At 35.3% G+C, this 72,089-nt stretch overlaps 3 protein-coding genes across 4 annotated transcripts; 2 read left to right on the plus strand and 1 right to left on the minus strand.

Annotated features, from left to right (window-relative positions):
* The first annotated feature begins 1,751 nt into the window (after positions 1-1,751).
* Positions 1,752-11,260, plus strand: LOC148584600 (alpha-galactosidase-like). Its single transcript, XM_088518529.1, has 7 exons — positions 1,752-1,972; positions 10,192-10,250; positions 10,397-10,453; positions 10,534-10,568; positions 10,821-10,924; positions 11,014-11,089; positions 11,185-11,260. Exons 1-7 carry the CDS (start codon positions 1,752-1,754, stop codon positions 11,248-11,250), a joined length of 618 nt encoding a protein of 205 aa, XP_088374655.1. The 3' UTR covers positions 11,251-11,260.
* Positions 11,261-13,066: 1,806 nt separating this feature from the next.
* Positions 13,067-27,826, plus strand: LOC132185645 (alpha-galactosidase). The gene is made up of 15 exons (XM_059599407.2): positions 13,067-13,457; positions 16,610-16,668; positions 16,841-16,897; positions 16,974-17,008; positions 17,261-17,364; positions 17,454-17,529; positions 17,625-17,683; positions 18,761-18,826; positions 21,552-21,635; positions 25,440-25,504; positions 25,684-25,766; positions 25,961-26,051; positions 26,275-26,324; positions 26,425-26,565; positions 27,507-27,826. Exons 1-15 carry the CDS (start codon positions 13,264-13,266, stop codon positions 27,591-27,593), a joined length of 1,251 nt encoding a protein of 416 aa, XP_059455390.2. The 5' UTR covers positions 13,067-13,263; the 3' UTR covers positions 27,594-27,826.
* Positions 27,827-28,866: 1,040 nt separating this feature from the next.
* On the minus strand, positions 28,867-37,537 carry LOC132185644 (uncharacterized). Of its 2 annotated transcripts, none has more exons than XM_088518332.1 (7): positions 36,871-37,537; positions 36,012-36,244; positions 35,013-35,700; positions 34,092-34,440; positions 33,304-33,401; positions 32,419-32,613; positions 28,867-30,016 (listed from the first exon to the last, which is right to left on the minus strand). In XM_088518332.1, exons 1-7 carry the CDS (start codon positions 37,078-37,080, stop codon positions 29,345-29,347), a joined length of 2,445 nt encoding a protein of 814 aa, XP_088374458.1. In that variant the 5' UTR covers positions 37,081-37,537; the 3' UTR covers positions 28,867-29,344. The 2 variants fall into 2 exon arrangements, with proteins under 2 accessions (XP_088374458.1, XP_088374459.1); XM_088518333.1 differs by having other exon boundaries at positions 34,107-34,440; positions 36,871-37,536.
* Positions 37,538-72,089: the final 34,552 nt, after the last annotated feature.

The following is a 72,089-nucleotide window of genomic DNA, read 5'->3' on the forward strand; positions in this document are numbered from 1 at the left end:
TTGCATATGCTAAATGCAATCGTACATCCCACGAAAGATGGACTTATCTTTTTGCTTTTCAGTTTATTTTCTGTTTTGTATTGCTAAGGGACTAGCAATATGTAAGTTTGGGGGTGTGATAAGCACCGAATGTTGCACATTCAAGCCCCTTAATTTGCATATGTTAATTCCTTAGCGTTGTTATTTGTTTGATTTTGTTTTGTTTTTGTGTTTTCAGGTATTTAATAAAGATACAAGAAAATCATTGATTTTGGGCTCAAAATGCAGTTACTGTAGCGAATTCACTGTAGCAGTACTGTAGCGGATCACTGTAGCAATTTTACTGTAGCGGAGTACTGTAGCATGTTACTGTAGCTACAGTGCGCTCGAGCGCACACGCGCGGCAAAGGCAAAAATCAGTCCGAAATTGATAAGGAAAGTTTTTCTAGGTCTCCCAATGCGACTGGGAGACTGAATTACGATTTTTTTGGGATTCCTAGGGCTTCTAGGACTCTCCTAAGCCCTATAAATAGGCCTCTAAGCATTGAGAAAAAACACACCGCTTCTAGAGCAAAAATTCAGTAAAATAGTCTGTGGAGCTTAGGAGATCATGAGCAGCTAAACCCAATTGTGGGGTATTGTTGTAGCCCTTTCCAAGCACAATGGTTTGATTGTATTTAATTTCTAGTCTTTCAATTTATGCATGTTGATTGTATAATCCTGAGGATTGCTACAGTTGATTTCTGTTCTTCATATTAAATGCAGTTGTTCTTTAAATTCCAAATCAATATTAGTAAAATTCTTATCTTGTCTTAGAAATTATTTTACTATTATTGAACTCAAATCATTCTTATTTTCTGTGATCATAAGAATGATGGTTATACAATGGTATTTAATTGGCATGCAATCAATAGGGTTAGATAGACCATACCTAGAGAAGACGGATCGTACTACACCTTAGTTTAGTGTAATTTAGGTAGACGGTCCGTGCCAACCGAAGATGGGTTATGCTATTTCATTGATTGTATGAGATTATTTTCTTGTTAAAATTATAACATGCATAGAATGAATTATTAGAGTTAATTATGGTTAACCATTGATGTGCGGATCGTGGTGAAGTCAATACCCTACTCTCTCTCTCATAAATTTACTCCCTTTATTTCCGTTTATTTTATACACTTTAAATTCTCACAACCAATTCACTCTCTTTTAATTAAGTTAATTTTGATATTTCGAATTTGATAATTAAACCCCTGCAGTCCTTGAGGTTCGACACCCTCTCTATAGCCGTATTCTACAAAGATTCGTCCTATTGCGAGTGGTTATTTTTATAATTGATATTTTTTGTCACAAAAATACCACATCACATGGCATTATGAAAATTTTCCATTTGGCTTTCTCGTCGCAGTGAGGCTCCCTACTTTTTAGATTGAGAAGCTATCTCATTAGAGTCTCTGAAACATAGCCAAGGGTCCCCGAGAATGCTCTTTCAGGTGCTTCAGTAAATCCCAACCCTCTTCTCTTTTTGTGGGCTCTGGATTACCATAAAACCCGGTTAAATACCATAATCCTTTGCTAGATAGGACCTCTGCATGGATATGCAGTATGAAATTTTTTTTATTATTATTATGCCAACATCATCATGCCATAGAAGGGCTAAACCACCGCTCCTCCCAACAGGGTCAATAGAAAATAATCATGAAAATCCCAACTTCATACGTAAGCCTTCCATTTTATTCTTATAACTTTTTGTTTCAATAAGAAACAAAAAAATGGGTTTCTTCTCCTTCACCAACTGGAAAAGGTCACGAACTGCAGTGGGATTCTCAAGCCTCGACAGTTCCAGGCTACTTCCAGCTAAGGAGAATCATTGTGTTTGCAGCCCTGCCAATTCATTTGCGCAAGGATCCTGCACCATGCTTCCCTTCTTCACTCCAGTTCCACGATTTTCCACCATAGCTGAGTATGCCAGACTGCGTTTTCCATCGGCTTGGTCCATTTCCATACCAGTTGATTCCTCATTCTCATGGGCCTTCCGCTTCCAGGACCTCAGACTATTACCCCCCCTTTCTCCCCCGTCATCTACGTTATGTTAGGTGACACCTGCATCATTATTGTAAAACTTGCTATGCATTTACTTGAACCATTAATCAAATATGTATTAGACAACATCAACTTGTCAAATTTTTCATGCCATTGTTTAAGAGCTTGCTTTAATCTATACAACGATTTCACCAGTTTTCATACTTTGTGTTCTTGATCGGGGATTACAAGTCGCTCGGGCTGCTCCCAAAACTGACAACCATAGCATTCATCATTTCTTTTCATTTTCTTGATGTAGCCAAGACTTACATGTATAAATATATCATATCAAATATTAGTAAACCAAGTAAACACAAGAAAATAAAATTCCATTAATAGCTCACAAGTGCTTTAAGAAATTACTTCTATAAGCCTATCTTTCTCTAAATATGATCTGTCATTTTCTCTTCTTTCTTTTCTGTTAATTGACAATTTCTGAAACATTGATTTTTTTTTTTTTTTTTTTTTTAAATACTAATCACAACTTGTGATTTTTAAACATGGTCCTTATATATTTTATATATATAGGGGTTGCATATCTCAAGTTCTATCAAGATAGTAAAATAAAATCTTTTCAACTAAAGTCCCAGTAAATATATAAAGTATCAAGCTCAGCTATATAATAATTAACTATTATTGGCTCATTTTCATAAATAAGCCAATAGTATAATTCTTATGATACGATAAATTTATTAGATATCAAATTAGCCTCAATAGAGACATCGATAATCACATCTGTTTTATTCTGAACCATCATGTCAGGAAAACTTGAAAGCTAAATGATATAGATGATGAATTAATAAATACTTTTAAAGTATTCATGCTAATCTGGCATGTCATAGCTAACATAAGTGCTACATTCTATTTCTTATTTGAAATATATCAATCAAATAGAGGGTCGTTCACTTATTAGATACAATATTCAAGTAATTAGTGAAATTTCAATTCAATCAAGAAGCACCTTTCATCACTTGATTTTTTTTTTAATAAATGAAATTGTATATCTTGTCTTATAAAATTTTTTTTTTAAAAAAAAGAAAAAAAAAAGAAAGCAAAAAGACATATGAATCATAGTATAAGAACTCACAACAAAGCAAATAATTTTACTCAAGATCCTTCAAAATAGACTGTTACCACCACTCACCAACTAGGTGTTGTGAGAACCGATCACCTCAACACGTGCATCACATCTCTTCCTTTTACCATGTGTTTACCTGAAAGAATTTTAGCAAAGTGGCATTCTCTTCACACAATTAGTAATGCCTATATGTTTTTCTCCATCACAACATGAGTACATAATTCGGTACGATCCAATCTCTTTACACGCAATCTTTCAGGATTAGACTATAGCATCTAATTTCGTAAAGGAAGTACTTCCAATAACGAAGATTAATATAACAATCCTTTAATTCAAAACAATGAGGGATTTCAAAGTATCTTGTATAGAAAAAGCTAATAATAGAATATGGCTTTATGCCTTGAATAAGTGTTTTACAACATCTATACAGTATTGCAATGAAAATAAATTATTTTTATATATTTCTCTTTCGATAGCTCAATATATATTAAGGGTGAAAAGACAGTTACGGTTAGCGTTTATTGGCTAAAATCGCTAGCCGTAACTGCTTAGGTAACTAGTAAAATTCAACAACTGCCTTCGCTAATCGCTAGGTAGTTAATTGGTGGTTAGTAACTCTAATAATCGCTAAACGCTTTTTAAAAGAAATTTTTTTAACTTTTTTAATTGTTTTTTTTTTTAATAAAAAAAACCGATGTCACAACATCATTTTAGGTATATATATATATATATATATATATATATATATGAGTGCTAGTGAATTTTCTAATATAATAAATAAAACAAAATGGCCAAACGGTAATAACTCCAAAGAATCAAAACCATAAAACTTGACAATTAATCTGAAGTCAAAATCGTAAAGTGCATTGTTAATGCTGATTTTTTTTTTTTTTCTCCTCGTTAAAACTCTTGAAAATGTTTTAATATCAAACAGTAAAACATTTGAAATCATTTTAATGACCAACAACTAACAATTGTTTGTAACAATACAACAAATCCACCATCAACTTAGCCTCCTTCCCTGGATCTCGCTCTAGGATCCTCTCCAACGCAGTCGCCATCTCTAGCTGTAATACCCCGACAAAATACCCGTTTTAAAAGGTTAAAGATCTCCTACTAAAACCCCTAATGTCTCCATAAAACAAGACTTTAAACCAAAAGAGCTAAAACCTTTTCCAAGAAGCCCAACTCCTTGAGACTTTTTGAAGCAAAAACCCAAAATCACCCTCATTGGCCGAACGCGCGCTAGGGGACCACCTGAGCATACGCTGTTAGCTTAAGTGTGAGTGCGTGCTAGGGGACCACCACGAGCGCTTATTGACCAGTCTTCGAGCCATTAGGTAATACCCAAACGTACGAATAAACCATTGCTATCCATTGTGTAATAGTACCCGAATGCTTGCTGACATTTCTGAAAATCAATTTTAACATATTCTCCACATTTTCATACCAAAGCACGCCCCAAGCCCCTATATAAACCTTTTCCTTCGACTTCAACCTCTTCTTACAACAAGAAACCCTAACCCTAGAGTGATGAGTGATTCAGAAAAAGAAAGAGGGAGCCTTGGTGGAGTTTCGCCATCATCAAGGTAATTTTTAGTTCATTTCTTACTCTTCATGCTGCTATTATGGCTTTCTTAGTATTACACATTTTAAGAATGCTTTGGTGAACTCTTGCACCCATTTTCTTACAAAACTAAGAATGATTTTTAAAAGCTTTCAACCGCCTTTGCTTTCTTTAAAGTTTGCATGATAGCATGTTGTGTACTTAAATGTGTCCATTTAGAGCCTAGGGTGAGATGTACCAACCCATAGTTCAAGATAGAAGCCTAAAACATAGTTTGGAGTTTTTGGCCAAGAGTCTTAACTCTCTAGCTAAACACTCACCCTCGAGAGCGCGCACTCGCCCAGAGTGCAAGGCAATCACCCCTTAGCCCAAATATGTGATACTAGGGTTTTTAGCAACTCTTTTCGTTCAATGGAACCTCGCATGAGTTCTCTACTACTGCTTATAATGATATGTCATATTTCGTTATAGCAGGATTCTTGAGGTCGAAGGACTCGAGTAAGCGCACGAGGTAAGTAGACACTTACGAGCAATTTCCTTAAAACATGTGATATGTCAACTGACTGAACACGCGTATGATATGAGCATGCCTATATTTTGTACAACTTGGTAACTTCTTTAATAACTGGCTAATAAGATGCATTGCATTACATGGTACACCGGTACATGTGGTATAATGGCCATGGGGTTATTATATAGCCTTAACTATAAGGTTAAACTGTGTGTGGATGTGATATATAGGCCTTGGATCCAATGATTATTTCGTGACTGGCACAGCTTTAACGAGCCGGTCACTATAAGATGTACATCATTAGTAGCATGGGTCACCCAAGGTCAAACTCGGTAGGGCTGCTAGTGTTATGGATGGTAGCATACAATGGTTGGGACACTGGCATCGTATTATAAGTTCCTCGGGATAGTGCCAACCCTATTGAGAATGGGTAATATCTCGGGCAGACTATATATAATAGTTATGACCTATAAAAGTATTAGTTTTCTGCATTAAAAGACTTAGGCAATTGCCACTAGAAGTACATCATCTTTTATCAACAAAACAATACTTTTATGGGGTATAACAGAGACAACACCTCTTACAAATCTTTACCAAATTGCATGTTTAATTCTATAAACTGGCTCATGTCGTACCCAACTGTAGGGTTTACTTACTAAGTCTTTAGACTTATATGGTTATTACATTTTGTAGAAAACCTGTTTCTAGAATCAAAGAGTGGCACAGTTGCCATTACGGACTTTGCTTAAGAAATGATCTTCACATTGTTATCAGGTTTGCTTAAGCTAGTATTTCTATTAGTTGCTCTGTGTCTTTAAATTGAGGATTATACTTGTTCCCTTGATGACTATTAGACATTTCAGATTTATTTCACATTTCTATGCTTTAACTTTGATGATGTTTAGAGGGGCAGGTCCCCATTTAGCTACCAGTTAGCTAAACTGGGGTAATTGCCAGTAACCCTACTAGAGTGATCAATGCCAGATTTTGGAGCATTACACTAGCGTCCAAATTCAAGATCGAAGCCCAAACCCATAATTTTTTTTTTTTGTCAAACACTCTTGTGCATGAGAGTTTATTCTTGGGGAAATTACACTTTACCCTTTTAAAGTTGTACCACTTTTTTTATTCTACCGCAAAAAAGTTTATAAATTTTGCAATTGCCTATCTATTAGTCAGTTCCGTCTTTTGTGACGGAAAATGACCCACATGCATTGTAGGTTGGTATTTAGGGTCTTTTATTCTCAAAATACCCTCAATCTACACTAGGAAGAACGACCTTATCTTTCTGCATAGAGTACAACTAGAGAAGAAGATCCACAAGCATCTAAAGAATCCAAACAAGGGTGGATTACGTTTCCCTTCATTACAGGTTTCTCTATCTCTCTCGGTGCAGTAACTTAAGCTCTATATCCTCTTTTTGAGTTTGTTTAGAGGTGAAAATGCACTTTACCTCTCGAAGCTTAACCCCATTTTCAATTTAAACCGTAATATTTAAAAATTTGCAATGTATGATCAAACTGTAAAATGCATTGTCCCTCAGTTTAAAATAGCCATTTGCACTACTTTTTTGAAGAAAACTCATAGACGACACATATGCAGCCATGGCAAGAACTCGGACATGTTCAATAAGTTGACTGACTACCCTCTTCATTGTCATCTCTCTCTTGCCCTTCAAAGAAGCGGCAAGATTGCTTTATATCCAAGCGTTGGCGTCATGTATGGCATGCAACAAAGAACATAGAGTTTAATGAGAGATTATTTGTTAGAGTTGGTGAACCAGACGAAACCCAAGAAACTCAGAGACTGTTTTTCATCCCTTTTGCACGGCAATGGATGTTCATGAAGCCTGAAAGTATTTGAAAATATAATTTAAATAGATGGGAAAAGGTAATTTCCATTCGTACTCATTTCGTGATACATGTTCCTCTTATATACACGGATGGCTACAGCTTTAAGGAACTTTCCATGAATCTTGGGATTTTATAATTATTTATAGAAGCCTGATCCCTATTCTATACATGCCAAGTATCCTCACGAATATTGCATTGCCTTCTGTGCATGAGTATCTTTCATTTATTGTTGTGATATTCTATTCATTTATTGTCGTGCTGCCTTGAGGTACTTTGAGTTTAAGATCGTGCTTGAAGGTTCGTATGGATATCGATCAGAAAGCATCTCTTCAGGGCACACTGTGGAATGAGGATTGCAAAATGTCTCTGTTTTGGTATTGTCATGGTTGCCTTTAGAGAAACCAAATAGCAAGCATTCTGCAATTCTCAACTCCTTACCTTGGTTGCTCTCATGACCTTTACAAGATATTGCCCCATTCCCCGAGAGCTGCTAAGCAACTTGTTTCATCTTGATTTGATTAATAAAAGTCTAAAGCCGTCTTACTTCAAAATAATAATAATAATAATAACAACAATCTTGCCCGTTAGGCAGTCCAAATTAAAGCACACATGACACATCATATTGCATGAAATTAATAATTTTAGAAACTTTGTTAGCGTACATTGTCAATTTTAAAATATTTGAAGCATAATTAAAAAGGTAGTACAATTTCGGAGAGTAAAATGTAATTTTCCCTTTATTCTTTTGCTGTAAACCGTCATGTGCGTGAGGAAGTCTCTTCGTTGTGGGTCATTCAGCTTCTTAGAAAAAGAAGGAAAACAGGTGGAGACTAAGGTTTACTTTGAAAGTGGTATGTTGGAAAACATGAAAAGGCGTTGAAAAAAAGAAAAAAGATAAAATAAATAAAAAAAAAACCAGAAAAGGAGGTTGAAAAAAATTGAGAAAAAATTGATAGGCGGCCGCCACCAACTCCGACAAGTTTCTCGTGTTAAGAAAACATGAAGCCATGGGTTGGCTTTGGCCACCCCAGACTAGCGGTCTGGGTTGGCCGAAGGCACTCCCAGCCCCAACTGGGGTGGTTCGACCACCTCCAATTAGATGGCCAGCCACCCCTTAATTTTTTATAATCTGATTTTATAATTTATTTTTAAAAATATATAATATATCTATATATTTTTTTTTATTAATGTGACATATATCTTATTTATGGTCTCAGAATTTCTTTAAAGAAATTTTGACCATTAACTAAATATTTTTCAGTCCAAAATAGTTTAGAGAAAATCTTATTCCTATTTTATGTGGGTGGAAGAATATTTCTTCCAACCCCGTATAAAAGAAACTTCTGTGGAAATTATAATGGATGAGAGCATTATTAAAATGGAAACTTTGTGCCCCCGCATGATTCGCTGGAGTGAGACCACTAAGGGGGCGGCGGATCATGCGGGGGGGCATTTATGCCTAAGCAGCTTAGGCTGCCGCTAAGTTTGCCTTGTCTCCATCTCCATTGGCCTCTCCCCACTTCTACCCACTAGCCAAAGTTCCCTTTCCTTCAACTCTAAGCTTTCATCATGCCCAAGCTATGATGCTACCTCACGTGTGCACACATAAGCATGTGAGACAAACACCGAATAGGGACAAAGCTTTCCTTCGAATTGAATTAGAAGAATTCTTTTTCAATTTAATCTATAAAAATAATATGTGTTTATTTTTTTAATAACTTGTGAGATGCATATAATTTTTTAATAAAATTTATTTTAATTTTGTTCTTACTATTAAAAAAATATATGAATCTCACATGTTTAAGAAACATTTGTCACTTTTATAAACTAGGTTGAAGGAAATTTCTCCAACCCAATTTGAAAGAAAGAACAGATGCTCTTCATATTATCCAATTAATTATATTAGAATGATATTTTTGTCTTTTCACTTTTTGAGTATTTCAATATAACGAACCGGGTATTATTCTTATGATTTTAATTCTAGTTTAAGAGACACAGGCAATCAGATTCAGCCAAAATAATATAAGGCGACAATTAATTAGACGGAAAATTTTGGCTTTGGCATTGGCTTAGGCGCTTAGCCTGCTGAGCTGCACGACCAACCCTGCTCTCTATTTTGATATCCTTACAATCTATCAAAAGGATCCGAGGATCGGATTTGTACAAATTAGGAGGACAAAATGGTCTTTTTAAATTTGAAAAGACCATTTTACCCTCTTGAAAATACTATTTTGCCCTCTTAATTTGTACTAAATCGATCCTCTCCATTTCAAGATCTCATTCCTACGATCTAAGGTACATATGTCAATTAAGAGTAGCTAGGCAGGCTACCTCCGGCGATCACCCCACCGCCGGAGGTGGCAAAAGTACTGACATGGCATTAATGGCCACATCTCAAGTTCTAGACCATTTTTGACAAAAAGAATTGAAATAAAAAAAAAATTTTGAAAAATTTAAGGACCTGAAGACTTATTAGTAGAGAGTAAATTGAAATGACACTATTGTTGTCTTTAAACTTTAAATCAATGCAATTCAAATTGTTTTTCAAAATTTTGGTATCAATTCGTTCTGTCTATCCAAATCTATCAGTAAAATTTGCTCTTTTATGTAAAAAGAGTCTTAACCCCATTTTCAAATGCCTTCTAATGTTGATTTTTAACATAAAATAGAATCCTTCTTTTTCTTTTTTCTTTTTTTTTTGGGTATCTAAATAATGTATACGAGAAATTGAATAGATTTAGAGCCTGTTTAGGATTGTATTTGAGAAATAGAGCTTTTAAGTCAAAAAGAGCTTTTGAACAAAAGCTTTATTTTTTAAACTTTTGTCAAAAGTACGTTTTAGCAATTTTTAGGCTTTTTGGACCCTTAAAAGGGCTTTTAATTTTTTTACCAAACGAGTACTTTTTTCTTCAAACAAACTTTTTAAGTGTTAAAAACACTTTTAGACCCCTTAAATACAATCACAAACAGGCCCTTAATCTTTTTTGGATATTCCCATGGCTATATATGTATAGAAGAAAAATAACAATCATATATTTGGAAATTGGAGATGGAGTTCAACTGCTCAATTAATTCTTTTAATTATGTTTGCTCATGTGCCATCATTATTAATGTTGATCAGGCGGAATAGTTGGAACCACTTCCAGTGTAAGATTGAGGAGAAATTGATTAGGGAAACAGGTAACTTAATTTAATTTAATTCCCACTTATAAAAAATTGACACAGAAATTAATTCCCTCCTTGTAACCCTTTTCTCATTTAATTAGGAAAAAAAAAAAAAAACTCGTCAATTTATAATTTATACTGTAAAATTCGTGTGGTTACAGCGGATGCAATGGTGTCAACCGGACTTTTGAAACTAGGATACAAGTATATAAACCTAGGTACGCTTGTGCTTCATTTCTTTATTTTTATTAATTACTTAACACATGCTAATCCACTGTCGTTTTAAATATCCTTTCAGATGATTGCTGGGCTGAGCTTAATCGAGACTCTCGGGTATTCTATATATTTACTATATTGCTCGAGACAGAAATTTCCTACAAATCAGATTGTAGATCTCTAAGAGTATCATATGTTTCTTAGTATGTGAGAACACATATTTTTTTAATTGTATATATCTCGTGATTTTTTAATAGTATTAATAATAATAATAAAAAGTTTATATGTGATTCTCACGTGCTCAAGAAACATATGACACTTTTAGAAATTTATGTTATGTTCTCTTATAATAAATTTGAATTGTGGCAGGGGAATTTGGTGCCGAGAGCTTCAACATTTGGTTCCGGGATTAAGGCATTAGCAGATTATGTCCATAGAAGAGGGTTGAAGCTTGGGATTTACTCTGATGCTGGGTATTACCATTACTTTATTTTGTTTGTAATAGAAAACATTTATGTCAAGTTTTCAATTTTATTCTTAATTTCTTGATCTTCTTTTGTAGGACTCAAACTTGTAGTAAAACTATGCCCGGATCACTAGGCCATGAGGAACAAGATGCAAAAACTTTTGCTTCCTGGGTAAGATTTGAATTATTTCTTTGATCACTGATTCGATCTTCTATTTAATTAATTAAATTTTGGCTAATTCATTATTTTATCCTATATATACCTAGGGGGTTGACTACTTGAAGTATGATAATTGTAACGATGATGGCACAAGTCCAAAGAAAAGGTATTAATTGAGTTTATGATATGCATGGTTTAGTCAGTTTAATTTCAGAGTCCATATTAAGAAAAGATTATAATAATTTCCATTTTATGCAGTTTACATTAATTTCTTTTGTGGGTATATGTATACGTATACGTACAAATGTGTATGAGAAGTGTTACACGTTATAAAATTTTCTTCTCAAAAGTTGGTTCCTAAATGATGTGTCACTATCTTATGAGATTGATTATTTTGAGAAATGTGTCACCAACTCATAGGATGGTGACACATCATTTGAGAACCAACTTTTAGAATAAAAATTTAGGATGTTTAGCATTTCTCAATGTGTATACATATGCACACATATTCTAATGAGTAATGATACATACTACATATTTATTTTACTGGGCTGATGTGTCAGTGTCCATTAGTTTTTGAATTAATCCTTGTTAAAAAAAAAAAAAGAAGGAAAAATACACTTTACCCCCTAAAGTTTGGGGCGATTTTCAATTCGACCTTTAATATTTCAATTTTTGCAATGCACCCCCTCAAACTTACAAATTTATTTCAATTCGACTAATGTTATCCCAAAATTCACATATTGCCTTTAATTTTTTTTTAATTAAAAAAAAAAAATGTGCGGGGTGAAAAATGGCCAGATGGGCCAAAGAGCCACCATGAATTTTTTTTATGATTTTTTTTTATAAAAAATAAAAAATAAAAATTAGGGGCAATATGAAAATTTTGGGATAATATTGGTCGAATTGAAAAAAAAAAATGGAAAAATTACACTTTAGCCCCCCCAAAGTTTAGGGCAATATTCAATTCGACCACCAATGTTTCAATTTTTGCAATGCACCCCCCCAAACTTGCAAATTTTTTTCAATTCGACCAATTTCATCTCAAAATTTTCATATTACCCCTAATTTTTTTGTTTTGTTTTGTTTTTTTTTTATAAAAATTAAAAATTAAAAAAAATTTGGGGGTGCAAAAATGGCCAGATGGCCGTAGCCACCCCAAATATTTTTTTTAATTTTTTTTATAAAAAAAAAAATAAAGCAATATGATAATTTTGGGATGACATTGGTCGAATTGAAAAAAATTTACAAGTTTGGGAGGGTGCATTGCAAAAATTAAAACATTAGAGGTCGAAATCTTGATTCGGCCATTTGCAAAAATTAAACTTTTATTTTGTTAATTACGTACCTGGAACGATGTCTGTAGACTGTATATTAATTTCAGGCATTTTTGGAGAATGATCTCTCAGCAAGGTTCGATCTTATAAATATCACCTTTATATTTTCAATACAAATTCCTTTTTAGGAAGCGATTGCAGTTTGATTTTGGTTCAAATATTGGATTTAATCTTCTAAGACTATTCAAAGTCTTTCTTTTTTGTTTTTTTCACAGCTGGCATTTTCTAGTCTATCTCGGCAACTGATGAAAATTCAATATCGATCAAAGAAAAAAACCAAAAAAAGGAACTTAATTGGCAATTTCCCAGCAAAATAATTAATATGATTAAGGAATATACGACAAGTCAAGTCAGCCAAGGGTATAATTGGCAACTTCCCAGCAAAAATTACAAAGTCAAGTCAGCCAGAGAATATATGGTAGTGCAGAAAGGAAAAAAAAATGGAACTTAATTGGCAACTTCCCAGCAAAATAATTAATATGATTAAGGAATATAAGAAAAGTAAGCGATATATGTACTAGACAAGTAGGTATTATTCTTATGATTTTAATTCTAGTTTAAGAGACACGGGCAATCAGATTCAGCCAAAATAATATAAGGCGACAATTAATTAGACGGCAAATTTTGGCTTTGGCATTGGCTTAGGCGCTTGGCTTAGGCGCTTAGCCTGCTGAGCTGTACGACCAACCCTGCTCTCTATTATCTTACTATAAATTAATATTCCTTCGTGTACTCCTGCTTTCATGAACTGTCGACCACTGCAAAGCTTTCTTCTTCAGCTTCTTCTTTGTTCCTGATCTTGTGTTTCGGTTTAAGCTATATATATATACTCGATCGATACTTCCCCACATGGCTGATTTATCTTTGGCGGTGGGCCTGGCCTTATGCATCTTTCTGCTCTCGGGTGGCGGCGGAGGAGCTGCTGCTGCTTCTGCACGGTACACCCATCTGCAGGCGAGTAGCAGGGGATCCAATATTTCAAAGGAGATGATGATCCGAAGAAATCTTCTGGCAAATGGACTTGGTAAAACCCCTCCAATGGGGTAAGCCCTTTAATCTGTTTGTCCTTTTTAGTTATCTTAACGTACAATTCTGTTGTTGGTCTCTGCATATATACTTTGATTTACCATCCTCTTCCCCTCAAGTTTATGCCCTATGCATTACAATCAATAATAAGTTTAATTTTTTTTTTTTTTTTTTTTTTTAAAAAAAACTTATTTATTTAAAAACGAAAATAATAATTGACATAGAAAAATGAAAAAATGGTATTAAAAAATGAAAAATTTTATTTTATAGTGAATATTTTTTTTATTTAAATAATAATAAAAAATGAATGATGTGATATAAAAAGTGAATGATATGATATAAAAGTGAGAATGTTTTAATGTTAATTTTTTTTAATAAAATAAAATAAATAGTGTGAGAGAATATTGTGTAGTTTAACCATCAATGACCGTGCGTCCAATTTTTGACTTAAAAGCCGGGTGCAAGACTCTGCATGTCACATCTGTAATATAGAGGGGCCGATGAAATGGATGGATACTTTGATGTTGAAATTATTTTTTTTAATAATTAACATTTATATTTTTTATTAGCATAAATATTTGTAATAAGTTATTTATTTATTTATTTGTCATTTTTTGATATGTTGGTTGGTACACGATTCTATATCAGTTATATATATATTACTAATATTAGGAAAAAATACACTTTAACCTTATGAAGCATTTATCTATTTGTACTTTTAACTTCAATGTTTAAAAAGTGATATTTTATTCACTCTAGACTTCTAAATTGTTACAATTCGACCATTCTAACTTTTTTTTTTTTGTCCAAAATGCCCCTATCCCAAGTTAGGAAAAAAAAAAATTTTAATTGAGGGGTGGCCGGTCTGGGTGGCCGAAGCCATCCCAGCCCAACCTAGGTGGCCGGTCACCTCTTAATTTAATTTTTGTTTTTCAACAAAAAAAAATTTTAAATGGTAGAATTGCAATAATTTAAAAGTTTGAGGATAAAGTATAACTTTTTAAACATTAAAATTAAAAGTATAAATGAATGAATAATTTAGAGAATAAAATGTATTTTTCCATATATTTTAGCAATAACATCATTTTTTTGTCCGGCCGACACATAACGCGTAAGTGAGATTTATGTGTCGACTGTGTGACTCTGACTAATGGTTACATTTCACCAAACTGCTGACCAGTGCTTTTAATAAGATCTTGCAAGAATCGTATCCAAGAAGGAGCTTTTAAGTTTTTGAAAACGAAAAAGATTTCTCTGGCGTGCCATCCACGTCACTTAATGCTTATCTCTTCTTATATATATTTTGAAAGATTCTTATGGCAGTTTGAAAGTGCGATTTCAATAAGTGCGATTTTAAATATTGTGTTTTTAAAAATTGTGTTTTTAAAATCGCATAGGTGTTTGGTAAAACATACTTAAAAGTATTTTTTTTATCAATTGAGTGTTTGGATAACATTAGCATATAATTGCGGTTTCATAACCAAATTACCAATAATGATGAACAAGACAAAGAGGATGAAGAAAAAAAAAGAGAAAAGAAGGGTTTTAATATATTTTAGGTGGGTATTCTTGGTATTTTTTTCATTTCCGTTCTAAAAAAGGTAACTATTGCGTCAAATATATTTTTCAATAAAAATCGTGATTTTGTTTTAAATTCTCACTTTTTCAAATAAGTACCCTCTAATCAACTTATGGAAATCGTAGATTTTTTTGCGATTTTAAAATTTGCGTTTTTAAAATCGCAATCCCAAACACCCTAAAGTTGCAATTTGGTTTAAAATCGCAAATTATTTTTTAAAAAACACACTCCTAAACGCACCCTTATATTGATATTGATATTAATAGATTTACATAGCCAAGTTTTAAATTTACAGAATTTTTTTTTTTCTTTTATAATAGACTTAATTAGTTCTCTTCATTTATCCTCAAAAGAATAAAATGCCAGTGACAGGGACTCGAGCACTATCTTTTCCCCTCCTAAAGAAATGCTAAAGTACCATCTCCTTAGTAAAACGATCACTAAATTATCTTTGGGGTCAAAGGTGATTGACATCCCTACAAGATATCAAGAGGATCCAAGGATCGGGTTAGTACAAATTAGGAGGGTAAAATTGTCTTTTTAAATTTGATATCCCTACAATCTATTAAAAAAAGGATCCGAGGATTGGATTTGTACAAATTAGGAGGACAAAATGGTCTTTCTAAATTTGAAAAGACCATTTTACCCTCTTGAAAATACTATTTTGCCCTCATAATTTGTACTAAATGGATCATCTCCATTTCAAGGTTTCATTCCTACAATCTAAGGTACATATGTCAATTAAGAGTAGCTAGGCAGGCTACCTCCGGCGATCACCCCACCGCCAGAGGTGGCAAAAGTATTGACATGGCATTAATGGCCACATCTCAAGTTCTAGACCATTTTTGACAAAAAGAATTGAAATAAAAAAAATAAAAAAAAAATTTAAAAATTGAAGGACCTGAAGACTTATTAGTAGAGAGTAAATTGAAATGACACTATTGTTGTCTTTAAACTTTAAATCAATGCAATTCAAATTGTTTTTCAAAATTTTGGTATCAATTCGTTCTGTCTATCCAAATCTATCAGTAAGTTGGACAACAAATATGTGAAAATGAAAAGAAAAAAATTGCTCTTTTATGTAAAAAGAGTCTTAACCCCATTTTCAAATGCCTTCTAATGTTGATTTTTAATATAAAATAGAATCCTTCTTTTTCTTTTCTTTTTTTTGGGTATCTAAATAATGTATACGAGAAATTGAATAGATTTAGAGCCTGTTTAGGATTACATTTGAGAAATAGAACTTTTAAGTCAAAAAGAGCTTTTGAACAAAAGCTTTATTTTTAAACTTTTGCCAAAAATACGTTTTGACAGTTTTTAGGCTTTTTAGACCCTTAAAAGGGCTTTTAATTTTTTTACCAAACGAGTATTTTTTTCTTCAAACAGACTTTTTAAGTGTTAAAAGCACTTTTAGACCCCTTAAATACAATCACAAACAGGCTCTTAATCTTTTTTGGATATTCCCATGGCTATATATGTATAGAAGAAAAATAACAATCATATATTTGGAAATTGGAGATGGAGTTCAATTGCTCAATTAATTCTTTTAATTATGTTTGGTCATGTGCCATCATTATTAATGTTGATCAGGTGGAATAGTTGGAACCACTTCCAGTGTAAGATTGAGGAGAAATTGATTAGGGAAACAGGTAACTTAATTTAATTTAATTCCCACTTATAAAAAATTGACACACAGAAATTAAACTTCTCAATTTCTATTTTTCCATCCTTGTAACGCTTTTCTCATTTAATTAGAAAAAAAAAAAAAAAAAACACACTCGTCAATTTATAATTTATACTGTAAAATTCGTGTGGTTACAGCGGATGCAATGGTGTCAACCGGACTTTCGAAACTAGGATACAAGTATATAAACCTAGGTACGCTTGTGCTTCATTTCTGTATTTTTATTACTTAACACATGCTAATCCACTGTCGTTTTAAATATCCTTTCAGATGATTGCTGGGCTGAGCTTAATCGAGACTCTCGGGTATTCTATATGTTTACTATATTGCTCGAGACAAAAATTTCCTACCAATCAGATTGTAGATCTCTAAGAGTATCATATGTTTCTTAGTATGTGAGAACACATATTTTTTTAATTGTATATATCTCGTGATTTTTTAATAGTATTAATAATAATAATAAAAAGTTTATATGTGATTCTCACGTGCTCAAGAAACATATGATACTTTTAGAAATTTATGTTATGTTCTCTTATAATAAATTTGAATTGTGGCAGGGGAATTTGGTGCCGAGAGCTTCAACATTTGGTTCCGGGATTAAGGCATTAGCAGATTATGTCCATAGAAAAGGGTTGAAGCTTGGGATTTACTCTGATGCTGGGTATTACCATTACTTTATTTTGTTTGTAATAGAAAACATTTATTTCAAGTTTTCAATTTTATTCTTAATTTCTTGATCTTCTTTTGTAGGACTCAAACTTGTAGTAAAACTATGCCCGGATCACTAGGCCATGAGGAACAAGATGCAAAAACTTTTGCTTCCTGGGTAAGATTTGAATTATTTCTTTGATCACTGATTCGATCTTCTATTTAATTAATTAAATTTTGGCTAATTCATTATTTTATCCTATATATACCTAGGGGGTTGACTACTTGAAGTATGATAATTGTAACGATGATGGCACAAGTCCAAAGAAAAGGTATTAATTGAGTTTATACTATGCATGGCTTTAGTCAGTTTAATTTCAGAGTTCATATTAAGAAAATATTATAATAATTTCCATTTTATGCAGTTTACATTAATTTCTTTTGTGGGTATATGTATACGTATACGTACAAATGTGTATGAGAAGTGTTACACGTTCTAAAATTTTTTTTTCTCAAAAGTTGGTTCCCAAATGATGTGTCACCATCTCATGAGATTGATTATTTTGGGAAGTGTGTCACTAACTCATAGGATGGTGACACATCATTTGAGAACTAACTTTTAGAATAAAAATTTAGGATGTTTAGCATTTTTCAATGTGTATACATATGCACACATATTCTAATGAGTAATGATGCATACTACATATTTGTTTTAATGGGCTGCAGTGTCCATTAGTCTTTGGATTAATCATTGTTAAACGAAAAAAATAAAATAAAAAAATTACACTTTACCCCCAAAGTTTGGGGCAATTTTTAATTCGACCTCCAATGTTTCAATTTTTGCAATGCACCCCCTCAAACTTGCAAATTTTTTTTCAATTCGACTAATGTTATCCCAAAATTCACATATTGTCCATAATTTTTTTTTTTATTAAGAAAAAAAAAAAAAGAAATTTGGGGGTGCAAAAATGGCCAGAAGGCCAAAGACCCACCCCGATTTTTTTTTTTTTTAATAAAAAATAAAAAATAAAAAATAAAAAATAGGGGCAGTATAGGAATTTTGGAATAATATTGGTCGAATTGAAAAAACTTTGCAAGTTTAGGATAATGCATTGCAAATATTAAAACATTGGAGGTCGAATTGAAAATCACCCCAAACTTTGAAGGGTAAAGTATACTTTTTCCAAAAAAAAAAAAAAAAAAAAAACATAAAGTTTGATAGGCACTACTAGCTCAATGAGATAAGAGTGCAATGCGGGTGTAATTTGTAATATTTCTCTATTTTAATTCTCAATTCAATAGAGAAGTTCTAAAAACCACACAATGTGAGATAAAAGTATGATTTATAGCGTAAACATTTGGATTGCATTACAGTTTTTCTTCTTCTTTTTTTTTGGTGTTTTTTTAAGGTATCCGACAATGAGTAAAGCATTATTGAAGTCTGGGCGACCCATCTTCTTTTCTCTATGCGAATGGTGAGTAGATAATTAAGCATATGGTTGCATCAACCACTATTTTCTACTTATATATAATATTATGATATTCACATAAAATTAGTTTATACAAAGTTCCATGAGATATATGTATAATTTTATTATTTATTTATTTTTGAAAATTTGGGAACTAAATTAAGACCTATATATCATTCAATCAAAAGTATAGTTTAGCTAAAAAAAAATGGTGCTTTTGTTTAATAGACTCTCATACGACTGTCATACAACTATAATGATGTGGCAATGCAAATCAACCTTTAGATCAACAAGGGCTTGTAAAAATAAAAATTAATAGTTGATATTTATTGCCACATCATCATAGTTGTATACATGAATGGAAAGAGGGGTGCTGGTATACGCTATGACCCCCCTCAATTCTTGAGGAAAAAAAAATTTAAAGGTCAAATTTTAGTTTTTTTAAGTCTTTGGCCCTTACCCAAGCTAGAAAAAAAAAATATTTGCCCTTACCCACAATTTTTTTTGGCCCTACATATAAATGTTTTCGGCCGTACCCAATAAAAGTTTTGGCTCCACCCACTAAACTTTTTGACCCTATTGCTCCTACCCAAAAAATCTTTTGAGCCATACCCATTAAAACCTAAAAGTTGGTTACTCATTCTCAAATCTTTTGGCCCTTACCCATTAAAAATTGTAATAACCTTACTTTTGGCCCTAACCCATTAAACTAGTTACCCATTTGAGATTTGGCCCTACCTACTAAATTTTATCTTTCTTCAGCATTTTGTTGTACATCTTTTAACAATCTCATATAGCGGAAAAACTGTAATTATCAATACAAAAAAAATACTGTTAAAATACTTTTCTTTATACAAAAATACCCAAAGCTATGTCGTACAAGGCATTTATACAAATCTATCCGACAGTCTAAACTCTAGACAAAACTTAACCAATTTGGAATCTCTGTACATCTCAATATGAATCTCTAATCACAACTGCATAATTACCTTGATTTTCCATTCCTGCAAGCACTACAAAAAACTGTGAAGTAGTGAGTCAATTGATTTCCGACAATATAAATCATTGTTGAATCATATATAGCAAAATGCTAGACAAGTTATAAAACCACAAAAATCCGTATTATTGGATATCAATATCATACTCAGTAAGTAAGAATACTTACAGTGGATTACATGAATGGATCATCAAAAGTAATTACTTGAAACCCGTTCTGCTGCAGTTGGTCCATACCCATAACAATCCCTTCACTGACTTTCTCTCTCTCTCTCTCTCTCTCCTAAACTCTCTTAGAAAGAAGAAAGACCGAGTAAAAAGCGGAAGAAGGAAGAATATATGCAAGAGATGGGAGAGGAGATGAGTGGTGAAAATTGTGAAGGAGAAGAGTTCTATTTATAGGAGAAAATCAAACACTATTCTACCTTCAATTTACAATTATACCCTTATTTTACTATTTCACCAACCCTATACTATTCCACCAACTCTATACTATTCCACCAACCCTATACTATTCTACCAACCCTATACTATTTCACCAACCCTATACTATTCTACCTTCTTATTCTACCATCCTTATACCTACCATTTACTATCCTATTATATCACCAATTATTACAATCATACTCCAAATTATACCAATCAATCATCAATTATCATATCTCTTAAATCTCCCAATAAAATAATCAATATAAAATCATCATCATGATATAATAACCTCAAATCAATATTCATTCCAATAATATTCATAAGATCTAATAAGTTCCTCAAGAATAAATATTATTACCTAATATCATCAATAAATATCTCAACCTCAAAGTAAATGCCATTACCTAATATGAATATTAATATAATCATAGCATCAATTTAATATCTCTAAAATAAGACTTTAAAAATCTGGGGTGCTACACATCTCGTTAGTCCAAAATCAAGAATCTTAAAATTTGAAGTTTAGAGCTTAATTTTCTATACTTATTTAATTTTCCAAACAAAAAACAAATGAAAAAAAAAAAGAAAAAAAAAAAAGCAATTTGCAACACAGAAGTAGTGCAAAGTAATTTGTTTTTATCTTAAACGCGGCTGAAACTCACTATATTCTTGTTTCATGGTTGTTACTTTTTCTTCGTGTGATTTTTAATTTGAGGTTTTATAATTTTTTTTTCTTTCTTTTTTATAGTTTATACCCTAGCGTGTACCTAATCACTTTAGGGATTTTCTTGGGTTATTGAACCACCATTTTAGATGATAAAAAAATAATAATAAATTTATGCATGGCCCCTTTTTTTTTGGACAAAAATTTCCTCAAAACTAGAGGAAATAAGCTTCAACCCATTTAAAATAGTGCCAAATGTCTATAAACATGTAAAATATATATTAAATTTAGTCTAAATTAGTAAACTACTATTAATAACGTTAAGAATTTAATATGCATTTTAAATATTTAGACACTTGGCACTATTTTAAATGGCTTGGACGATATTTCATCCAGACTGGTTTGGAGGAAATTTGTGTCCTTCCTTTTTTTTTTTTTTTTTCCCTAAGCTTATACCTTGACCCCTGCCCATAATACTTTATGCCTTCATTTTTGGTTGTATAGCAGTTGTATGAGAGTCTACTAAATGTCATTTATCTAATTTGTATACTTCCATTGCTTGGCATTCAAGTGATTATATCATGTAAAGATATAGGTGACCACATTTTTTTTCTTCTTAATTTAATTTGTTACCAACTTTAGGGGACAAGAAGACCCAGCCACTTGGGCCGCAAGTGTTGGGAATAGTTGGAGAACAACAGGTGACATCGAAGACAATTGGAACAGGTAAGATAAAATTTAGTTTTCATTTATAATGAATATCAAAAATGGGTCGTGAATCCTATTAGTATTAGTTGTTTTGAGTTTTACTAATGTGTTAATGGGGTTAGGTCATGCTATAACTCAGTCAGACTTGAGGGAATGATTTGTGGTTTCTACCATCTAGGTGTTTCATGTGCAATTATTAGCTATGTGCTATTATTGAATTTATTGTCACACTCAAGTAGAATAACTAGAATTGATCTATTCCGCCAGTCTTTTTATTTTATTTTTTAAAAAAAGAAAAAAATTGTATAATATAGTTTAGTTTCTACTTTACTGTGGAGTTTGTAAAATCTTATCAATTCTTTCTAGGGAAAAGTACACTTTACCCCCTCAAAGTTTAAGACAATTTTCAATTCGACCTCCAATATTTCAATTTTTGCAATACACCTTTCCAAACTTTCGAATTTTTGCAATTTGACCAATTTTATTCAAAACTTCCCATATTGCCCATTATTTTTTTTTTAAAATTTTTTTTTAAAATTTATTATAAAAAATTTTTAAAAAAATTCAAGGTGGCTCTTTGGCCATCTGGCCATTTTTACACCCCAATTTTTTTTTTTTTTTTTTTTTAGTTTTTTAGTTTTTTTTTTATTATTATAAAAAAATAGGGGTAATATGAGAATTTTTGGATAAAATTGGTCGAATTGCAAAAATTTAGAAGTTTGGGGGGGTGCATGTAAAAATTGAAAAATTAGAGGTCAAATTGAAAATTGCCTCAAACTTTGAGGGGGTAAAGTGTAATTTTCTCTTCTTTATAAATTAAAGGAAAATGTTTGAATTATTATAATTTTTTCTTTAAAGTAATTTATAAATTGACTTGTGTTAAATTATATGTTATCACAAAAGCTTAAGCAGGTAAGAAGAAGTAAATTTAATTACTTTTTTTTTTTTTGAAATGGGATTCATAATAAAACAAAAGCTTAGCATTCCTTAGTTAAAATGTATTGCACACTAGGAGGAAAGACCTCCCGCCACTCCTGAGCTGTGTCATACCCGAGAGCCAGCTTGGCTAATTGGTGGGTTGCTCCATTTGCCGTTCTGCGAACGTGTTGGATTCTCCACTCTGGCCAATGTTTCAGTCTCTCCTTTGTATCATTCACAACCTGCCCATATGTAGACCAACAACCTCCTTCCTTTTGCAATAGTTGGATTATTTCTAAGGAGTCTCCTTTGAGCTCGATGTATTGCAAGTCCATTCTATGTGCCAGCTTCATCGCTTCCCAGACAGCTAATGCTTCGGCCATGGATGGATCCTGCACATATGCCTTACTACTACAAAACATAGCTATGGCTTTTACTTCATGATCTCGAACTAGTACGCCAACACCCATTTTGTTCCACCTCTTGTCAATCGAAGCATCCCAATTGATTTTCACATAGCCCAATGGTAGTTTGATCCAAGCAATAGGAGAAGCTGGTGCCTGACCTACCTCTCTCTTTGGTCTTCGTTTATTGAACTTGCACCAGTTATCGACTTGATCCTTGGCCCAATGTATCAGAGTTCTCGGGTTAGTCAAAACCCCCCCAAACACGACCAGATTCCTCCTAAGCCAAATCTGCCTTGCAATAACCGCCATGAGTTGCAACTGATCCGCATCCAGTCTTTCCATCAAAAGGGCCATAATATCAAGGAAATTAGCTTCATTAGTGCATTTATTGAGTTGGGGAGAGCATTCAGTCCACACATCTCTGGCGGAGGGACAACTCCAAAGGATATGGCCTACTGTTTCAGTTGTCAATCCACAATTCAGACATAAAGGATCTGGAACAATTTTCCTCTTGTACAGCAGCTCCTTAGTAGGCAAAATATTATTACATGCTTGCCACATAAATGTTTTAAGCACACTTGCTCCTTTTATTCTCCATATCCCTTTCCACAGCCCCATGAGCATATTATCTTTAGAGCAGCTCCCTTCTTCCCTTTGCCCTATTTCCTTGGCTAAGTGATAAGCACTTCGCACTGTGAGCACACCATTTTTCCCCCTGCCCAAACCAGTCTATCGCTTCTATTATTGGGACATACCACCATGCCACAAATCTCCCTTGCCTCGGCTTCGTTAAAAACATTTTGTACCAATTCCGTATCCCACCAGCTAGTGTCCAAATTGAGAAGGGCACTCACTTTGGCATCTCTAGGTAACACTTGGATAGGAGATTGGATTTTATGTGATCCTTTGGTTGGCAGCCAGCGGTCTTCCCATATCCGGATCGATTTTCCATTGCCAATTCTCCATAGTAAGCCTTCATTGAGAAGCCCTTTTGCATTCCATATATTTCGCCATGCGTATGAGGGTTTCCTTCCCAAGTTTGCTTCCAAAAAAGTCCCTTGGGGGTAATATGTTTCCCGAAATATGGTGCCAACTAGAGTGTCCAGATTTTGTAATAATCTCCACCCTTGCTTAGCGAGGAGCGCTAAATTGAACATTTCCAGGTCACGAAACCCCATTCCGCCACTCTCCTTCGCCATTCCCATCTTGTGCCAACTCATCCACACAATTCGTGAATCATTCACCTTGTGCCCCCACTAGAATTTAGCCATCATAGAATTAATATCTTTAAAGAGCGTCTTTGGCAATTGGAATATGCTCATTGTGTATGTTGGGATCGATTGTACCACTGCCTTCAATAATACTTCCTTCCCTGCTTGGGAGAGGAACTTTTCCTTCTAGCCATTTATGCGTTCCCATATTTTCCCAGTAATATTTGTGAAAGCACTCACCTTTGATCTTCTAATTAATGCCGGTAAGCCCAAATATTTCTCATACCTAGCTGTGGAAGTCACCCCAGCGGCATTTAGGATGTAAGTTTTAGCCTCCTCCTTGGTATTCTTGCTAAAGAAAATTAAAGTCTTATTGCGGTTCAATTGTTGGCTCGAGGTTTCTCATATACCTCCAGAACTTCTTGGATTCGAAACCATTCCAATATACTAGCTCGGCAAAATAGCACACTGTCATCCGCGAACAAAAGATGATTTATCTTTGTACCTCCTCGAGCAATAGGGAGTCCTGTGATCCGCCCATCCCGCTTCGCCTTATTCAACAAAGTGCTGAGTCCCTCCACACATAATATAAAAAGGTACGGTGATAGTGGATCCTCTTGCCGTATACCCCGAGATGGCACTATTTTCCCACAGGGTTGACCATTAATGAGAATTGAGTAGGTGACTGTACAAACACATGTCATCACTTTCTCCACCCATTCTGCTGCAAACCCCAATCTTCTCATCATAGTCTCTAGAAAGGCCCATTCAACCCGATTATAGGCCTTGCTCATATCTAACTTTAGTGCTATGTATCCCTTCCGCCCTGCCAATGTAGAATCCATGGTATGAAGAGCTTCAAATGCCACCAAAATATTATCTATTATTAATCATCCTGGAACAAATGCACTTTGATTTGGGGAAATTATATGAGCCAGCACATTCTTCATCCTATTTGTTAATGCTTTGGCTATCAATTTATAAATGACCTTACATAAGCTGATTGGCCGATATTCGGTGATACGCGTAGGGGGATTGATTTTTGGAATTAAAGTAATGAATGTCTCATTGATAGAAGAGTCAAAAATTCCATTATTCAAAAAATCAAGCACAACCATACATACCTCTTTGTTAATTACTTAATTATTACTATACTGACTTGGACGGCCGATAATTAATGAAATAATAAAAAAAAATCTAGAAGAAAAGCGTAAATGATAAAACGAGTTTATTATTATATATTGAGTCATAGGGACAAAAACATTTACTTGCTTTTCACTTCTCAGCATGACATCTCGTGCGGATCAAAACGACAAATGGGCATCTTATGCTAAACCTGGAGGATGGAATGGTAATTAACTTTATTATTATTATTATTTTAATATATGTGCAAACTTTGGGTAAATTTAAAAATTCAAAGTCTTATATAATTTATTTACAACTGAGCTGACGTGGAATATTTAAACAATTAGATTTATGTTGAACAAATTAAGGGTTAAGTAAGACCATTGTGTCACCAATTGATGTCAGATCCCGACATGCTTGAAGTTGGAAATGGCGGCATGACAACGGAGGAATATCGTGCACATTTCAGCATATGGGCATTAGCTAAGGTACCCTATTCACAAATAATTTCAAAAATAAAATTAAAGTAATGTTATTTAATAGACTATTATACAATTGAGATGACGTGACAGTAAAAATATTTTTTTATAAGTGTTGATTCAAGAGCTGATTTTCACTACTACATCATCAAATTATATAATAATTTACTAAATAATATTAACCGTACTATTGATGTTCGTAGGCACCTTTACTCATCGGATGTGATATTCGAGCATTGCAAAATGTGACATTGGAATTACTAAGCAACAAGGAAGTTATTGCAGTTAATCAAGGTAGGGTGAATGAAAACAGCACGCGGCGTGTTCAGCACGCCATGTGCAATTTTTTTTTTTTTTTTTTTTTGCATTAAAATATTAATTTTTTTTTTTTTTTTTTTTTTTTTTTTCACGGCCATCAAGGTAAACAACAAATACAGCTGCTCTTCTGAAAATAGGGGAAATTGATTTTTTTTTTTCTTTTTTTTAAATATTTCTTATCAGTTATATTTTTGGACAGACAAACTTGGAGTTCAAGGGAAAAAAGTTAAGAAGGATGGGGATTTGGAGGTAAGCTTTTGTCATCTTATTTTTCATTATTATTGAAATTTGAAGAGGAACATGTAAAATGAAATTATTATAAGATAATTTTGTAAATAAAAAATTGTAGGTTTGGGCTGGTTCACTCAGTAATAAAAAGGTAGCAATAATCCTGTGGAACAGAGGTCCATCAAAGGCTACGGTTACTGCTCATTGGTCTGATATTGGCCTTAATCCAGCAACTGTTGTTACTGCTCGAGATTTATGGGCGGTAAGATATATATCCAATTCATATTATTATTTTCTAAAATTGCAAGAAGGTATTATATATATATATATATATATATATATATATATATGAGAAATGTTAGGATGAATAAGTTTTTCATATTTGGCCTATATTTTTTTATAAATTCAAGAGATCAACTATTAGATTTGTGGGATCTACCATTGACTTATGTAGGATTTACATAAGTCAACAAATCTAATGGTTCATTTGTAAGATGAGATGGACAAAATATGAAAAAAAATATTGACCCCTAATATCTCTCTTTCTCTCTCTCTCTCTCTCTCTCTCTCTATATACTATTTCAAAAAAAAAAAAAAAAAAAAAAGTCATATTTAGCTCCTTGGTATTTATATGATTTGAATTTCATCATTGAGTTTTCAATTTCAAGAATATAATCTTTAGGTTTTGCCCAAATTTAAAATAAGCTTTATCTGTCACTTTACTATCAAAGTTAATGATTTGTCATCTATCACATGTCTCATTTGACAAATCATGATGCAATGCTACTTTAATAAGTGCTAAGTCATTCATAAAATTATATATATATATATATATATATATATATATAAACCCACAAAAAAAAAAAAAAAAAAAAAATCAACCTAACATGTAAAACTTAGAAAAATATAAAACAATAACAAAAGACTTTGGTTCCGATGATGTGGCACTGCATTGGAGTGTTGAGATAGACATTAATGTGTCAAATGAGATACATGTGACATATGAGAAACTGTTAATTATGACTGTAAAGTTATAAAGGAATATATTTTAAATTTGGGCAAAATTTAAGAACTTTATTCTTGGAACTGAAAACCTAAATACTAAATCAAAATCAGATGAAAACCCAAAAATTAAATATGATTTTTTTCCTATATTATTCTCTAGTGTTATTTTCTAAGAGGTTAATTGTTTGAATTGTGCAGCATTCAACAAAATCATCAGTGAAGGGACAACTCTCTGCCAATCTAGAGTCCCATGCTTGTAAAATGTATGTTCTAACTCCCCACTAAAGATATTATTACCCAACGAAGATGCTGGAATACAAGAGAAGAGAAGAAGGCTTCATATTTATACATGTACTTGTACTGATTTAAGTGTTAATTAGTTTAAAAGGATTACTGTATAAGTTATCTAATTCAAGTCATAAACAGAATGAAATTTGTGAATTGTCAAAGTTTTCATGCATGATATTAGAATATATATCCATATTAAGTTGGTTTATTTTCTTTTAAGAATACTTTTCATGCTAGCCGCGGGGAACATCGATAATTTTTGGTAGTTTTGGGGGATATTGTCGCAATTGAAAATTTGGGAGGTACATTGTCAGTTGGGTGGTAGTTTGAGAGAGGTATGTGGACTTTTTCCTTTCTTTTTGTTGTGTTAAGTGATTTTGACTCTTTATAGTGCGTTTGACATTGCGACATATACAAAAAGTGCGATTTTAAACCAAATCACAAAAAATTGGTTGTTTGGGATTGCGTTTTTAAAAAATTGAGATTTGAAAAACATAGTTTCTGCGTTTTTCAAATCGCAAGTAAGGAGGAGTGTTTTTTTGAAAATGTACAATTTTAAAGGCTACACTGCAATTTTGCCTAACACTTAACTGTGTTTTTAAAAATTATGTTTTCAAATCATATATTTTAAAATCACTATTTTAAAATCATACTTTTTGAAATCGCAATCCCAAACGGATCCTTACAAACTTTACAAAAGATCACCTCAGTTTCAATTCATATCGTTAGTGGTACTTCGTTTGAGGGTAAAAACGGAGATGGTTCATCCGTCAATCTTCCATCCATAAAAGTAACGAAAATACACGTTAAACCAATTAGAAACTACCACATAACCATATCTCTCAATAAAAATTAGGATTAAATGCCTGATTAGTATCTATGAGAAGAGCCAAAATCAAATAGCTACCTCACTTTCAAAAAAACATCACAGGTGGTATTTGTCGTCGATTGAAAGACCAAGATACACCTTCCATCTAGATTCCATCCATTTTTTAACGGAGATTCACGTCAACGGGCTTAAATACGTGATGCATGTCCTAGATGAGTTTTAAATATTACTTAAAGAAATAAAAAATAAAATTTAAAAAAGTGTGGACCATGTTCTCTCCCACATCTCTTTCTTTAGTTATAGCAAAGCTTAGTTTGTTATCACATTTTTTTTGTTTTTTTTGCATTCTCTCTAATACATGGTTGAAAAATGCTAGATAGTATAATCCACCAAGTAATTTTTTCTTTTTCTTTTTTTCAATGGTCTTGTTTACATGGCACATTTCAGAATATTAAGATTGCACTTAAACCATATAATTAACATATTCTTTCATGGTAATCATTACAATAAATTTTCAGGATAATGCTGTTCATTTACCCATTTTGGATGTAAAGAAGTCAAAACATGCTTGCTATAAGAGAAAGAAGAGCATTTTTCAAGCTTAGCAGTATATTCATCTTTCATATCAAAAAAAAAAAAAAAATTTCTTACGGTAAAGCTAATAATTCCCCCTACCTAATACTAATCTATTATATCCCTATTTTATTGTGCAATGTAAACTTGAGGAAGAATCACACAGATGACTTTCTATATTCAAGGGGATCCTGAAATATTGATTGCTTGTGAATGAACCCCAAGTAAGATCACCATCAAACAACAGAGAGACCTCATTAAGATCACATCCCTCCATTGAACAATGGTATTTGCTGCCAATTCCATATGTTACAAAGGCAGCTGTCTCTCCTTGGTTCTTGCTGTTTCACGGTCCTCGCATCTTCTCAACAATGTTCCTACCCTTCTCTTCAATGTGGCGCCTCTTTTCTTCAATTTTCTCACCCACCTTCTTACTAAAATCAAGCATTCTTGCTCTTCTCCCCCCAACTCTCTTCGGCCTCAAATCATCGTCTTCAGTGGTACTGTCCTGTTTTTCATATTGAATCATAGACCTAGATGATGATGATGATTGACTCTCTGGGATTTCCTCTTGCTGCTTGCAAGTTTCTTGTGGTTCATCATTCCTTAACAAAGAAGGGGTTCTCGTTTCTTGCAAAGTTCCGCCGCTGATATGAACTGAATTTGTTGAGGCTGATAATACATCAGGAGATTCATTGATTGATACAGAATTCTCGGGCTTTGGATACTTGCTTTCTGGATCCCTGGAGGTTGCCTTACTAACTTCTGTCTTGGGCTTTGGATGCTTGCTTTCTGGATCCCTGGAGGTTTCCTTACTACTAACTTCTGTCTTGGTTTTTGCTTCAATAGGTTGGGAGGCGGTTACCTCATGCCCAGTGGTAGGATCATTATTTGCTTCTTGGTTAAGCCACATGAATGGAGCAGCCTTCTTCGGTACCCAGTCATTCTTTTCTGCCATCATCCAGGGGATGCATACATTTTCGCAGTTCGGAAGCACTAGAGTTTCCCGGATTGCTGCCTGCATGAGAGAAATAAAGTTCAGTTAAAGCATCCTAGCATTATTCATTCGTTAAGCAGAACTGACTGGGTTTTTGTCTTTCAATTGCAGAGATAGCAGAAATCCTATCCAACAATATGCTTACAATATATATATATATATATATATATATATATATAATCGAAATTCATTAAAACCCAAAAAGGGGCAGCTACATACATAGGAAGTATACAAGAGAATACCTACCCAAAAAAATAAAAAAGATGAAAAAGTCATGAAAACTAGAAATATGAAAACACTTATAGGCAGCCATCCATTGATATAGGGTATTGAAGAAGGCCTTTAACTCCACTATCGTCTTCTACAGTCTTCAAAGCTTCGATCATTTCTTTCTGTTCAGATACCCCACATCAAACAAGGCAGAATGATCTTCCAAACAGCTATGAGCACTACCAAATTGTCCTCTCCAAAAGAGATCTAACCTTGACAAGGCATGACCCACAATAATCCAAAAAAACCGGAGGTAGAGTTCCATAAGGCACTAGCTATCTTGCAATTGAGCAAAAGTTGTCAACGTGTTCCCTCACTCATCTTGCACATGAAGCACCAATCTACCACAATGATATGTTGTTTTTTTAAGTCATCCAAAGTGAGAATCTTACTTAAAGTGGCCGACCAAGCAAAGAAGACCATTCTCAAGAGAGCCTTACTCCTCCAAATGCTCTTCAAAGAAAGGAGTGCTTTCATGGGGGATTAAGACATTATAAAACATCCCTAACTTGGAAGGCCCAACAAAACTGGTCTTCATTGTCCCATCTAAATATGATCGAATCCAACTAATTGAAAAACGAAGTAAAGAATTTCATCTTCCAATTATGCACCACTCTTACAAAATTAACATTGTACTTAGGAGAGCTATTAGATAATTGAAGATAGTTTGCTACGGAAGCATCCCTAAAGCAGCAATGCTAATCTTAGAGCCGTCACCCACCTCAAATTTAGTATATCTCAAACACTTCTCTCAACCCCTACTAATCAATTTCTAGAGACCAAACTTGTACGACCCATTAACTTCATTAGAACACCACCCACTCCACGGGCTATCATATTTAAAGTCAACTACCAATGTTCACAAAGCCACACTCTCATAAGCGTAATGCCGCCGTAACTATTTCCCCAGAAGAGCTCGGTTGAACATAAGCAAATTTTGAACCCCCAAACCCCCCCAAGAAATCGAAAAACACACTTTGGACCAACTTACCAAGTGAAATTTGAACTTTACACCCATACATCCCCACAAGAAATCCCGTTTTAACTTCTCAATGCAATTGGAAATAGTAGTAGAAAGGAGGAACAAAGACATAAAGTGATTAGGCAAATCAGACAAGGTGCTCCTAATCAAGGTAATCCTACCCCCTTTAGACAAGTTAAAACGCTCCCAATCAACCAAATGATGCTCGATCTCCTCAATAATGTCACCCCAAATAGCTTTAGCCTTAAAAGAAGCACCCAACAGAAGACCTAGGTACTTCATTGGCAATGAGAAGACACCCACATCCCAAAATATGAGCCAGACCTTCTATATTATTGACATTGCCTGTAGGGACCAATTCATTCTTAGTCAAATTAATCTTCAAACCTAAGATAGCTTCAAAACATAAGAATAAGCATTGTAGATGAAGGAGGTGATTGGGGTCAACCCCGCAAAAAATCAAAGTGTCATTTACAAACAAAAGATGAGAGATATCAATCCCATTAACATTCCTATGCCCCATAGAAAACTGGTCAAATGGGTCAACCCATGGGTCAAGCAGGGTGACCTGTGATTGACCTGTTTATCAAGTGGGTCGACTTGTTTATGACCCGAACCTATTTATGCCAAACTCTGACCCTTTAATTTCGTTTCAAGTTTTCGGATCGTGTCAAAAATTGTCATCCCTAACCACAAGGCCCTAGATTTCTGTCTCCAATTCACTTCTTCAAGAAGAATATTTTTCTCCAATTCCTTAGACGTGTAGGTATGTATGAATGTGTTAACATACAAAAATACACAAAAGGAGCTAAAAAAAAAAAAAAACAAAAGGACAATAGTAAAGAGTAGTTTTAAAGGAATCTTTTCTTCTAAGAAAGTATCAAAACTTGACTAATTTCAAAACTATTCAACAAGGTTAAATGTTTAAACCAGAGGAATGCAAGGAGAAAGAAAATACAATAAGAACCATGCACATATACAACAACCTATCCTCCATGTGTCAACAAAAATGTTCGAGCAAAAAACTAAATATGTAATGTAATGCCTTCATCTATGAGTTTCTTTACAAGACCATCCATAGAAGTACTGGAAAGAAATCATTGAAGATGGATATTATTACTGTACTGAAGAAAAAGATGGGCTTTTACATGAAAAAAGAAAATTTCCATACCTTAAGTCGACTGACCAGGAATACAGCAATATGGCCATTAGTTATCCTGTGTTCCCCAACAGAAGACTCCAAGTTAAAGTCAATATCAGGCATGGATGTGAAAGCAAGCCATAGCTGATCAGAAGGAGGTGGCTTTATATGCAACCGCAATGTTCCTCGGAGGGATGTTACCCTTATGGTCAAAGAGAGAGGTACCTTTGGTGAAAAACAATCAGTTAGATGAAGAAAAATGAAATCTCTATTGAGGGGGTGCATGTGCACATGCCTGTGATATCTGGAAGAGGAAAAGGGGTTAGGGGGGTGGTGGGGTGGTGAGGAGGAGAGGCAGGATGAAATGCAAGTCAAGAAAAAACATGAGATAAATACCTGCAGACAAACTCATAGCCATCATTCTATATAAGTAAACATAGTTGTCATAATCACAACCAACAAAAAAAATTGGCTTCCCACCCAAATCTACAAAAACTTGGTTATCATTTTCAGAATGTTTGAGGTCTTCATAAATACTACTTAATGATGGTGAGATAATCTCTTAGTACCACTAGAGATAGAACAATATTCAGAAGGCAAGAAAATATTCAAATCATTCAATTTTAAACCTGGATGGTTTACTATATATACAATATTTCTGCTAGCGACCATCTCATATATAAAGCATGAACTCGAGTAACATAACCTCATACGATCATGAGCCAGGTTATGTCAGATAAGATATCAAACTGGGACATAGGGAAAGGGAACCACTTTTACCAGATAACAGTCTACCCAAAAGATTCATCTAAATGAAGGGGAAGCCTATATACAACCACAAAAACAATCTATAGAAGACATACAAGTAAATGTGGAAGTTGAAGTACCTGAAAATACAGAAAGATGTCTACAAACCTGTGAAACCTTTCTGGAAATGGAATTCAGAATAGACTTCCACCTAGAACCATATGATGTTGATGCTGGTACAGTGCTCTTTGAGCTTTTCAATCCATCTGCATTAAAAACTGATGAAATTGTAATTGGCATCATCTATCATAAAGATGTCTTGAACATCTCCAAATTTTTGATGAGAACTGCAAACTTATCATTTTTTGTGAGAAGTCGAAGTTGATGTTGTATAAACACTACATAAAGCCATCTATGGAAGCTTGAAATTTATCCCATGGTGTAAAAAGGTGGTTAGGGTATAGAGTACAAGTCTCAAACACTGCACAAAATAGGACAGATGCAACTCAGACGAAGGAGACGTCTGTCTACGTTTTGGTAAAATGCCAGATAAACAGCATAGCATACTCTTTCTTTTTCTTAAGTACTTTTAACTGATACAAACTTAAAACATTAAAAACCATGCTGCAAACCTAGAGAACTTTAATGTAAAAACAAACAAGCTAGACTCTCACTTATAATCACGAACTCAATACAACACTAATATAATGATGCAACTAAGTTGGACAAATATACATCATAAAGCCAAATACTACCAGAGAGATGCAACTCATGGATTTGAATAATTACTCCATAAATGATGATTTATGAAACTCATATTAGTACCACTACTACAGTCTCTCCGGATTCCAAATTTAGGGAAGCATTATGTGCATTGAAGTCCCAAAATGGATTAAAAAATAAAAATAAAAAATAAACATATGCAAGGAAAAAGCATAAAATAGTCCAATATTAACCAGTATTAGGATCACCTTCCTCCTTCTGCTCTGGCACATCAACTGTCCCTCCCACAGGACTCAACTGCTTTCCGTAGAACTCTAAACCTTCAAGAAGATCTGAGGTTGATACTGGATCTGAATTCACCATGCCTTTCTCGAAATCTAATTCACGAACTTCAAGTCTTGTTTCAATGTCTAAAAGCATGCCACCAGAATATTCAATGTCAACTTCTAGCGCCCATACCTCATTCATGTCCATTGGAAGAATCCTCATACCATGAATGTAAGGTGGGAGATTCCCAAGATCAATCCCAGTACAGATGACTTCACCTATGTAACTAGGGGTTCTCATACTGGACAGTGTCCTCTATCAGACCAAATAGCAGAAAACCACAAAACACATTAATGAATTGCTTCATCTTTTATTTTTTTGTTGAAAAGTACATTCTACGATATTACTGAAAACAAATTTCCCTATTTGCACCAACACAGTTATATCATCAAATCTCTAGCCTTTTTTTTTTAATTTTTTTTATCCATATCATCAAATCTCAAGCCTTTCCGCCCAATCATCGCACTTCCAAACTTGGAGGGTGCAGATCAGGCTCAATCCAGTGAGTCTAGTTAAATCCACCCTGGAGGCCTTGGTCCATGAATCTATGTCAAATTTGTACTTCAATTTTAGAAGAAAAAAGCCCCACATCTTTTATCTTTCTTTCTTTCTTTCTTTCCTTTTTTTATTTTTTTCTGGTGCCAAATATGTTAATAGTATCATTTTACAGAACTGATTTACAGAAGTTCTGAGGATTGAGAATAAGAAGGAACAATGGAGGAAAACCATATCTACCTTCTGCAAGACAAGCATACAAGTAGCCTGGTGCCCACAAAAATAAATAAATAAATAAAACGAGTCTTATACAGCAAAGGAATAGAACAAACCTGCACCCGTGATTGTACAGATCTTTTAATCTCTGCATTGCCTTTCATATCAAAAAAGAGCCGTGAAATTAACAAGTTCCAACAAAGTGTGCCATCATCGTTACCAAACTTATCATCAGAATCTACATCAGAGATGACAGAGATATGACTTTGGCTTCCACTATGAGAAAATGTTGATGATGATTGTTGAACCATATTTTCTTCACTCTTAGATCTCGTCACTGATAGAGTAGTCTTCCCCAAGCCAGTGGCTGCTGCTACTGTCTCTTGAAATGGGCGAACTCTCTCACTCGCCTTTCTCTCTACACGACCTGATAATGAAGTGAAGCTCGGCTTATTTTCTAGACCAACCCTAGCAGTCCTTTTTGCAAGTTTCTTCAAAAGTAAGAGAAACTTTGAGGAAGTTCCATCAGGCCTATTTGTCTGATCTACTGGCTCAGCACAGAACCCTACTGAAGGTTTCATAAACGAAGGATATCCTGCATTTAAGGTTGTCAAGTAACCATGAAATTCTTCATGGAGCTTGGAAAACCAATCAACTCTTTCCTTCTTCTCACATGAAGCTAGACGGAGGGCTTTACACCATGATTCCTTTTCCCAGGAAGTCTCAAGATAAATGTATAAAGTTTTACTTCCATTGTAAAGTACTGAGGTCTTGCTTTCCAATTTTATGGGAAACCTTTTGGCCCTGAAATATCAATGAAAAAATGAATAAGAACAAGGAGGATTTATATTTTTCCATAACATAAGCAAGATCTATGACAATTTACATCTTTAGCATAAAGCATGAAAAGCAGACAACAAAAATGAAGTTAAAGATGGTACAAGCAATTTCACACTCCATCCTCTTCTTGTAGACAGGAACCAATTAATTCGCACCAAAAAGCAATTGAGAGATCGACAATCATTTTCCATTATTAGATACTCTCAAAGTCAACAGGTACTAAGCCAAATTATACAATAGCACTCAACATAGGAGTCTGGCAAAGGCTACATTACCATTTTCTTGAAGATATGTTTGATGCTGAAACAGCTTCAATTATGCAGCCTTTAAGCTCAATAGCTGTGTGCGAACCGTCTAATTCAGTCAGAAAGAGTTTTTTATCCTTGATTTTTGCATGCTTTTTAACAGGGAAAACCTCCAAGAAATCCTTCTTTTTCTTTTGATCCTTTGGTACTTTGTCCAGCCAATTTTTCGGAATCTTTTCTGATTCTAGAAGCCATACTATCCCCTGACACAAAAACAATCCGGAAAACAGCTTCAAAAACGTAACATACAAACAAAGGCTAAAAATAGTCATGCTTGATAAACAATTACTCTAAAAAATATGTCCCTATAGTTATATGGCCACTCCAGAAAACAGCTTCAAAAACATTACTAAAATGATTCTCAGAAATGCATGATACTGACAAATAATGGCCGATAATGAAATAGTATGAACCACAGTCCGTATATGAGCATATCAGTTTGCAATGTCACCAAGTATCAAAGATATGTCCTTGCAGTTACTTTCAAGTGATGTTGGAATTAGCATCATAAGGTTCCAAAGCAACCTATTCTCTTTCTTATTAGAAGAGGAACCTTAACCACTACTTTCAATTTAAAAAGCATATGGAAAATGAAGTTGCCAAAGTATAGTTTAGAGAGTAAAGGGTTTCTTTAAATCCTATTTATTTTCTTTTCTGTTCTTTTCTCGGCATCTAAGCATAGCATGACAAAAGGCTGACTATTTCCGACCAAGAAGGAAACTAACCCCAAATTACAATAATAAAATACTAAAATAAAAAAGAAAGAAAGAAATTGACTGTAGCAGCAGATACATGTAGATGCAAAAAAACATAGAAAACAAACACGTACCTTCTTGTTGCAAGCGAAATTGATGGATTCACGGGGATCAAGTTCCGGAAGAGGCTCTTGCGACTGTGAAGCTATCTGGGCTTCTTTCTTTTTGGTCTTCTGATCCAACCAATTTATGATGAAATACACCCCCACTGCCTCGGCGGCCAAAATCGTCAGGGCCCCAACAACGAACCCAATAAGAAGCAAAACCAACATCACCAAGAACATCACTTTTGATCAACTTCCGCTCGAACTCCCCAGCAAAGTCCCTCCTTGCGATGAAGCGGATCGATGAGATAAAGCAGCAAGAAGGGATAAAGAATTCCGGGTATCACGAGTTGGCAGCATTTATTCTCGGCAATGATTGGGGGGACAATGCTAGATTATTCCCAAAGAATCAGGTGCTGTTTTGGTTGGTAGTAGAAGTAGAAGAGAGTTTTCTTGTGTAAAGGGAAGAGAAGGGTGTGCAAGAAAACGCGTTGGGGGACTGTTGAATTCAAAGAATTCCGAAAAAGGAACCGCAATAGAAACCGTCGCTAATCGCTATTGTATTGGATCAGGCTGTGCGGAGAGTAATAAATATTCAAATCGGTTAAAAAAACAACATGATGAGCGATGGGACACGATTCAGAGTTGCATGGTTTAAAGTATGCTAAGAAGCCAAGTCCAACTCTTAACTCTTAAGGTGCCGGGTTGACTACCCAAGATCCAACCCTCACACTACAATAGTCTACACTACATCAGCAAAAAAAAAAAAAAAAAACCAAATCCAACTCGCACGCCCTCCCTAGGCCTCACAAATAAATATTATAGTAGTTAATAGTTGTAATATATTGTATAATACCACATATAAATATAGTTTTGTAGAAGAATTTTTTTTTTTTTTTTTTTTTAAGTAGTTTTGTAGTAGTTGATGATGCAATAAAACATACGGTTCGAGGGGGCCTGCAAAATGGGAGAAGATGTGCACGAAGGCTTGTTGGGTGCACCGGTGGAAATATTTCTGATGCTTAAGTGAATACTCTTTTTTACAGGAGAGAGTAGTGAGTGACCGAGTTCTCTAACGGTGAACGGGATGAGATAGTGTATATGCATAACTTGTTAGGCTTTAGTTTTTCTTACGTTCTTGGAATTCACTTCCTCTCCAAGATATTTTCCAACTGTCATGCAATGGTTGGACAATATTTGGGTTGGGTGTGGTGTTTGGTTACCGACTCTGGCAAGGCAAGTCCCCTACCAAGTGTCATTCGGTGGTGTGGCACCGCTAATGCCAATATTAAATGTCACTTGCTACTTTTATAGTGTAATGCCCTAAAAATTGAACCAATTAATTCGATCCATCTTGGTAAGGTTATTGACAATACCCTTAGACCAGTTAACTTGTAGATGGCTGATGGTATCACCCATTAAATATAACTGAGTGAAATAAGGGGAAAGCGGAAATACATGATCTGAAATTTATTACAATCATAAATATCCAATAGTATTGCTGATTATAGACCTAGAGCCTCCAACAATATTCTAAATACTAGCCAAACTTGATAATGAGTAATATTTGCTTGGCGTTTGATACATATTTTAGCCCCTTAATTTATATATGTTAGCTCTTCGTTTTGTTATTATTTGATGTTTTGTTTCATTTTTTTGTTTTCTTATGTTTTTAGGGTTTTTGAAGAAAAGCAAGTGTTTCCAGCAACTTTCAGACTTAAAAGACAAATTGGGAAAAAGCTGGAAGCCATAGGATCGATCGCAACCAATCTAGGCTCGAGCGCAGACAGCCAGGATCGAGCGCACCAGCGCTTGATCACATATCAAGCAAGCGCGAGCGCAACATATGTTCGAGCACCCAACACAAGGATTGATCGCAGGAGTGTGATCGAGTGCACTTGCATAGCCCAGATGTGGAAAGTGTCCTTTTCCACCCCAGTTTAGGTTTCCAGTCTCCTAGTTTGATTAGTAGATTGACCTACGATTGTATTAGGGTTTCTAGGTCTTTTTCAAGCCTATAAATAGACCTATAAGCCTCTAGGAAAATGTGTGGAGAAAAAGACACAAGTTCTGGAAAGGAACTAAAGGCTAGATCAAGAGGAGTTGGGGTTTTTCTTCTCTTTCACTTTTTATTTTGTTATGTAGTTTATATTTTAATTAGGGCTAGATTGAAGCCCTAATCATATCTTTTTATGATTTCAATTACGCCTTTGTTTCAAACATATTTTGGTATTTTAATTAATTAATTTATGGTTTATTGAATTCTTCATATGCATATGGTATGGATTTATTAATTAAGTCAATTTAGATGACTCAGTCTTGGGCTTAATAAAGTGACAAAAGAACTTCATCACGAGTTCTTGACCTAATAAACATGGGGAACTAGGAGTAGATACCATGCCGTAGGCTTCATATGTTTCTCGATTTTTATAGATTTATCCTAAAGAATAACTTAGTAGATACCATGCTAAATCCTTTGAGGAAGAAAAGACTTAGAGTAGATACCATGCCTAGTTCGTTGCTTAGGGAAATCAATAGCTTAAGAACTAGACATCATGCCCTTAGGTTGACAAGCATTAAATATACCGTATGATTGAAATATTGGCGTATTGTTATCTTATTAGTCTAATTAGGGGTTGATATCAAAACCCTAATCCTTTTTAGTCTTAATCTTTTTATTTTATTTCTTTATTTTAATTCAATCGTGACAATTGTTTTAAATCTGTTAATTAAATAGGAAATTACTTTCTAAGCATAATTTACCAATCCTCGTGGGAATGATCTTGTATTTGCCTACTATATTATCGTTTGATCTTGTGCACTTGTGAGTAAAACGTACAGAGTATTCGCCTATTAATTTAGGTGGGTATTTGGCACAACAAGTTTCTAGTGTCGTTACCTGGGATTGTGTTAAATTATGTCTAGAAATTTTTTCCTTAGTTTAATTTAGTTTATTTTAATCTTGTTTCTTTTATTTCCTTTGTTTTTGTTTGTTTGTATTTCTGTTTTTAATTTAATTTTCTTTGTTTTTGAGTCGTTTCTGCTTTACTGTCCGCAACTCTGATATTTTATGCGGTAGTGCAATCGATTACAAGTGCATTGCGATTGAGCGCATCACTACCACACAGTAGTATTGATGCTGCTGTGAGTCCTTCATGAGTCGGTGCTGCGACAGTGCGCTCGAGTGCCCATTCCAGTGAGATCGAGCGCAGCTGTGCGATCGAGCACAGGTGCATTACGATCGAGCGCACAGCCAAACAGCAGTACTAACTCTGCTGTTATGTCGAGTCTGTTTTTGTTTTTTATTTTTTCTTTGTTTATGTAATCTGCTTTTGTTTTATGTTTTATGTTTTATTTTATTTTATGTTTATGTTCTTTAATTTATTTTATTGATTTCTGTTTTTGTTTTATTTAAAATTTTTCTAATATTTTTTTGTTTGCTGCAAGTCTGTTTTTGATCTACAGCAGTGCAATCGAGCGCATGTCCTCCGTGAGCGAGCGCACCACTGCTAGACAGCAGCACTGAAGCTTCTATAGCCGCTATTCTATTTCTGTCCGCAACAGTGTGATTGAGCACATGTCCCTTGTGATCGAGCACATGTCCCCTGTGATCGAGTACACCAAGCTGCTATATTTCTGTTTTGCGGCAGGGCAATTGAGCACCCAATCAAGGGAATCGAGTGTACCACTATGATCGACCGCATGTCCCCAGCCATTGAGCGCACCTCTCGGCAGAAGCAACTAAAAATTCCGAATCTGATTGGTTTCTTTTTCATGCAGGGTCATCGATGTCAGAATTTATCCATACGATGCCTGCTCTATGCACTTGAGTCCTCCATTGGGCCAGGGTACATGATCTCCTTCCAGGTTTTATTTTCTCCATTGTTGTTCAATTTTGATTCTTTTATTTTTTTTTATTACAACAATGTGTTGCGCTTGACTGGTAGTTGGTTGGAGTATGTATTTGTTTTAGGGACAAGTGTTCTTGCAAAAAGTTTGGGGGTATGCTATGAGCCATACCTATTCAAACTAGCATCTCACAGAGAATAGTAGCATTGAAGCTACTATCAACAGTCTGGCTGAAGATGGTAAACTTAGCGCTCTTGGGAGGCACCCTATTCCATGACAAGTGTTCCTACATTCAAGTTTGGGGGTATGCTATAAGTCATACCTTTGTCCAACCAGTGTTTTTATATCCCAGGTAAGATCTTTCCATATTTTTCTACACATTGAGGACAATGTGTAATTCAAGTTTGGGGGTATGGAGAACACACACACACACTTTGTCTATAAAAAATTTTGAAATTTTTTATTTTTTTGAAAATTTTAAAAATTGCATGTTCATGTTATTCTTGAGAGTTTGGTTGATCTAGAAACTATGATTTGAATTTCATTGGTAAGCTTAAAATGTTGAACACATGATCTGATGGCGAGAATTCAAAGTCTGGTTACTTACCTTTGGCAGTTGAGAATTCACTTGTTTTGATTTTAAATTGCCACAAGCACATTAACACTTAATTTGTGGGGTATGACATGTTAATCTGATTGTGTCTATTTCAATGTCTTGGGTGAAGCTGGGTGACTTATTGGATGGATACTTGGGCATATATATATAAAAGAGAAAAAGAGTAAAGTAGAAGAAAAAAATTGATCACTGTGAGATTTTTGTTAAGTAACTGGACCTCTTGCCTCATTAAGCAATGAAGGTTCACGTCAAAAGGTGAAAATTTTAATATGGTTAATATCATGGCTAGTTTGGTTTCGTAGGCTTTTTGACTCAAGTTAGTAAGTCTTTAGGGGTGTGCCTTTACACCTAATGCCCTAAAGCCATATGTTTTGTAAGTCATTGGCTTAACACTCGTTACATGAGTCAATTAGAAAGCTTAAGGGAACTAAGCAATGTAGAGCCTGAAAAGAATAGAAAAAGAAAAGAAAGTTATGCCTTGGTTATTCATTATGATAGGGATCCCAGTGAACTTTAAGGTATTGAGTCATTGCAAATTGGAAATAATTTGGAAGCCTCATTTTTATGTGTTAGTTCACTTTACACTAAATTGAACTTGTGATGCATTAACTTGCCTTTTGTAGTGATTGGACTTTGGAACTCCAATTCATTGTGAAGATGGAGTTTATTTTTTTAAGCTTGGTAATGAATGAAATTCAATGTTTTAAGTGATACTTCAATCTTTGGAATAACATCAATTTTGCAAAAACTTTTGTGGATAACATTACTGTTAAATCCTCACGAGACTTCAATCGTCCTACTAGGGATGCCTATGGGTTTAAAGGGCTTGTTGCATACGTCCCACGAAAGAAGGATTTATCTTTTGTTTTTTATTTTTTAGTTTGTATTGCTAAGGGATTAGCAATAGGTAAGTTTGGGGGTGTGATAAGTGCTAAAATATACATATTTTAGTCTCTTAATTTACATATGTTAGGCTCTTAGTTTTGTTATTATTTGATGTTTTGTTTCCTTTTTGTGTTTTCTTATGTTTTTAGGGTTTTTGAAGAAAAGCAAGTGTTTCCAGCAAGTTTCAGACTTAAAAGACAAATTGGGAAAAAGCTGGAAGCCATAGAATCGATCGCAGCCAATCTAGGCTCAAGCGCACTTGTGCTTGAGCACAAGACAGCCAGGACTAGAGCTCGATCACATATCAAGCAGACGCGGGCACAGCATAAGTTCGAGCATCCAACACAAGGATTGATTGCAGTTATACGATCGAGCGTACCAACCTGCAATCGAGCACACTCGTACGGCTCAAATGCGGAAAGTGTCCTTTTCCACCTTAGTTTAGGTTTCCAGTCTCTTAGTTGGATTAGTAAACTAACCTATGATTGTATTAGGGTTTCTGGGGTTTCTAGGTCTTTTTTAAGCCTATAAATAAACCTCTAAGCCTCTAGGAAAATGTGTGGAGAAAAAGGCACAAGCTCTAGAAAGGAACTAAGGCTAGATCAAGAGAAGTTTGGATTTTTCTTCTCTTCCACCTTTTATTTTGTTATATAGTTTATATTTTAATTAGGGCTAGATTGAATCCCTAATCATGTCTTTTTAGGATTTCAATTACGCATTTGTTTCAAACATATTTTGGTATTTTAATTGATTAATTTCTGGTTTATTGAATTCCTCATATGCTTATGGTATGGATTTGTTAATTAAGTCAATTTAGATGACTGAGTCTTGGGCTTAACAAAGTGACAAAAGAACCTCATCATGGGTTCTTGGCTTAATCAACATGGGGAACTAGGAGTAGATACTATGCCGTAGGCTTCATGTGTTTGTTGATTTCCATAGATTTATGCTTCTTTTAAGAACAACTTAGTAGATACCATGCTAAATCCTTTGGGGAAGAAAATAATTAGAGTAGATACTATGCCTAGTTCGTTAATTAGGGAAATCAATAGCTTAAGGAGTAGATACCATGCCCTAGGTTAACAAGCATTAAATATACTGTATGATTAAAATATTGGCGTATTGTTATCTTAATTAGTTTGATTAGTGGTGGATATGAAAACCCTAATCCTTTTTAGTCTTAGTGTTTTTATTTTATTTCTTTATTTTAATTCCATCGTGACAATTGTTTTAAATCTGTTAATTAAATAGGAAGTTACTTTCTAAGCATAATTTACCAATTTTCATGGGAATGATCTTGTATTTGCCTGCTATACTATTGTTTGATTTTGTGCACTTGCAAGTAAAACATACCGAGTATTCGCCTATTAATTTAGGTGGGTATTTGGCATAACATCGTTTTCATCCTAGCGAACTTTCTTACTCTAAATACGGACAACCTGCTAAACCACAAATAACTGAGTAAGTCTATGACTTAGTAAGCAAATATCATAGAGAGTATGCAATGAGCCTTTAAGTAGTAGTTTATAACTTGAAAAAGTTAGTGTGAGCTTTTACAAATATAACATGAATTGTCTCTATTACTATGCCATGAAAATGTTATTTAATTTTGAGGAATACTGTGGTATAATTCTGGCAACAACCACTAGTATTTAATGCAAGGAAATTATGTTATAAGTATATATAGTAAATCATAATTATCCTTCATATGTTCTATCCAAGCTTTTAAGCCCTTCTTAGTAGGGTTGATGCTGCCCTGAGAGACCTATAATACAATACTAGTACTCCGGATACCTGATGCGGTACGACCCGTCTTCCCTAGGTATAAATTATCCAATTGTATAACAGGATACACACAATCAATGAATAAGTGTAACCCATCTTCGGATGGCATAGACTATCTACCTAAATTACACTAAATTAGGGTGTAGTACAATCCATCTTCCTAGGAATGACCTATCAAATCCTATTGATCATATATCAATTAAACCCATTGTATAACTATCATCCTCATAATCACAGAAAACAAGAATGATTTGAGTTCAATAAAAGTAAAAGACTTTCTAAGACAAGTGAAGAATTTCACAAAAATTGATTTTGAAATTAAGAACAATTGCATTTAATAATTAAGAACAGAATCAAAAGGAAGTAATTCTCATAGTTATACAATCAACATGCATAAACTGAAAATCTAAAAATTAAATACAATCAAACCATTGTACTTGGATAGAGTTACATCAACACCCTATGAAGGGGTATAGCCGCTCATGACTCTGCTAAGCTCTAATTAATTTTTGCTCTAGGAAGCGGTATGTTTTCTACAATGTTTAGAGACCTATTTATTAGGATTAGGAGAAGCCTAGAAACCCTAGAAACCCAGAAAAATCGTAATTCAATCTCCTAGTTAAATTAGGAACCTAGTACAAATCATAATAGGATTCATCCAGATTTGCATTCTTTTATTGCGAGACGATTTTGGCATAGCAAACATTTGAATTAGGAAAATCCTATTTCACAATGTGAGTTAGCTTTCTATTGCCGCTAGAGTCACCTCAATCCAATACTTGAACAGAAAGTTATGGTCAAAATACTAAGACATGTGTAGAATCCAAATTTGAATCCAATCCGATTTTGACTCCAATTAGAGAAATTCTGACTTAATCATTTCCTTTATTTGATTAAACTTAACCACATCATATAGGTCCTCTATTATGATGGTTAAGCTTAATCATATCTTCTAGGTCTTCTCAAAGTGTGCTTTTAAGCCCAAAATCAATGGAATTAATTGCATCTTTATTTAAAACCTAAAAACAATATAATCACACAAAATCAAACAAATAACAATGCTAAGGAATTAACATATGCGAGTTAAGGGGCTTGAATGTGCAACATTCGATGCTCATCACACCCCCAAACTTACATATTGCTTGTCCCTTAGCAATACAAAACAGAAAATAAATTGAAAAACAAAAAGATAAATCCATCTTTCGTGGCATGTACGATTGCATTTAGCATATGCAACAAGCCTTTTAAACCCATAGACATTCCCTAGAGGATGAATGAAGTCTCATGAGAGTTTTTTCAGGAATGATACCCACAAACATTGTCATCATTATGTCATTCAAAAAGAATAAAGCATACAAAAAATAATGGTTCTCATTCATTAGCAAGCTTAAAATTATAAACTCCATCTTCCAAATTTCAAGGAATTCACAAGTCAAATCACTTACCAATGGCAGATTGAGATACAACAAGTTTCAATTAGTGCAAAGTGAACTAACACACAATCATGAGGCTTCAAAATAATTCTAATATAAATGAATCAACATCTCAGAATTTATTAGACTTCTTATCAGATGAAACACACACACACACACACACACACACACACACACACACACACACACACATATATATATATATATATTTTAATTTTTTTTCTTTCTTTCTTTTTATGTAGGCTTTCAATGCTTAGCTCCCTTAAACTTTCTAATTGACCCATGTATCGAGTGTTAAGCCAATGACTCCAAAACCAAATGGTTTTAGGGCATTAGGTGTTAAAGACACCCCTAAGGACTTACTAGCTCTAGTCAAAAAGGCTATGAAGCTAAGCTAGCGATTTTATTAATCAGCCCAAAATTCTCACTTTTTGACACGAACACTAACTGCTTCTTGAGGCAAGAGGTCCGGTTACTCAGTGAAAAATTCAACTTGATATATATATTTTATTTTTATTTTATAGCATGCCAAAGTTATTCATCTAATATGTCATCCAACAGAATTCAAGACATTGAAAACAGACATAATTGGTCTCAAAATTCATACCCCACAAACATGTGCTAGTGTGCTCAAGATAAACTTAAATTAAAACAAGAAGCATCTCATGTTGCCAAAAGTAAGTAACAAGACTCAAAATTCCTATGTCAAATGATCACGTGTTCATAACTTTAAGCCTACTAATGAATTTCAAACCAAAATCAAAGCTCAACCATATGCTTAAGAATGACATAACAACAAAATTTGGACAGTGTTCTATTTCTCCATACCCCCAAACTCTAATCATACATTTGTCCCCAATGTATGCACAAAATTGAAAAACAAGAGTAAGAGGATAGGAATACTTGAATGAGCAAATGTGGGTATATCATACCCTCAAACTTGAATGCAAAAACACATGTCCTGAAAAATAGTGTGATACTTCAACCAAATACCAATCAAGTGCACACATTGTTTTAAAAATATAATCAAAGAATGAAACAACAATGGATAAAATAAACCTGGATGGAGATCATGTACCCTAGTGGAGTGAGGAGTCGAGCGCACAGGGCCTGCGCTTGATCCTATGAGGTGTTTCTCAATTTAAGTCTGATTTCCGAAGGTTCTTACCGTGATCCTTTAGAAGTCCAATCAAGCTCTTCCATCCCTTCTTCTTTATGATCATGTAGCACTCCACAAGGAAGAAGATTCCTCTTAACATCTTGAAACTGCTTCTCTCAGCTGAAAGGTCTTGATGCTCCCCATGACGATATTCAGGGTGTTTGTCCCGAACTGGTTCCATGATTAACCTTTTGTCTCTATGGGGGTTCGCAAAAACCTGGATAGCCAGGGAACTTGCCAAAATATTTTCCACCCCAATGAAATCAACTTTAGTAACTTCTGAATGAAGTATGTCCCATGTGAGGCTGTCATCAGGTGGTGGAGTACTTGAAGTGAGAGGCATAGGCTCCGGTGGGTTTCTCCGTGATGGGGCTTCAAATAGAGGATCAGGAGGTGGGTCGTCAACAGTTTATCCAATGTCATCCAAGAAGAAACATGTATTCTGATCAGGTGCATTCTGGAAGGCATTGAAGATGTTCAGTCTAATCTTCATATTCTCAAAGGAGATCTTCATTACTCCAATCCAAACAATTGATGCATGCATTGTCTGTGGCTAGGAAAGGTCGCCCGAGGATGACAGAAATTTGTTTCTCTGTATTCGGGACAGGTTCTGTGTCAAGAACTATGAAGTCAACTAGATAGTAGAACTTGTCCACCTTGATGATGACATCTTCCACAATCCCTCGGGGTTTCTTAATAGATCGGTTAGCCAGTTGCAAGATTGTACCTGTAAGTCAGTTCCCTTAAGCCAAGTTGTTGATATACTGAGTAAGGAAGCATATTCACATCAGCTCCTAAGTCGAGGAGGGCTCTCTCAATCTCAGTGTTTCTGATGACGCATGAAATTGTAGGCGTTCCAGGGTCTTTGAACTTTGGAAGAGTGTTATGCTGAATCAGAGAGCTTACTTGCTCGGTGAGAATGACCTTCTTGGAGATATGCTTCCGGTTCTTCATCTTTTGAGTGCACAAGTCCTTGAGAAACTTTGCATAGGTTGGAATTGGCTTGATGGCGTCAAGGAGTGGGATGTTGACTTTGACTTGCTTGAAGACCTCCATCATGTCTTGTATCTTCTCTCCTTGCTTCTTGAAGTGGGAAGGTGCCTTGAGACGCTCTGGGAATGGGACCCTAGGCTCATATGGTATCTCAGGAGTGGGGGCAGATGAAGAAGATGCCTCTGTGCTTACTTGTTTACCCTTCTCCTAATGCAGATTCTGTGAGGCCTCAATTTGCTCATCTTTCCTTTCTTCCACATGATTGTCTACCACTTTTCCACTCCGCAATGTAGTGATGGCCTGGACTTGCTTTAGATTAGAGGAACTCCCCTCCCCAATCTATAGTCCCTTAGGATTGACCACCAACTAACTTGGAAGCTTCCCTTCTTCCATTCTGTTGAGGGTTTTAACCATTTGTGTCATCTGAGCCTCTAACTTGGAAATTGATTAAGTGTTCGAGTTCACTGTCTGACTCATCTTGCCCACCCTGCCAGTTATATCACTCATCATTTCCAGCATTCGATCCTCAAAGTTAGAATCTGACCGAGGAGGTGGTGCGGCCTAGTATTGCTGCTGTGGAGGCCGGTATGTGGAAGGAGGTTGGTAGGGCTACCTATTGGATTGAGCTTGGTTTCTCCACCTCGGGTTGTAGGTACTGGAATATGGATCATTACCCGGTCGTGAGGACGCTGCATTGACTTGCTCATTAGAAATATCAACATAATTTTCAGCAGTAGGACAGTCATTGATATGATGCATATGGCTAGAACAAAATGAGCATGGTTCAGGTCTTGTGTGCATGTGAGCAAAATTAGGAGCAAGACCAGCAACCATCACATGATCTAACTTCCTAATGATAGCATCAACTACTTGGGTGGCTACATCCATATAATGCCCTACCTCAAAAAGACCATCGGCCTTTGGTGCCTTAGGTGCAGGTGCCCTATGTCTAGTGGAGGCATGATGAACATAATTACCACTTAAATTTTCAAACAGAGCCCATGCTTCATCCTCACTCTTTAACATAAATGTCACCCCACAGGATGTGTCTACCATTTGTCTATGAGGCTCGGTCAAGCCATCATAGAAGCTTTGTACAAGCTGCCATTTCTGGACAGCGTGGTGTGGGCATGATCTAAGAAGGTCCCTTAGTCTCTCTCAGGTCTCATGGAATTACTCACCCTCATATTGGGAGATACTAGTGATAGCTCTCCTATTGTCATTGGTTTTTCCTATGGGGAAGTACTTCTTCAGAAATTCTTGTTGCAATTCAGCCCAAGAAGTAATGGAGTTGGGTGTTAAGGAATTAAACCAATGTTCGGCTCTTTCCTTGAGGGAGAAAGGGAAGAGACGCATCCTTAGAGCATCTTTAGTGGATCCCGTCAATTTAATGGTAGAACAGATTGCTAAGAATTCATTGAGGAAGTCATAAGGGTTTTCATTGCTAAACCCTAGGAAAGATGGTCGACTTTGTATAGTGCTGGGCTTAATCTCATAGTTACGGCAGCCTGAAACATGAGGGGGAAGTGTGTGTGGTAGGGAGATAGTGATCCCTCAAAGCCATATGGTCGCTCATGGTCTCAGTGGTGTGCTCTCTTAGCAAATTAGGATTCCTTTCGGCTTTAAGTTGTCTAAGAGTGTGTTCAATGTTGGGGTCACAAGCAATTAAAGATAAAGATAATGAATGGCGACCCAATATAAACTAAAAAGGAAACAAAAATAAATCGAATAAAAACAGAAAATAAAAATTAAAACAGAAAGTAAAAGCTCACAAACGGCCCGAAGGTGTGCTGAAAATTCGGTCCTGCAGTTGCTGGAATCTGGCAGGCTGGCACAGGTGCGCTCAATCGCACTGCAGGGTGCACTCGATTGCACTGTTGCAGGGAAGGGCTCGAGTGCAAGGTAGCTGGGTTTGAGCGTAGGCGTGCTGGGGGTCTATGCAGCTCCAAACCTGAGTGAGAAAACTCAAAAGAAAAAAAAAAAAGAAAACAAAAGAAAAAAAAAAACACAAAAACAAAATTGAGATTAGAAAGTAAAAATAAAGAAAAGCAAAAAACTAAAAATTAAGCTAAAATTAATCCTTAAAATTTAATAATGAAACCGTTAAGCAGTCCCTGGCAATGGCGCCAAAAATTGACGTTGTGTTTTTGTGTCAAAAAATATCAATAATAAATTAACCACTCGCAATAGGACGAATCTTTGTAGGATAGGGCAAAAGAGAGGATGTCGAACCTCAAGGGTTGCAGGGGTTTTGTTATCAAATTTGAAAGATCAAAATTTACTTAATTAAAAAGGTGAATGATTTGGTTTGTAACCAAAGTGCATGAAATTAAAAGAGAATTAAATATAAGAGAGAGTGTAGGATATTGACTTCACCTCTATCCATACAATAATGGTTAATCAAATTTAATCCAGAAATTCATTCTATGCATGTTATAAATAAACAAGAAACTACATTATTAAAGAATAAGTATAATCCATCTTTGGTTGGCACAGATCGTCCACTTAACCACTAAGATGCGGTACGACCCGTCTTCCCTAGGTATAAATTATCAAATTGTATAACAGGATACATACAATCAATGAATAAGTGTAACCCATCTTCGGTTGGCAGAGACTATCTATCTAAACTGTATTAAACTAGGGTGTAGTGCAATCCGTCTTCTCTAGGCATGGCCTATCAAATCCTATTGATCATATGTCAATTAAACCCATTGTATAACCATCATCCTCATAATCACATAAAACAAGAATGATTTGAGTTCAATAAATATTGATTTTGAAATTAAGAACAATTGCATTTAATAATTAAGAACAGAATCAAAATGTAGCAATTCTCATAGTTATACAATCAACATGCATAAATTGAAAATTTAGAAATTAAATGCTATCAAACCATTATGCTTGGATAGGGTTACATCAACACCCCACGAAGGGGTTTAGCCGCTCATGACTCTGCTAAGCTTCAATGAATTTTTGCTCTAGGAAGCGGTGTATTTTCTACAATGTTTAGAGGCCTATTTATAGGGATTAGGAGAAGCCTAGAAACCCTAGGAAACCCAGAAAAATCATAATTCAATCTCCTAGTCAAATTAGGAAGCAATCCTAGTATAAATCGGAATAGGATTCATCTAGATTTGCATTCTTTTATTGAAGGACGATTTTGGCATAGCAAACATTCGAAGTAGGAAAATCATATTTCACAATGATTTGTTGTATTTTGAGTTATATTTCTACTGCTGCTAGAATCATCTCAATCAAATACTTGAGCAGAAAGTTATGGTCAAAATACTGAGACGTGTGTAGAATCCAAATTTGAATCTAATATGATTTTGACTCCAATTAGAGAAATTTCGATTTAATCATTTTCTTTATTTGATTAAACTTAACCACATCATATAGGTCCTCTATTATGATTGGTTAAGCTTAATCATATCTTCTAGGTCTTCTTAAAGTGTGCTTTTAAGCCCAAAATCAATGGAATTAATTGTATGTTTATTTAAAACCTGAAAACAATAAAACAACACAAAATCAAATAAATAACAATGTTAAGGAATTAACATATGCGAGTTAAGGGGCTTGAATGTGCAACATTTGGTGCTCATCAGTTTCTATTTCTTACCCAACACGTAGCAAATCTTATCATAGGCTTCTAATAGGTTAATAAAAACATGCTAAACTATTGCAACGTGGTAATCTCAGAAAAACAATAGTGTGTCCATAACATTTTAAAAATCTTTTTGCTTTTAAGGGAGATAATTATATAAACTCATCATGGTATATTTAAAACTTGTAAAAAGGATGACAATCATATGGTCATAATATAAAACATTATAAAAACAATTTTAAGCTGTCAAGGTTTACCATAATGAGGATAGAACACCTTCAAAATCTTCTTCTTCTCTCTAGGATCTTTTTCTCTCAAAGGTTGGGGTTGCTGGGGTGAGGGCTAGAGTCCAAAGGATGCATGGTGTGCTTTTATAGGTGTGGATAGGGTGAAATGAGACGTGGCTAGTAGGTTAAAATTGCTTTTCTGACGAGCTCAAATGCTTGGTACTATTGACCAACGGTCCTAGGGTTTCACCTTGAACGTGTGGTGATCCTTAAGCAAACGTTTGGGGCTAGGCTTCAAACGTTCGGTGGTCTATGGTCAAATGCTTAATCAGAATTAAAAGAATGGATATTGAATTTTACAGAAAAATCATTTAAGCCATTTTCAAGAGCGGGTGTTTTATAAATATGGATAAATAATTTCTTATGTTATAAATATTCGGGACATCACATGTAGGGTGGTAAGACGCAACACATGTGTCTTGGTTCTAGTATGGTGCCACCCGATGTTCTGGCAGGAATTTAGGGATTGCACATTGTGGTGGTAGGGGGCATGATTCTCTACTGCACATCCCCTTTTTTCCTCTTTGTTTGGCAGTGGATTGGCGCACCGGGCCCAGGTGGTTGCAGCCCAAACCCAATTGGGTGGGTATTGATATATCAGTTGCCCCTTATTCCTATGTTGGACAACGTTCCTCGATCGGACAGTAGGAATTTGAGACCTTAATTTTAACTACCACAATGTTGGGACTCCTAGGGCCATATTTTAATGCGATGGACATTTGACAGTTATGTGGGCATGCTAAGCTCTCGTCTCTCCTCCTTTCGGTACACGTGGATGGATACAAATCTGTTGGCATGACTTAAAGCTTGGTGGACTCAACAGTTTCTTTTTCTTTTTTTTTTCCTACTCAACTTTGAATTCCTAATTTGCTTGGTGCTTTATGCATTTGAAGACTTGGATTGATAGCCGACTTTCTTTTCTCAGTTTAGTGCGCAAATGAAAGAGTAAATTTGATAAGTGCTAAAATATTCATATTTTCAGCCCTTAACTTGCATGTTTTAATCCTTTGATTTTGGTTAATTAGGTCATTTTAATTTCTTTTTGTGTTTTTCATACCTTTGTAGGCTTTTGGAAGAAAATAAAGTAAATCTAGATGATTTGGGCTCAAAGAGAGAAGATGGGAAAAATGGGAGCTCCCTGACACTGCGATCGATCATAGGGTACCTGCAATCAAGCACAAATCAGGCCAGGAGCGATCGAGCGCATGACAGAAGAAGGATCGATCGCAGACCTGCGATCGAGCGCACACGGGTTGCGATCGGTCGCACCCGTGCGCATGAGACACATCAAGTGGCGGCCAGATTGCCATTCCTTCCATATTAGGGTTTTCCAACTCCCAATTGTAATAGGTTCTGAAACCTTGCAAAATCCCTAGGTTTACTACTTTGTGAAGGACTTCTAAAGCCTATAAATAGACCCTTAAGCCTCTAGAATAGATATGCTTGGTAAGGAGAAGAATAGAAGCTCTTCAAGTTCAAGTCTAGGGGTTTATTCTTTTCCTTTCTTTTCTTTTCTTTATGAAGATGTTTAACATCAATTTTATGTGTAGCTAATGTAATTAGTAGGGCTTGATTGAAGCCCTAGTTATGTTTAGTTAATATTTCAATATTGGCGCGCTTGTAATGATCTTGTTGTGCTATTTAACTTGATTAACACCTACTTGCATGAATTCCTCATATGTGTGTGTCTGATCAACATATGCATGTGGTATGGACTAGTTAGTTAAATCAATTTTGATGGCCGAGTCCTGAGTTTAATAGAAGTAACAAAAGAATCCACACCGCGATTCTTGGGTTAATCAACATGGGGAACCAGGAGTATATGCCATGCCCTAGGCCTCATGTGTTTGTCGATTTCCATAGAATATATGCTTTCCTAAGGAACAACTTAGAATACATCATGCTAAATCCCTTAGAAAAGAAAAGAGTTAGAGTATACGCCATGCCTAACTCGTTGCTTAGGGAAATCTATAGCCTAAGGAGTATACGCCATGCCCTTAGGTTGACAAACATTAGATATGCATAACATGATCAAAGCATTGACATATTGTTATATTAGCTAAATAGATTTAGTGGTGGATATGAAAGCCCTACCTTTTATTATCATCACTTAGACAATCAATCTTTGTTTTACTTAAGGAATTTATTTTTAAACAAAAATTCAGCAATCCTTGTGGGAATGATCCTTGTGCACTTGCAGGTAAAACGTATAATTATTTACCTATTAATTTAGGTAGATATTTGCACAACAAGTTTTTGGCGCCGTTACCGGGGATTGCGGCGAATTTTGTATAGAATTATTTTCCTTTAGTTGTGTTATTTTAATTTTCAATTTTCAATTTTCAATTTCGTTACTGTCAAAAAATATTTTCTTTTCATTCCTATATATATATATATATATATATATATATATATATATATATATATATATATATATATATTGTTTCAGGTTGCGGATTAGCATTCTGTGATTGCGATCAATCGTCATCAGCCAAGTGCGATCGAGCGCATTGCGATCGAATGCACCAACCTGTGATTGAGCGCAGTTCCAGGGAGCACCCGGACCAGCAGCACTGAAGCTGCTCGACTGAAGAAGTAATTCAGTCGATGCAAGGTCGTCGATCTCAAGCATCAACCGTTATTTCACCCGATCCTGAAATTGAGCGGACAATTCGACAATGACCTCGAAACAAAGAAGAAGAGAAAGAAATTGATATGGAAGATTTGCAAGAGAATCCAATTGGACCAAGACCATTAGAGGCAAATCCACCATGGGTGAGGAGACCAATGAAGCAGGCATACGTTCCAGCAAACCTCCGTCAACCCTCATGCATAGCATATCAACCGGAGGTGGATGACAGCTATTATATCTTTCCTCAAATTCTTAATGCATTGACTCACTTCAGAGGCACAGCTATTGAGGATCCCAACTTGCATCTTAAAGAATTCTTTGATTTATGCAAGTTGCAGCATGTCCAAGGCCTAACTCTAGAGAGACTCAGGTTTGTCCTCTTCCCTTTCTCCTTGAAAGATAATGCTAAACTATGGTACAATTCCTTGCCTGCAGATTCTATCCATACTTGGGAAGAATTAACCACCAAGTTTCTGAAGAGGTTTTTCCCAGCCCAGAAGAAAAAACAACTTAAAAGGGAACTTCAAATGTTCCAACAACGAGACGGAGATTTGTTCTTTGAGGCCGGGGATCACTTCAATTCCTTGCTTCTAAAGTCCCCACATCACAACATCCCTCAAGATGATTAGGTACAATTTTTTTATGAAGGTTTAGATGATACTAACAAAGGGATGGTTGATTCAGCTTGTGGAGGAACACATATGGAGAAGAGTAGTGAGGAAGCTGTGGAACTTTTTGAAACATTAAGTGAGCATTCACAGCAATTCTGTTCAAGAGGAAGGAAAGGAATCAAAAGCAAGGGCATGTATGAAGTAAACCTCAGTGGGGGATCAACCAATCGGTTGGCTGCTGTAGAAAAGAAGTTGGACATGATTGTCAAGGCCATGACTGCTCAGAAAATCTCACCTCTGCAACAGGACACACCAATCCAGGTATGTGCTATTTGTTGCCATTTAGATCACACCACTGAGACGTGTCCTTTATCTCCATTTGCAGAGCAAGAAGAGGTGAATTTTGTGGGATAAAAAAATTACCCCCACAAGAACAATCCATACTCCAATACTTACAATCCAGGATGGCGCAACCATCCAAATTTCTCTTAGAGTAATAATCCAGGACAGTAGAAAGGGCCTCAACAAGCAAGCCAACCAACTCAAGAGTCAAAGATGAACGAACTGGAGAATATGATACACAACCTGGTGACTTCATAAAAGCAATTCACGGCTGATCAAAAACAATTCAATACAAAGACTAATCAAGCCATTCAAAGATTGGAAGTGCAAATGGGTCAGATGGTAAAGGAGCTGAGTGAGAGGAAACAAGGAGAATTTCCAGCTCAAACAATACCTAACCCAGGGAGTCACCAGTAGCTGAAGGTAGCCACAGTTCTTAGAGGTCCTGTTCCTACACCTCCAAGGGCACTTGAGCCAAATTCTGAAGAGCTCAAGTGCAGCTCTTCACACTAGAAACATTATAGTCATAAGTAGACGCATTTGAGAAGTCCAGAACCTCAAGCGCATCTACTCAAAACAGTGGTACTGAGGCCACTGAAGGCGGTACATTTTCCCCTATTGTTTTTTTCATATTACTTTCTTTACTTTACATGTGTCTCACTTATCCTGCGTGTTTTCTTTTTCATTGTTGTTCGTAATGCAAAAAAAAAAAAAAAGTTTTGACATTCTGTTATTACGATCGTCGCAACAAGTATGCGATTGAGCACAATGATCGAATGATGGCCTTAAACATTCTGTTAGTGCGATCGAACGCACCCTAGGTACGATCGAGCACACCGCACCAGCACACACACAAACTCGCCCGATTGCGATCGAACGCACCTTGGGTGCGATCGAGCGCACTCGGACAGCAGGGCACATGGCCTATTTTAAGTCACTTTCCCCTAATCTCCTTCACAATTTCCCGATGCCGTACAAGCTTTTTTCACACCCACCTCCGGCAACCTCTTACTCCGTCCATTTTTCTGCTATTTTTCACGCATTCCACCACACAACCACCACACGGGTCACCTCTCCGGCCATCGTACCACTACTTTTCCACCACATTCTCCCACAACCCTTTCACTATTCCCATCAATAATCCATCTCCGAACACTCCCCCAACCTCCAATTTTTCTCATTCTTTTTGCAATTGTGGGTCTTCAACCACCCACATTGCTTTTGTGTTGGGTGTTCTTTTTCTTTGCAGGGGGTTTTGGGCATCTCTTGCTGCATTTTGCTATTGTGGTCCATCGAAGTTCACACCAACTGTTCGATAAAAGTTCCCAATCAAGCTCAACATGCCAAGATCCCGTGCTTCATCATCCCGAGAGTCCGAGGCCCCAGCTACTTCTCCTCCACCCACTTTCGAAGAGCGGGAGCTACTGTTTGAGACCACCTTTGCCATAAGAGAGGACTTTCAAAACCTTGAAGCAACCCAATGGGCGGTCGCTGAATTCAAGCGACGGGGACTCAAAAAGCTTTTCAAACCGGTCACCACCACGGCTTATCGAGAGCTGGTGATCGAATTTTATACCAAACTCTCCCATGACTGCAACAATTTGGCTGCTCTCTCTTCAAAGGTGCAAGGCCAAACTATTGATGTGACCAAGGCCGACATTGCAGCAGCACTTCAATGCAATGATGAGCACCCTCCAGAAGCTGCACATCTTGCCGAGCAACCGCCCACGAAAATCATTGGGGATATATGTCAAGGGTAATATGCCGATGCCCACCATAATGCTGGCAGCTGATCCAAGCTCCCTCAAAGGCTTTGGTTTGTGGACTCAATACTACACCGCAATGCCTTCCCCTTGGGACATAAAACTCAAAGGCATGATCAGTTTCTCCAAACTCTCTACGCCTTCCACAAGGATGCTTGGTACTCCATTCCCGACATCATTTGGAATCAAATACATAAATTTTGGAATGGAGTGCACATTAGGGGAGCAGAGTCCACTCATTCATGGGGGTTGCTTTTCTCATACCTCATCACGTATATTCTTCAGAAAAAGGGCATCAAGGGCACCGCAGCTGATGAGCCGGTAACTATTACTCCTATATTTGGTATTCGCCAATGGAATAAGAGCTGCTCCTATATGCCCCGAATACTCCCAACACCAGAAGCTGGTGAAAGAGAGAGTGAGGCGAAGCCAATGGCCGAAGATGAACCAGCAGCTGAGCCAGCAATAGTAGAAGAGGAGGAGGCCCTAATCATTTTTCAAGCCGCACAGTACCGCTCCCTTAGTGAAGAGATGGCAAGCCTTCGAAGAGAATTGGCTGATCAAAGAAGGGAAGTTCGGGAAGACAAAGCATTAATGGATCAATGACTAGCTGCCTTGGAAGAATTGATGCAGACCATACTTAACAGTTTACCACCACCTTCTGGAGCATCTACTTCTGGACAGGAATGAGCAGGGACCACAGTTGGGCTAAAGACGTTAAACTTAGCGCTCATGGGAGGCACCCCATAGTTTATCCTATTATTTTGTTTTGTTTAAATATGTTTTCAGTTAATCTTTTTATTTATCATTAAATTTTGTTCCTTTTTACTTGTTTGTGTCTTCATATTTTGAAGGGACAAGTGTGCTTCACTTCAAGTTTGGGGGTGTGCTATGAGTCATGCTTTCCAAGATCATATCAACCATCTCCCGGGTACATTCTTTCCTTTACTTAGACACATTGGGGACAATGTGTCGTTTAAGTTTGGGGGTATGGGCACACATGATTGTTCACACACTTTGTCCCAATTTCAAGTTATTTCTTTGTGTGTTTGTTTGTTTATTTGTTAAAAAAAAAACAAAAATTTATGCATGTTCATGAATGAGCTTAAAATTTTGAACACATGATCTGATGAGTGAATCCATTAGTTTGATTACTTGTTGAGGATAGTTGAAAAATCACATGTTTGATCTGATCACACAAAGCACATATCACATAATTTGTGAGGTATGACATGAAGTCTGATATGTGTGTTTTTGCATCTTGGATGAAATTGGATGACTTATTAAGATGACACTTTGGCATATTTGAAAAAAAAAAAAAAAAAAAAGAAGAAGAGAAAGTATGAAAGAAATGATTATTGATGACTTTTCACTGAGTAACTGGACCTCTTGCCTCAAAGCATTGAGTGTTCACGTCAAAAGGTGAAAAAATGTTGAATTGATCAATGTCATGGTTAGTTGGTTTTGTAGCATTTTTGACTCGAGTTAGTAGGTCCTTAGGGGTGTCTCTACACCTGATGCCCTAAAACCACCTGGTTTGGGAGTCATTGACTTAACACTTGCTACAAGGGTCAATTAAAAAGCTTAAGGGAACCAACATTGCATAACCTGACCAAAAACAAAAAGAAAAAAAAAAAAGAAAAGGAAATATGCCATTATGTCATTCTAATAGGAATTTCAGTGAATTCTGAGATATGGAGACATTACACATTGGAAAGATTTGGAAGCCTCATAATTTTGTGCTAATTCACTTTACACTATTTTCAAACTTGTGATGTTTTAGCATGTCCTTTGAAAGTAATTGAATTTTCAGATTCCAATTCGTTGTGAAGATGGAGTTCATCTTTTTAAGCTTGCTAATGAATGAGAATCATAGTTTTCAGTGATACTTTAATTTTTGAGATAACATGAACTGTGCATGATGTTTGTGGGTAACATTCCTGGAAAACCCTCACGAGACTTCACTCGTCTACTAGAGAATTCTTAGGGGTTTAAAAGGCTTGTTGCATACGCTAAATGCAATCGTACATCCCACGAAAGATGGATTTATCTTTGGCTTTCTGTTTTTCCATTCTTGTTTTTAGTTTTGTATTGCTAAGGGACTAGCAATATGTAAGTTTGGGGGTGTGATAAGTGCTAAAATATTCATATTTTCCGCCCTTAACTTGCATGTTTTAATCCTTTGGTTTTGGTTAATTAGGTCATTTTAATTCCTTTTTGTGTTTTGCATACCTTTGTACGCTTTTGGAAGAAAATGAAGTAAATCTAGATGATTTGGGCTTAAAGAGAGAAGATGGGAAAAATGGGAGCTACCTGACACTGCGATCGATCACAGGGTACCTGCGATCGAGCGCAGTACCCGAGAAGATCTAGCACAAATCAGGCCAGGAGCGATCGAGCGCATGACAGAAGAAGGTCCAATACCCACAAATCAGGTCCATTATGTGGGTATTGGACCTTTGGGTTCTGAATGGTTTTTTCATCACAATTTTGTATTCCATCTTTGATAGTGAATTTCTTTGTGATCACTTTTGCTATGAATTTACCTCACATTGAGGGAACCACAAAAATCTTGATGTTATTGTATACAATTTTCTTGTCCTATTTACCATGTGTTGTGCAAATTTATTTAACTCGCAAGTGCACGAATCAATTGTAGTTTAATGGATTGCAAGTGCGAGGTCGATCCCATAGAGAATTGTATTTTTGAAAGAGCAATTTATATCTAAACTAATTAAATCCTAATCTAGTTCTAAAAGGGTTTTGATTTTTGAGTTTTGAAAATTAAAGGATAAACATAAACTAAATAAAATAAGTAAATCTAAGGATAAATGTACTAAGGTTTGGGAATTCACACTCACCAAATCATAACAACATACTTTATGTTCATCAATATTAATCCGAAGTTCTCACAAATTAAACCATAGATATGTTTTACTATGCTTCAAAGAATTAATCAAAACCATCCCATGTATCCATTCATTGACCAAATCACAAAAGGAATCCAAATTCAATTGAAACACTAGATGTATCCGTAGAACAAATCACAAGGGATATCCAATTTTTATGAGTTAAAATCCAAGCAATCAATCATATGAAATTATCTCAAATCATGACATGTATCCTTGAATCACAAGAGATATCCAAGAATCACTCCATACAATTGATTAGAAGTAAAACAATTGAAATATAAAACCCAATAAAATCATAATAATAAAAACTTACATAAAAGTGATGTTGTTCTTCATCGGTGAGGCTTCATCCCCAACCTTACTTGGGAATTTAGCTCCACATAAAAATAAAATCTAAACCTAAACCTAAACCTAAAGAAAAACTAAACAAAAGAATTTTGCTCTCTGGGATTGTGTCACTTTTCTTGAATGCAAAGAAGTCTATTTATAGGCTTAGGAAAGTCCTAGACGCCCAAGTAAACCTAGATAATTCGAAGGTCTGTCTCCCAGTCAAAATAGAAGTCTGAAATCGGAATAGGATTCGTCCAGATTTGTGTCCTTTAATTGTGGGGCGATTTTGGCATAGAAACCGTCTGAATTACGAATATCTTATTTCACAACAAATTGTAGTATTTTGAGCTATCTTTCCAATGCCGTTTGAATCACTTCAATTCGATATTTGAGCGGAGAGTTATGGTCAAAATACTAAGACATGTGCAAAATCTGAATTTGAATCCGATCCGAAATCTTATCCAATCTGAACTTTAATCTGATTTAACCTTTTCTTGGATTTGGTTAGACTTAACCACACAATCTAGGTCTTCTCAAAGTATTCTTTCTTCCAAACTTTGCATTTTTCCCTTTAAAGCTGCAGTTTTTCTTCAATGACCTACAAAATACTAAAAACACAAAACTAACACAAAATATTAAATAACGACACAGCTAAAGGATTAACTAATGTAAATAAAGGGGTCCAAATATGCAATATTTGGCACTTATCACCATGATTATGGGTTTTTGCACAACTAGTGGTATAAGAACTGATGTTCGATTTTCATATTGACGATTCCAATAATAGGGAGAGCACCAAGTATGAAGTGAAAACGTTTAATGGGAATAACAATTCTCTCTCTTTGGTAGAGGAGAATGTTATACCCCAAAACAAATATATTGAATTTAAACCACAATTAGAATTTATAAATTCAAAAACCTTTATTATAAGTCACATATAAAAGATTCCAAATAATATGATATAAAATGAAAATTTTTAAGGCCTTTGACAAATTGCATTTTCTTTAAAAACAGGAATTTTGACAAATTGCATTTTCTTTAAAAACAAGAATTTTGATTTTCCTCCTGACTGTTCAAAGTTCCCACTTGAATGATCGTGATGACCCTACCCCAAACATTCGAGTTTTCTCTCGAAAGTTCAAGCCTGCTTGAGAACACTTTTGAACTTTGCCCACTTAGCCCTTTGAGCAACCTAGAGGTTATATAAAGCCATCTCTACGCTCAAAAATCCTAGTTTCATCGTTCCTTCAAACTAAGAACCATTAAGGAGAGAGATAGAGGTCCTAGAGAGATAAATGTGGTTCTTGGTGAGACTTAATCGTCAAGAAGGTAAACCCTAAACCTCAATCTCATTTCGACGTAGTGTAAAATGATTTTAATATATTGACCTTGTTGGTTATCATGCATCTTGTGGGTTTTAAAAACATCCTAACATGCTATGTTAGAGAATAATGGTAAACCATCCATGGGTTAACTATGGCTTCAAAAAGGGATAAAATTGCCCTTACTTTCGCGTTATTGTACGTTATTGATGTTTGATAGACCTGTCTAGGATTATTAGGAGTTTTGGTCAAGTTGGGAAGTGGGTTTAAGAGGTAGTTTGGGGTCTTCCATACATTTTAGTAGTTATCGAACATTCTACTGTAAGCCGAACTTTCAACCCTTGCTAGACGAACAATCAACCTCGACATCAAATGTTCAATGAAGACAATAATCTGCATAATTAGGGTTCAACATGCAATACTAGGATTTCTAGTATGTTGGTATATGATATTAGAGTATGATTTGTAGTAACTTGGAGATTTAGATGTTTGAGATTGTGGAGGACCACTCGAGGTAAGTAAATACTTACGGAATTGTTTTTACTTCAGCATGCGATATGTCAATGAACTCAGCATACTGTACTTCTCAAAAAATATTATGCCATGACCCTACTAATTTATTTAACATGTATATAAATCTTTCCAACTGATATTTGTTTGTTATATGCATTATAATAACTAAACAAATTTTTGTGGGTCATCATGAAGAGTAGTACTAGAAATTTTAATGTACTCCTAAGTGCACGAATCGTTTTGTAATATAAGGATGCAAATGCGAGGTCGTACCCACAGGTAATTGTGTTTTTGAAAACTAAATATCTCTAAACCAATTAAATCCTAACCTAGTTCCAAAAGATGAGTGAATTTTGTTGTGAATATGAAATCAAAAGCATAAACTAAATAAAGTGAAAGTGATCAAGTAACGAAGCACTAAGGTTTCGGAATCCTGATAAGTGCAGAATGTTACACATTCTAGCCCTTTAATTCACATATGTTAAGCTCTTTGTTTTGTTATAGTTTGATGTTTTGTTTTGTTTTTTTTGTTATCTTGTAGTTTTTAGGTTTTTAAAGAAAAGCAAGCATTTCTAGCAAGTTCCAAGACAAAATGATAATTTCTGGAAGAGTTGGAGCTTTGGGATCGAGCGTGCTAGATTAGGCTCGAGCGCACAAGCAACTAGGATCGAGTGCAGTAGCGCTTGATTGTGCATGCAGCCAGGCTCAAGCGCATCTTTGTAGGATTGAGCGCAGCAATTTGGGATCGAGCGCAGTCGAGCACCCAGCATGCGGCCAGACCCCTTTTCCACTTTAGATTGGGTTTTCATTCTCCAATATGGACTAGGAGACTGACCTACAGTTTTACTAGGGTTTCTAGGGTTCTCTTAAGCCTATAAATAGTTCTTTGCACATTGAGAAAAAGAGATGAGATTAGAGAGAAGCTTTGGGAGAGGAAATGGAGGCTCAATCAAGAAGCGTTTTTAGTTTCTTCATTTCCCTTTTATTTTATTATGAGGATGATTAACATCCAAAGTATGTGTAACTAAACCTTTGTCAGGGCTAGATTGAAGCCCTAATCATGTCTCTTTAGGATTTCAATATTGGCGTCTTTGCTGCAATTATATTTTGGGATGCTTAACTTGATTATTTTCTATTTGATTGATTTCCTCATATGAATGTGCCTGATCAACATATACATGTGTTTTGATTTGTTATTTGTGTCAATTTGGATGACCGAGTCCTGGGCATAATAAAGTGACAAAAGAACCTCATCACGGGTTCTTGGATTAGTCAACAACGAAAACCAGGAGTAGATAGCATGCCCTAGGTTTCATATGTTTGTATATTTCTATACATTTATGCTTTCTTGAAGAACAACTTAGTAGATACCATTGCTAATTCGTTGCTTAGGAAGATCAATAGCTTAAGGAGTAGATACCATGACCTTAGGTTGGCAAGTATTAAGTATACCGGTATGATTGTAGCATTGGCATATTGTTTATTTTAATTGAGTCTGATTAGTGGTGGATATCAAAACCCTAACCCTTTCGTTCTTATTATTTCAATTCAATCTTTCAATTCATGACATTTGAATATTTATTTGGAAATCATTTTAATTATAATTTATCAATCCTCGTGGGAATGATCTCGTATTTGCCTAGTATAATATTGTTTTGATCTTGTGCACTTGCGAGTAAAACGTAACAATTATTCGCCTATTAATTTAGGTGGGTAATTGTCACAACAAATCCCCACTAAAAAAATCATAGCAACATATTCTCATGAGCAATAATATTTCCCAAAGCATATGTATTTATGTTCAACTTTGCTTCAAAGAATTAATTAAAACCATCCAATGTATCCATTCTTGCACAAGTCACAAAATATATCCAATTTAAACCAAATCATCTAATGTATCCGTACAATGAATCACATGGGATATCCAATTTTTTTGACAAAGAAAACCCAAGCAATCAATTAAATGAACGTCTTAAACTAATTGAATTAAAAGAGAACAATTGGAAAATATTAAATCACATGAAAATATTGTTGCTAATCATAAGTAAGGCTTCATCTTCAATCTTAGTTGAGGGTTTAGCCTCACATGGAAGTAAAAAATAATACAAAAGTAATTGAATCCATGGAGGTTTTGAGAAGCTTACAAATTGAAAACAACAAAATTGGGAGCACCAAAGACTAGGAAAATCCTAAACTTTCTTCTCTCTACTCTGAAATTTCGTACAAAACAGCCTCTCCCTTTTTCTTTGAAGTCTATTCTATGTATATGGCATTTTTAACCCTAAAAATGGCGTTGGGCACCGCCAGATAAGTGGTCTATCTGAACGAGCCTTTTCACCGTCCTGACAGCCCACTTCGCCTGTGTGCGCTCGAGCGCATTATCAATGTGCTTGAGCGTATGCCCGTTCGGACGGGACTTTCATTGTGAAGGATGGCTTTTTCCCCGTGTGCGCTCGAGGGTGTGATCAGTGCGCTCAAGCACATGTGTATTCGAACGGGCATTTTCCTTGGCCAGACGGGCACTTTTTGATGGCCTTTTCTAGCACTTGCATTTCTTTTATTTAGTCCGCAATTTTCCCTTAGCAACCTTCAAAACACGAAAATCACACAACAAACGCGAAACGTTAGATGATAATACAACTAAGAGATTAACAAATGCAAATTAAGAGGGTCAAATATACAATATTTGGCATTCATTAAACACCCCCGAACTTACATATTGCTAGTCCCTTAGCAATATAAAACTAAAAATAAAATGAAAATATGAAACATAAATCCTCTGTCGTGGGAGATATGATTGCATTTTGCATATGCAACAAGCCTTTTAAACCTTTAGGTATCCCTAGTGGACGAGTGAAGTCTCGTGAGGGTTTAACAGAAATGATTCCCACAAACATTGCCTGCACTATGTTATTGAAAAGAGTGAAGTTTCACACAAACAATGGTTCTTATTCATGAGCAAGCTTAAAAAATAAACTTCATCTTCAAAATCTTTAGGGCATCCAAAATCAAATCACTCATAAATGGACAATTGAGACATCATATGTTCCGATAGGTGCAAAGTGAAATTAGCATACAATCATGAGGCTTCAATTTAATCTCAAGACAAATGGTTCAGTACCTCAAAATTCGTAAGAATCCCTATCAAATGAAACAACCAAGGCAAGATATGGATTTTTCTTTTTTCTCTCTCTCTCTCTTTCTCTCTCTCTCTCTCTCTTTGTGTAGGCTTGTAGTGCTTAGCTCCTTTAAACTTTCTAATTGACCCATGTAACGAGTGTTACGCTAATGACCCCCAAACTAGATGTCTTTAGGGCACTAGATGTAAAACATCCATAAGGGCTTATTAACTCAAGTCAAAAAGGCTACGAAGCCAAACGAGCCATACCATCAATCAACTTGAACTTCACACCTTTTTACGCGAATACTCAATGCATAATATGGCAAGATGTTCGGTTACTCAGTAAAAAACTCATAATGATCTCTCTTTTTTTTTTCTTTTTTTTTTTCCTTCTTCTTGTTGCAAGCCAAGGTTATTCATCAATAGGTCATCCAACAAATCTCAAAATGAACATGATTAAGCTCAAATATCATACCTTATAGATTATATGCTAATGTGCTCATGATAATTCAACTCAAAACAAGTGAAATCTCTTTTGCCCAAAAATAAGTCAAAAGACTCAGATTCCTAATGACATGATGATGTATTCAATACTCTAAGCAAGCCAATGAAATACAAACCACAGTTATAGCTTAACTCATAATTAACAACAACATAGCAAATTTTTATTTTTTATATTTTTTATTAGGAAAGAAATTGAAACAAACAATAAAAAGATGATAAGAAACAAACAATAAAAAGATAACAAGAAATGGACAGTGGTGTCTTTCCATACCCTCAAACTTGAATCACACATTGTCCTCAATATGGGTAGAAATACAATACCGAGAGGTGAAGAAAACCGGAGTGTACAGAGAGAGAATGTCCCCCAAACTTATTTGTAAAAACACTGATAAGCGCCGAATGTTGAACATTCAAGCCCCTTAATTTGCATATGTTAATTCCTTAGCGTTGTTATTTGTTTGATTTTGTTTCGTTTTTGTGTTTTCTGGTTATAAATAAAGATGCAATTAATTCCATTGATTTTGGGCTTAAAAGCACACTTTGAGATGATTAAGCTTAGCCAATCATAACAGAGGACCTATATGTTGTGGTTAAGTTTAATCAAATAAAGGAAGGGATTAATTCGGAATTTCTCAAATTGGAGTCAAAATCGGATTGGATTCAATTTTGGATTCTGCATACGTCTCGGTATTTTGGCCATAACTTTCAGCTCAAATATCCGATTGAGGTGATTCAAGCGGCACTGGAAAGCTAACTCAAATTGATATAAATCATTGTGAAATAGTATTTTCCTAATTCGGAGTGCCGCATTACCAAAATCGCCCAGCAAGATAGGAACGCAATTCTGTGCGAATCCTATTCCGATTTGGACTTAGGTTTTCTTTATCCTAATTGGACTTGGACTTAAATCTCCGAAATTTCTAGGATTACTAGGGCTTCTAGGACTCTCCTAAGCCCTATAAATAGGCCTCTAAGCATTACGAAAAAAGACACACCGCTTCCTAGAGCTAGAAATCAGAAAATTGTCTTTGGAGCTTAGAAGATCATGAGCGACTAAACCTCTTCGTGGGGTGTTGATGTAACCCTATCCAAGCACAATGGTTTGATTGTATTTAATTTCTAGATTTTCAATTTATGCATGTTGATTGTATAACTATGAGGATTGCTACAATTGATATATGTTCTTCATATTAAATGCAATTATTCTTAAATTCCAAAATCAATATTTGTGAAATTCTTCTCTTGTCTTAGAAAGTATTTTGCTTTTATTGAAATCAAATCATTCTTGTTTTCTGTGATTATGAGAATGATGATTATACAATGGGTTTAATTGACATATGATCAATAGGATTTGATTGGCCATGCCTAGGGAAGACGGATTGTACCACACCCTAGTTTAGTGTAATTTAGGTAGACAGTCTGTGCCAACCGAAGATGGGTTACATTTATTCATTAATTGTATGTATCCTGTTAAAGAATTTGATAATTTATACCTAGGGAAGACGGGTCGTACCGCATCTTAGTGGTTAGGTGGACGATCCGTGCCAACCGAAGATAGATTATGCTTATTCTTTAATAAGGTAGTTTATTGTTTATTTATAACATGCATAGAATGAATTTCTGGGATTAATTATGATTAACCATTGTTGTGCGGATAGAAGTAAAGTCAATACCATACACTCTCTCTCTTACTTTAAATCTCTTTTATTTTCATGCACTTTAGATTTAAAGCAAATCAAATCAAATCTCCTTTTAATTAAGTTAATTTTAATCTTTCGAATTTTGATAATAAAACCCCTGCAGTCATTGAGGTTCGACACCCTCTCTATAGCCGTATCCTACAAAGATTCGTCCTATTGCGAGTGGTTATTTTTATAATTGATATTTTTGGTTACAAAAATACCACATCAAACACCTGTCCTGAAAATCACAGTAACAAGAAAACAAAAACAAAAAATCAAATCAAATGACAAGAAAGAAAAGGAAAGAGGGGTTGCCTCCTACAACCGCTAAGTTTACCGTCTTCAGCCAGACTTTTCACAGCAGGTGAGGATCGGTTATGATAACTAGGGTCCTCTAAGTGCATTTCTTCAATCTCTAGGATCTTCAACTCCAAGAACGGTTTCAACCGTTGACCATTTACCTTGGAAGTATTTCCATTCTTGGGATCCTCTATCTCAATGGCTCCATGAGTAGAAATTGTATGAACATGAATGGTCCAGTGCATCGAAATTTGAGTTTGTTGTGCCAAATACCCACCTAATTTAATAGACAAATACTTGGTACGTTTTACTCGTAAGTGCGTAAGATCAAACGATAGTATAGCTGGCAAATACGAGATCATTCCCACGAGGATTGATAAATTATGTGTAGAAGTAATTTCCTATTTAATTATACAAATAAAATTCAATTGTCACGATTAAATTTAAAATAAAGAAATAAAATAAGAGATAAATTAAAACAAAAAGGGATTAGGGTTTTGATATCCACCACTAATCAAACTAATTAAGATAACAATATGCCAATGTGCCAATCATACTAGTATATTTAATGTTTGCCAACCGAAGGGTATGGGTGTCTACTCCTTAAGCTATTGATCTCCTTAAGCAACGAATTAGGTATGGGTGTCTACTCTAATTCTTTTCTTTCTTAAAGTATTTAGCATGGGTGTATACTAAGTTTTTCTTTAAGAAAGCATAAATCTATAGAAATCAACAAACACATGAGGCCTAGGGCATGAGTGTCTACTCCCGGTTCCTCATGTTGATTAACCCAAGAACCCAGTGTGGATTTCTTTTGTTACTCTTATTAAACCCAGGACTCGATCATCCGAATTGATTTAATTAACTAATCCATACCACATGCATATAATGGCCAATCACATACATATAAGGAATTCAAGATAACAGGAATTAATCAAGTTAAATACACCAAAATATAATTGTAGCAAAGGCACCAATATTGAAATCATAAATAGACATGACTAGGGCTTCAATCTAGCCCCAATTAAAATACAAACTACATAACAAAAATAAAAGGTGGAAGAGAAGAAAAACCCAAACTCCTCTTCATCTAGCCTTTAGTTCATTTCTAGAGTTTGTGCCTCTTTCTCCACAACTTTTCCTATAAGCTAAGAGGTCTATTTATAGGCCCTTAGAAGTCATTGTTACACTAGTAAACCTAGAAAATTTGTAGGGTTTAGTCCTATTACAAGTGGGACTTGGAATACCCTAATATGGAAGGAAAGGGCATTCTGGCTGCAGCTCATTGTTCTCCAGCGCACAGGTGCAATTGATCGCAACCCGTGTGCGCTCGATCACACGTCTGTGATCAAGTCTCCTTGTGTGCGCACCAGTGCACGGTTGCACTTGCCTGATCCTTTTACTTGTAGTGCGCTCGATCCCAGGGGACCTACGATCGATCGCACTATTAGAGCCTCCAGCTTTTTCCAAATTTGCTCTTTAAGCTCAATACTTCCAGGTTTTCTTCCTTTTCTTCCAAAGACCTACAAAGACACAGAAAATACAGAAAATGAATAAAATGGCATAAACTAACAACACTGAGGAATTAACACATATAAGTTTAAGGGGTAAAATATGAATATTTTGGCACTTAATAGAGCTTGCCACGGAACAGATGCAGACATGAATTGTACAGGAGGACTTTTTGGTCGTGGGCCTTCTTCATCAGAGCCTTGTACAGCTTGACACAATCATAGGCATCATTTCTTAATTCCTCTAGTTCATTGAGTTGGAGCTTCCTTTGAAAGCCAGCCTTGGTAAGATTGAAGTTTAGCTGCTTGATAGCCCAATATGCTCGATGCTCCAATTCTATAGAAAGATGATATGCCTTGCCATACACAAGTTGATAGGGATACATGCCAATCAAGGTCTTGAAAGCTGTCCGGTATGCCCACGGTGCATCATTTAGTCGCAGAGACCAATCTTTTCTTGTTGGGTTCGCTGTCTGATGTGGTATTTTTGTGACCAAAAATATCAATTATAAAAATAACCACTCGCAATAGGACGAATCTTTGTAGGATACGGCTATATTGAGGGTGTCGAACCTCAAGGACTGCAGGGGTTTAATTATCAAAATTAAAAGATCAAAATTAACTTAATTAAAAGAGAGTGAATTGGTTGTGAGAATTTAAAGTGCATAAAATAAACGGAAATAAAAGGGAGTAAATTTATGAAAGAGAGAGTAGGGTATTGACTTCACCACGATCCGCACATCAATGGTTAACCATAATTAACTCTAGTAATTCATTCTATGCATGTTATAATTTTAACAAGAAAATAATCTCATACAATCAATGGAATAGCATAACCCATCTTCGGTTGGCACGGACCGTCTACCTAAATTACACTAAACTAAGGTGTAGTACGATCCGTCTTCCCTAGGTATGGTCTATCTAACCCTATTGATTGCATGCCAATTAAATACCATTGTATAACCATCATTCTTATGATCACAGAAAATAAGAATGATTTGAGTTCAATAATAGTAAAATAATTTCTAAGACAAGATAAGAATTCTACTAATATTGATTTGGAATTTAAAGAACAACTGCATTTAATATGAAGAACAGAAATCAACTGTAGCAATCCTCAGGGTTATACAATCAACATGCATAAATTGAAATACTAGAAATTAAATACAATCAAACCATTGTGCTTGGAAAGGGCTACATCAATACCCCACAATTGGGTTTAGCTGCTCATGATCTCCTAAGCTCCACAGACTATTTTATTGAATTTTTGCTCTAGAAGCGGTGTGTCCTTTCTCAATGCTTAGAGGCCTATTTATAGGGTTTAGGAGAGTCCTAGAAGCCCTAGGAATCCTATAAATTTCGGAGATTTAAGTCCAAGTCCAATTATGATAAAGAAAACCTAAGTCCAAATCGGAATAGGATTCGCCCAGAATTGCGTTCCTATCTTGCGGGGCAATTTTGGCAATGCGACGCTCCGAATTAGGAAAATGCTATTTCACAATGATTTGTAGAAATTTGAGTTAGCTTTCCAGTGCCGCTTGAATCACATGAATCGGATATTTGAACTGAAAGTTATGGCTAAAATACCGAGACATATGCAGAATCCAAAATTGAATCCAATCCGATTTTGACTCTAATTTGAGAAATTCCGAATTAATCTCTTCCTTTATTTGATTAAACTTAACCATGATTGGTTAAGCTTAATCATATCTTCTAGGTCTTCTCAAAGTGTGCTTTAAACCCCAAAATGAATGAAATTAATTGCATCTTTATTTATAACCTGAAAACACAAAAACAAAACAAAATCAAACAAATAACAACGCTAAGGAATTAACATATGCAAATTAAGGGGCTTGAATGTGCAACATTCGGCGCTTATCACACCCCCAAACTTACATATTGCTAGTCCCTTAGCAATACAAAACAGAAAATAAACTGAAAAATAAAAAGATAAGTCCATGTTTCGTGGGATGTACGATTGCATTTAGCATATGCAACAAGCCTTTTAAACCCCTAGGCATTCCCTAGAGGACGAGTGAAGTCTCGTGAGGGTTTTCCAGGAATGATACCCACAAACATTGTCATCATTATGTCATTCAAAAGGATAAAGTATCACAAAAATAATGGTTCTCATTCATTAGCAAGCTTAAAATTATAAACTCCATCTTCAAAATTTCAAGGAATTCACAAGTCAAATCACTTACCAACGGCAGATTGAGATACAACAAGTTTCAATTAGTGCAAAGTGAACTAACACATAATCATGAGGCTTCAAAATACTTCCAATATGAATGAATCAACATCTCAGAATTTATTGGACTTCATATCAAATGAAACAACCAAGGCATACATTTTTTTCTCCTTTTTTTTTTTTTTTTTTTTTTTTTGTAGGCTTTGCAATGCTTAGCTCCCTTAAGCTTTCTAGTTGACCCATGTATCGAGTGTTAGGCCAATGTCTCCCAAACCAAATGGCTTTAGGGCACTAGGTGTAAAGATACCCCTAAGGACTTACTAACTCGAGTCAAAAAGGCTACGAAGCTAAGCTAGCCATTTTATTAATCAACCCAAAAATTTCACTTTTTGATGCGAACACTCACTGCTTAATGAGGCAAGAGGTCCGGTTACTCAGCGAAAAATTCAAACTTGATTTTTTTTTTTTTTTTTTATACATATATAGCATGCCAAAGTTATTCGTCCAATATGTCACCCAACAGAATTCAAGACATTGAAAACAAACATAATTGGTCTCAAAATTCATACCTCACAGACATGTGCTAGTGTGCTCAAGATAGATTTAAATTGAAACAAGAAGCATCTCATGTTGCCAAAAGTAAGTAATAAGACTCAAAATCCCTAAGTCATATGATCATGTGTTCACAACTTTAAGCCTAGCAATGAATTTCAAACCAAAATCAGAGCGCAACCATATGCTTAAGAATGACATAACAATAATAATGGACTGTGTTTTGTTTTTCCATACCCCCAAACTTGAATCATACATTGTCCCCAATGTATGTATAGAACTAAAGAATAAGATCAAGAGTATAGGAATACCTGAATGAGCAGATGTGGGCATATCATACCCCCAAACT

This window comes from Corylus avellana, chromosome 7, assembly GCF_965113065.1.
Source record: "Corylus avellana chromosome 7, dhCorAvel1.hap1.2, whole genome shotgun sequence".
NCBI classification, from domain to species: Eukaryota; Viridiplantae; Streptophyta; class Magnoliopsida; order Fagales; family Betulaceae; genus Corylus; species Corylus avellana.

Coding starts and splice junctions, on each gene's coding strand:
- LOC148584600 (XM_088518529.1), top strand. CDS start 1,752: ATGGGTTTCTTCTCCTTCACCAACTGGAAAAGGTCACGAACTGCAGTG. Junction 1,973..10,191: donor CTGCGTTTTCCATCGGCTTG/GTCCATTTCCAT, acceptor AATGTTGATCAG/GCGGAATAGTTGGAACCACT. Junction 10,569..10,820: donor AGCTTAATCGAGACTCTCGG/GTATTCTATATA, acceptor GAATTGTGGCAG/GGGAATTTGGTGCCGAGAGC.
- LOC132185645 (XM_059599407.2), top strand. CDS start 13,264: ATGGCTGATTTATCTTTGGCGGTGGGCCTGGCCTTATGCATCTTTCTG. Junction 17,365..17,453: donor GGGATTTACTCTGATGCTGG/GTATTACCATTA, acceptor CTTCTTTTGTAG/GACTCAAACTTGTAGTAAAA. Junction 17,530..17,624: donor CAAAAACTTTTGCTTCCTGG/GTAAGATTTGAA, acceptor ATATATACCTAG/GGGGTTGACTACTTGAAGTA.
- LOC132185644 (XM_088518332.1), bottom strand. CDS start 37,080: ATGTTCTTGGTGATGTTGGTTTTGCTTCTTATTGGGTTCGTTGTTGGG. Junction 36,245..36,870: donor ATTTCGCTTGCAACAAGAAG/GTACGTGTTTGT, acceptor TTTTTGTGTCAG/GGGATAGTATGGCTTCTAGA. Junction 33,402..34,091: donor GGAAGGTGATCCTAATACTG/GTTAATATTGGA, acceptor TTTTTAATGCAG/ATGGATTGAAAAGCTCAAAG.